The sequence below is a fragment of the Gossypium arboreum genome, chromosome 4 (assembly GCF_025698485.1).
Source record: "Gossypium arboreum isolate Shixiya-1 chromosome 4, ASM2569848v2, whole genome shotgun sequence".
Lineage (NCBI taxonomy): Eukaryota > Viridiplantae > Streptophyta > Magnoliopsida > Malvales > Malvaceae > Gossypium > Gossypium arboreum.
Window position 1 is genome coordinate 1,215,680 of NC_069073.1, and position 71,915 is coordinate 1,287,594.

At 35.3% G+C, this 71,915-nt stretch overlaps 5 protein-coding genes, 1 long non-coding RNA gene and 1 pseudogene across 7 annotated transcripts; 3 read left to right on the top strand and 4 right to left on the bottom strand.

The window, feature by feature from the left end:
- Window positions 1-2,992: 2,992 nt before the first annotated feature.
- Window positions 2,993-4,841, top strand: LOC128291675 (uncharacterized). The gene is made up of 3 exons (XR_008281497.1): window positions 2,993-3,247; window positions 3,918-3,985; window positions 4,109-4,841. It is a non-coding gene; the product is annotated as an uncharacterized LOC128291675 (long non-coding RNA).
- A 13,476-nt stretch (window positions 4,842-18,317) lies between these two features.
- LOC108457752 (probable serine/threonine-protein kinase PBL17) lies at window positions 18,318-24,239 on the top strand. The gene is made up of 6 exons (XM_017756880.2): window positions 18,318-19,030; window positions 19,510-19,875; window positions 20,589-20,724; window positions 21,433-21,569; window positions 21,903-22,026; window positions 23,243-24,239. The coding sequence occupies exons 2-6, from the start codon at window positions 19,588-19,590 to the stop codon at window positions 23,740-23,742; spliced, it is 1,185 nt and encodes a 394-aa protein (XP_017612369.1). The 5' UTR covers window positions 18,318-19,030; window positions 19,510-19,587; the 3' UTR covers window positions 23,743-24,239.
- Window positions 24,240-24,988: 749 nt separating this feature from the next.
- On the top strand, window positions 24,989-28,479 carry LOC108458990 (potassium transporter 5-like; annotated as a pseudogene).
- A 3,132-nt stretch (window positions 28,480-31,611) lies between these two features.
- On the bottom strand, window positions 31,612-39,271 carry LOC108458023 (zinc finger CCCH domain-containing protein 16). 2 transcript variants are annotated; one of them, XM_017757254.2, is made up of 10 exons: window positions 39,108-39,271; window positions 34,944-35,133; window positions 34,674-34,756; window positions 34,484-34,579; window positions 34,002-34,095; window positions 33,059-33,297; window positions 32,844-32,950; window positions 32,536-32,764; window positions 32,299-32,371; window positions 31,612-31,907 (listed from the first exon to the last, which is right to left on the bottom strand). In XM_017757254.2, exons 1-10 carry the CDS (start codon window positions 39,149-39,151, stop codon window positions 31,872-31,874), a joined length of 1,191 nt encoding a protein of 396 aa, XP_017612743.1. In that variant the 5' UTR covers window positions 39,152-39,271; the 3' UTR covers window positions 31,612-31,871. The 2 variants fall into 2 exon arrangements, with proteins under 2 accessions (XP_017612743.1, XP_052882436.1); XM_053026476.1 differs by lacking the exon at window positions 39,108-39,271 and having other exon boundaries at window positions 34,025-34,095; window positions 34,944-35,073.
- Window positions 39,272-45,607: 6,336 nt separating this feature from the next.
- On the bottom strand, window positions 45,608-46,568 carry LOC108458989 (uncharacterized mitochondrial protein AtMg00860-like). Its single transcript, XM_017758366.2, has 2 exons — window positions 46,206-46,568; window positions 45,608-45,826 (listed from the first exon to the last, which is right to left on the bottom strand). Exons 1-2 carry the CDS (start codon window positions 46,566-46,568, stop codon window positions 45,608-45,610), a joined length of 582 nt encoding a protein of 193 aa, XP_017613855.2.
- A 481-nt stretch (window positions 46,569-47,049) lies between these two features.
- Window positions 47,050-50,175, bottom strand: LOC128291766 (uncharacterized). The gene is made up of 3 exons (XM_053027051.1): window positions 49,971-50,175; window positions 47,826-49,752; window positions 47,050-47,368 (listed from the first exon to the last, which is right to left on the bottom strand). Exons 1-3 carry the CDS (start codon window positions 50,173-50,175, stop codon window positions 47,050-47,052), a joined length of 2,451 nt encoding a protein of 816 aa, XP_052883011.1.
- Window positions 50,176-50,615: 440 nt separating this feature from the next.
- LOC128291767 (uncharacterized) lies at window positions 50,616-52,281 on the bottom strand. Its single transcript, XM_053027052.1, has 3 exons — window positions 52,027-52,281; window positions 51,157-51,897; window positions 50,616-50,879 (listed from the first exon to the last, which is right to left on the bottom strand). The coding sequence occupies exons 1-3, from the start codon at window positions 52,279-52,281 to the stop codon at window positions 50,616-50,618; spliced, it is 1,260 nt and encodes a 419-aa protein (XP_052883012.1).
- Window positions 52,282-71,915: the final 19,634 nt, after the last annotated feature.

Below are 71,915 nucleotides of genomic sequence, written 5' to 3' on the forward strand. Positions count from 1 at the left end.
AATTTTAAAATTTATATTTTCCATCAAATATAAATATTATAAAAATTTCCAAATAATATATAAAAATGTTAAAATTTAAAAAAATCCTAAAATAATATTTTCTTAAACCCTAAACCTTAAATTCAAAACCCATTACAAACTCTAAACAAAAAACCTTAAAAGAACCCTAAACCCTAAACTCTAACCCTAAAAACCTTTAAAAGAACCTTAAACCCTAACCTTAAAAACACTAAAAAAACCTCAAATAACAGTAAAGAAGATGGACGCGTTTTGCTGACTGAGCAGGAAAGCACATCCAGTTGAAAGCATTTTCCTGCCACATCCGCTGAAAATATGTCCAACTGGACGTGTTTTCCTTCTTTCTCTTCAAAATCAGCCTAATCCTGTAACTTTGGTTAAAAATTAGCATATATGGGTAATTCACCCTAAATATTGATTTAATTTAATCTTGTTTAATTATTTAAAATATATGTATAATTTATAAAATATAAAATAAATATATATTATTCAAATCTAATAACTAACTTCAGTTTGATTATGTCAGTTCTACAACTTTAATTCAGTTGAGTCATTTTTTTTAAATTATAATTGATTAAGTTGATTTAATAAAAAAAACTTGACTAAACTGACCAAAAAAACCAAATGCTCTTCCCTATTCAAGAGAAGTATTGATAAAGTAAAATGGTGAGACCTTGACAACAACAATAAATTTCGATGTTTAGGATTCGAAGTTTTTTGGGTCTCGCTAGGTATTATCGAAGGTTTGTTAAGGGTTTTTCCTAAATAGCAGCCCCAGTGGCTAAGATGTTGAGGAGGAACAACAATAAGTTAGTTTTGAAAAGTTAAAATCTGTATTGACAGAAGCTCCCATCCTAATTCAACCAGAACCTAGTAAGGAGTATGTTGTGTATAGCAATGTTTCACATGTTGGGCTTAGATGTGTTCTAATACAAGATGGTAAGGTAGTAGCTTATACCTTGAGACAACTTAGGCCGCATGAATACAATTACCCTACAACAATTAGGAGTTGGCAGTTGTTGGCTTTGCTCTTAAAATCTATAGACACTACTTATATGGTGAGAAGTGTACTATTTACACGGATCACAAAAGTCTCAAATATCTCCTTACCTAAAAGGAACTTAACTTGAGACAACGTAGATGGATTGAATTGTTGAAAGGCTAAGACTTTACGATCGAGTATCACCCCAGAAAAGCTAATGTAGTTATTGATGTCTTAAGTAGGAAGGCAATGTCCTACTTAAGAGCTATGTTTGCTCGTTTGAGTCTGCTTGATGATGGGGTATCTTGGCTGAGTTGCTAGCGAAACCTGTGTGGATTTAAGAAATCAAAGATAAGTAGAGTTTGGATGAATCTTTAGCACTTCGGTTTAAACAAGTTAAGGATAGGTCAACTGAGGACTTTGGGATTAATTTTAGTGGAATATTATGCTTTAAAGGCAGAAATTGTGTACCCAACAATTAGAATTTTAGACAATATATACTTCAGGAAGCACATAGCAGCCCTTATGTTATGCATCCTAATGGTACTAAAATGTATTGTGACTTAGAGGAAGTTTATTGGTGGCCGGGACTTAAACGGGAGGTAACCAAGTTCATATCAAAATGTTTGACTTGTCAGCAAGTTAAAGCTAAGCATCAGTTTCCATTAGGGTTGCTCTAACCAATTCGAATTTTGCAGTGAAAGTGGGAGAGAGTGACAATGGGCTTTGTTAGTGGGTTGCCTATGAAACCTTCTAGGAAAGACTCAATTTGGGTAATAGTGAATAGATTGACGAAATCTGTCCATTTTATTCCTGTTCGCACTGGCCATTCTCTTCAAAAGTTAGCTAAGTTCTATATTTTTGAGATAGTGAGATTGCATGGAGTGTTAGTGTCGATTATTTCGAACTAGGATCCTCGATTTTGGAAGAAATTGCACGAGGCTTTGGGTACTTGATTGGATTTCAACACAACCTTTCATTCATAATCCAATGGTCAGTCGGAAAAGTTCATTCAAATTTTGAAAGACATGTTGAGGAGTTGTGTGATTGACCCGTAGGGGTATCTACCGATGGCAGAGTTCATCTACAATAACAATTTCCAATCAAATGGCACCTTACAAGGCTCTTTATGGTCGTAACGGTCGCTCATCTTTATGTTGGACTGAAGTGGGTGAAAGAAAGTTTATGGGTCTGGAATTGGTTTCGGATTGAAGGTAGCTTCTAATAGGAAGAAGTTTTATGCTGACTTAAAGTGCAGGGACATCAAATATAATGTGGAAGATTGGGTTTTCCTTAAAGTCTCTCCATGGAAGAAAGTTCTGAGGTTTAGTCGAAAGGGCAAGTTAAGCCCTAAGTTCATTGGCCCATATCAAGTGCTTGGAAGGATTGGTCCCGTGGCATATCAACTAGAATTACCAACTGAGTTGGATTATATTCACGATATGTTTCACGTCTCAATGTTGAAATGGTATCGATCAGATCCCTCACATGTTTTTCCAATAGAGGAGATCGAGGTTAGACCGGATTTGACATTTGAGAATAAGTCCATTCAAATATTGGATCGTGAAGTTACAATTTTAAGGCAAAATCAAATTCCCTTAGTCAAAGTGCTTTGGAGAAATCATGGCATTGAATAGGCTACTTAGGAGTCGAATGACTCAATTTAGCTTCAATATCTTCATCTTTTTTAATCAGGTAATTTCGTGAATGAAATTTCTTTAAGGGGGTAAAGTTGTAACATCTCAAATTTTAGTTTAATGGGAATACAAAATTATTTCTAAAATAAGTAAATAGCCCACTGATTAATAGATAATTATGGAATTTTTGAAATTAGATTAAGGTTCCAAGTTTGACCTTCCCTTGCAAAATAATTAAATTTTGCAAAATCCCTCATTTTCCCATAGTGTGTGTTGCCCAAGCCTAGTAAAACCTAGGAATAAATATTATTTTTAACTAATTTAATTCAGCCTTTAATCATTTTTCCTCCACCCTAGTCGTCCCTTCCCTCTCCTCACCTCCTTTCTCTTCAAATTTTCCTTTCTTTTTCTCTTGTTGCCGCTGCCCAAACAACCTTGAACCACCATCTCTTTTTATTTTCTTTTGCCACAAGATATTGCATCATTCTCCCCTCTTTCTTGGTGCCATTTTCCCTTAATTTTTCAGCCTCAAATATGAAATCTTGGACCTCCAAGAATGATCTTCATTGTTGCCAAGAAGTTTCATTGCCGCCCATTTCTTCTAGCTTGTGTAAGTGCTTCTTTTTTTCAATTTCTTAATGGATCTTTCAAGTTGAATACCCAAATTTCTAGATCTGGAATTGGGGTGATTTTTAAAGATTTAATGGGTATTTTTTCAGCCTTTAAAGTGATTTTAATTGTGGTTTTAAATCAGCCACGATTTGCCACCGTTGGTGGTGGTGTGCCGCACCTATAGGCACAAAAGTGAGTTGTTGTTTCTTTAATTTTTCCAATCTATTTCCAGAAATATTTTGGGTTCTTGAACCCTTCCTAATCAGCCTTTAATCATGTGTACTTTAGGAAAAATCAATCTTGATCATTTGTCGACTTAGATATGATAATTCGGGAAGCGTAAGTGTGGTTGATTATGGGCTAATGTGTAGTTTCGGTTTAGATGTTGGAAAAATTGTTAATTGATAAAATTAAATATTTTAATGATGGAATAGCTACTGATTTATCAGTATTTAATTGTGTTCGGTTCTAACTTAAACACCTCAAATCAATAGTTAATCTGTTAGACGTTTACGCGTACATTTCACATCAAACCAGTGTAAGGAACCTAACTAGTTTGGATCTGAAAAATCGTTATAATTGTAATGATTGGATTGAACTCATAAAAGAGTGTTTGGGGGCTATTTAAGTGGTATATTAATTGAGTTTAATGATGATTTTTGATCTAGGTTCATTTTAAATTTTTAAAGAGAAATCGTGATATTTGCAAGTGTGCTACAGTAAAGCGTAAAATAAGGTGTGGCTCCTAACTCTTTAACATGAATGGTTAATAATATTTTTAATGTTATAATGGTGACTAAGCTTGCTGGCTAGGCTTGACTAAATGGCTAAGTAATTAAATTGTAAATGGTTGAACCAGGTTCATTTCGAGCCCTAATTGTTTGGCATGTTATCAAAGATGTGAGATTGACTGAATGAGTGTATGATTGATTTTGTTGTGGATGACTAGTTAATATTATGTATGTTGGTTGTATGTATAGCATGTTTTCGAATGAGAATGAGGCATATGCATGATATATTTGTATGAATGATTTACTATAAAATGTTTGAAAAGCTACTATACATGCACTCAGAAAAGTATTATAAGTTTATATGACATTGTGATATGTTGAACGACACCATCTTAATGGTGAATTGAAAGTTGGATAAATGATCCAATTGACTGAAAGTATATGAATGTATAAGGGCATGTTGATCGCGCTACTGAAATGAGAAAGAATCAAATTCATGACTTTGTATGAGATTGTATTACATCTTGCATACGCATCGAGGTAGGTTTGATATTGTGGTTGACTGAGGACTTCCGTGGAGTATTAACGGCATATTAAGTCTGCATTTATACGTAGTCAGTGCACTACACAGGGAGTATTGTGGAGAATGTATATTTTTATCGCATTTTAAATGGCATAATTTCTACAACCATGTTTATACGGTGGTTTTACCATATCGAGCTTTGCTCGCAATGTTGGAGTTTAGCAGACGAGTTCTGAGGAACTCGTGCTTTGTAGCAAATAGTTGGGGTAGGAATTTATTTTGCATTACGACATGACATGACTAATTATAATATTATTATTGATGTTTTGATTGTGATACATGGATTCTTGTGTGAATGCCTAAAATGTATGTTAGATGCTCTTGTTGTTTAAACTCACACTGAGCTAGTTAGCTCATCCCATTACTTCAACTTCTCAAGTAATGAACAAAATTAGGATCCGACTTGTCATGCAGACATATGATGGACTTCAGACCTAGATTTCATTTTTATTTAAAGTTCTCTAATTTTATTTGGTTTTGGACTATAAAGTTTTTTTTTTGAATTGTGGTTTGAGTTTATTTCTATTTTGGGGATTTTTCATGCATGCATAGTTTCATACTTGAGATTAGTTTATAAGATTATTTTAAAATTGGACTGAGCATGTTACTTGGCTAAATTAATAATCAGGTTTTTAATTGATTTTTTCACTGCAATCAAGATAATCAAAGTTATTTTTCAAAAGTAATGATGTGAAAAGGGTTTTTCTAAAAACCATGCCAATGCCACTAACTTAGCTTAATAAAGGTTGGATTTAATAATGAATGTTTTTTCCGAGATAACAAAGGTGACAGCAATTTTATTTGAAAGAGAGCGTATTTGAGGTTTTCAACTAGTGTTAGGGAAGATTCAAAGTTTAAGTGTCCAATGTGACCTTTATGATTGGACCATAACGTTTAGGCCGAGTTTGGGAGGTTACATAACAATAGATTAATATTAAAGATTTAATTCACTTATTGATTTCATTGAAAAGCTTCTCTTACCATGTTTCATTTGTATACCCATTGTAGACTAAATAGAACACATAGGATATACGAAACAATCATAGTATTGCATCAAAGAGCCACTTTCATTCGCACCGAAATTTGCACCGAAGCACATAAGATTTCCTAATTACATGCCATTCATATCCTACTAATTCAAATCTTGTCTACATGGGCTTTTAACACATTTATTCCATTGTATTTACTTAGTCAAATAAAAATAGTTCAAACTTTTTACTTTTTACAACTTAGTCATTTTTAACATAAACTTTCAATATAACTTGTAATTTAACCATACATTCACTTCCCATATCATCACTATTTCATCACACTTCATTCACATTCTCTTTTCAACATTTAAGTCCACAAGACTTATTTTGTTCACTTTACAATTTAATCCTTTTACTACTACTTCAATATACTAATTCAATTCAATAACATAAATAAAATTTAAATCATATATATCACTACCCATTTGTAAATTTTATACATAATATTATCATATTAACAATTAAATTAACTATTTTAGCATGATTTATACTTAAATAAAAATTGAATAAAGTAAAATTCTTGAAGTACTTACAACCAAAGCTTCGATGAAATCTTGTATTTTTCTTTACTCCTTGGCTACTTTCTAGCCTTTTTCTTCAACTAATCCTTCACTTTTCTTCTCTTTTTCTTCATTTCCATATCAAAATATATAACATTTAGTTGTTAAAATCATGATCAAATAACATATCTATGTTATTTAAATGAAACTAACATGAATTTCATGAAAAAAAAAACTTATCATTCTTACCTTGCTCGCTTGAAATCAAACCCTAGTTCTTATTTTCTCTCTCCTCCAAGTCAACCATTGATACTCTTTTTTCATGAAATTAAGGTGGTTAATAACCTTCTCTATTGATTTTACTAAGATTCATGAAAGGAATTGGAGGAATCAAGCTTGGAAAGCTTGAAAATGGATGAAAGGACTTATTTGTAATAAAAGAAAAAAGTTGATATGGTGGAATATTGAAGGTGGCGTGAAGATGGAGATGAAATGGATGATTTTTCATCATCTTTCTATAATATTATATAAAAAATATACTTAATTTATTAATTAAAATAAAAATAATTAAATATTCCAACCAATTAGATTTTTCACAATTTAGCCCTTAATAATCAAGCTTTTCATAATTATCTAATTTAAGTAATTACCATTTAATCCTTCAACTTTATTTATAATATCATCCATGAATCATACTTTATTTTGGTAAAATTTCACTTCTAGCCCTTACTCATTTTTCCTTTAATTCAATGCTATCACTTCAAAATTTTAATTTTCTTACTTTTTCCCCGATAATTTTTATTCTCGTATAATTTATTCAATATCCTAGATTAATATTTCTCATTTCAAAAGTATTTTTAATTTTCTATCGGTTCTAACTACTTGTAATAGCTCGATTTTAGGGCTAGTAGGAATAATGGTCTCTGGACCACAAATATGGAGTATTTTAAATTATTTTATTATTATTTTTGAGTCATAACATGTTTATAATAGTACATGAAAAATTTGGTGAGCTAATTTTGACATTTGTGAGCCCAATTGCGAAAACGGACTAAATCGTATAAAGTGAAAAAGTCTTGAATTGATAGCTAAAGGTGTTATTTTATTAGAGAAGCAAAATTGAGAGATTTTAAAGGGTAATTAGACCCTTAGAAATAGAGTGGCCAGCCATAGGAGACATATGTGGTTAAAATTTTCAAAATTTGTTTGGTTAGGTGACCAATTTTGACTAAAATAGAAATAAATAAAGAAGGATGATATCATCCCCTACTTATCTCTTTTCTCCACCTAAAATTAGCCATTGAAGGGGGTTTGAGAGGTTAAAATTTTTAGCAACTTGAAGCACTCACAAGTAAGTGATTTCCATGTCCTTTGTTGATGATTTTTGTATTTTTGAGACCCTTGAAGCATGGGCTTTCAAAAGAGGGGTATATCTTGCAAAATGGTTAAAAGTATAGGATTTTTTCATTAGAGAATTTAGGGTGTTTTCTGAAATTTTATGGAAGAATATGAGTCTTAGTTGTGTAATACACAACTTTTGTGAAATGTATTATCATGAAAACACCTAAAAGGACCATTTTGCACAAGTTGTGAAATGAGTGATAAATGTGTGAAATAGAGAGAATTTTGGGTTGGTATAAGATTAAAAAAAGTTCAGCTAAGTTTAAGATGCGAAGAAATTCGATAAAAAAATCGATTTTTGAGCATAGGGATAAAATGGTCATTTTGCCAAAGTCTAGGGGCAAAATGGTCATTTTACCAAAGATGTGAATTTTTAATTGCTTAATTTTATTTAGTGATTAAATGAGTGCATTTTTTAGATCAAGAATTGCCAAATTTAAACCTAGACCGGGGGAAAACCAAGCAAATTAACTAAACCGACTAGTTGCCACATTTTGTAATTCGAGGTAAGTTGTATGTAAATAATACAACTACATTACTAATGTATGTGTTAAATTGTATTTGAATTAATATAGCATGAATTTCTTGATTGTAGAATTGAGATGGTATGATGAGAATAAAGATAGTAGAGTTACTGTTCGAACCTAAGAAATAAATCGGATATTCATGCCGTGACGTTTGGGTCATTTGAGTGTGAGCTAGTGTAAGACATGTCTGGGACATGAATCGGCCACATTATGAGAGCCAGTGTAAGACCATGTCTGGGACATGGCATCGGCATTGAGATAAGAGCTAGTGTAAGACATGTCTGGGACATGCATCAGCCTCGAGTCGTAAGTCAGTGTAAGACATGTCTGGGACATACATCGGCTACGAGATGATAGTCAGTGTAAGACCATGTCTGGGACATGGCATCGACTTGAGATATGAGCCAGTGTAAGACTATGTCTGGGACTTAGTATCGGTACCTTACCCACGTCTGAGGCTTAATGAATATCCGGTAGTGTTCCAAATGGTTTAACAGTGGATGTTATGTTCTTAATATAATGAGAAAAGTATGACTGTGTTGTGAGTGGTACAGGTACCTAATTGGTACGTATGAGACATGAGCTCATTGAAAAATATGTGACTAGTATGGATGGTAATGAGTAAGTAATGCCTATGCCTACCTTGGTATCATGAGCATGTGGATCATTGATAAAATGTTGTTGTTGTGTACTTACTTATATGCAACTTACTAAGCTTTATGCTTACATCATTTCCTTTCCATTTCCTTTCAGTGCCGCCTAACTAGCTCAAGGATCCCCGGAAGTCAGAGATATCGATTACACTATCAACTGAAGCATTCGATATAGTTGGATTTATATTTTTGAATATGACATGTATAAAACTTAGACTTTGTTATTTTGTGTCTTTGAGAATTTGCCAAATGTGTTGGCTCGGGTTGGAAACCCTTTAATTTGTAAGCTTTGACTGATAGTTAATATTCATTTTGAGTTTATGAAAGATGCATTCTCATGGTTGAATGAATGTTTATTATGGCTGATTTAGTTATATGAGTTATACTTGTTTCAATATTGGTTCGTATTTGTAGGGAACTATATATGTAAGGGTGGCAATGAGGCTTGGTAAATAGCCTTATACTGTCCACACGGGTAGGCACACGGGCGTGTGCCTAGGCTGCGTGTGACATACAATTTGTCCCATAGGCGTGTGGTTCAGCTGTGTGTCTCCTGCACGTAAAGATTTCAAGTCAGTGTGCATAATAATAAACACATGGGTAGAGACACGGCCGTGTATCTCAGCCGTGTAGAGGACACAGCCCAGCACACGGGCGCATGCCTTGGACGTGTGACATTATAAGCACGCTGACGTCAGAAATAGAATACCCAGGTTTTTGCACACGGGCTAGGACACAAGCGTGTCGTGGCCCTATGAAGGATACAAGCCAATGACACGGGCGTGTGTCTGGACGTGTAAAAACCCTTGTAGGTGTGAATTAGAAATTAATTCTACACAGGCGTGTCCTAGGGTGCTTAGGCCATGTGAGCCACATGGGCCATCAGCACAACCGTATCGAAATGGTCACACGAGCGTGTGCCTTGTTTTAAAGGCAAATTTCTTTAGGTTGGTTTAAGGACCCGGAATGGCTCCAGATAGATTTCAATGATAGATTTGGGGCTCATAGTCTCATAATAAGAAGTTTAAGGTAAATGTTAGAAAAGTTTTAAGTTTGAATTGAGTCTCGGTGACTTGAGATTGGTTGTATGCATGAGTTCAAGTTAGGTAATGCCTTGTACTCCTCCCCGATGTGGGTTACGGGTATAGGGTGTTACATTTAGTAGTATCAGAGCTATGGCTTAATCGGTTCTAGGACTAATCTAGCGAGAGTACGAGTCTAGCTATACATACCATAATTGTATATTAATAGTGTGACGATTTTTTACGATTATAAATTATGTTTTCATATAGTAAATGGATCCTGATAGAGCCACGGTAGACGATGTGGAAAGTAATGCGCCGGCTCCCGCTGAAGGGACCGCGCCAGGAGAGAGTGAGCCTGTAACTATGGGCCAAAGCGGAGGGGCTAGAGAAGCCCACCTCTGAATAATAGATGCTTGGTACATAGAGTTTGTTCGTGACAGAATATGAGCATGAGTTTGTGAGGCTTAGCAAGTATGCGCGGGAGTGCGTATCTACAGAAGCCACCATGTGTAAGAGGTTTGAAGACGGTCTCAATGAAAATATTCGAGTGTTTGTCGGCATCTTAGAGCTGCGGGAATTTGTAGCACTTGTTGAAAGAGCCTGTAAGGCTGAAGGGTTGATTAAAGAAAGGAGAAAAGCGGCTTTTAACCCATGAGATTCAAAGAAGAGACAGATGGGGAAATTACATCAGTCCTCATCTAAAAGATCGAGAGAGTTCACTACCTGATTGAATGCTTCGGTGGGGTATTCGAATAGGAACAAGAACTAGCAGAACACAACTTCTAAAGCCCAGACCACTTAGGTCGTAAGTATTGGTAACACTCGGCCAAATAGGCTAGAATGCTCGCAATGTGGTAGGCATTATTGGAACACTTCTGTGATTATCCTAAATTGGATGAGAGAGAGAGAGAAAACAAGATGTGAAAGCGAATAGTGCCCCTTTGAGGGGTAGGCCACAGAGGAACCCCAGAAGTGGGGCTAGCAGTAGAAGCATGCCAAGAGATGGTGTGGTGAGGTCCGATGGCAGAGCGCTTGTAAAAACTTATGCTATACGTGCTCGGAAGAGGCAGAGTCTCCCGACGTGATCATGGGTACCTTTTCTATCCATGAAATATCTGTTGTCGCTTTAATTGACCCGGGATATGCCCACCCTTATATTTGTATGGAATTGATACCTCGTATGGGTATGCTAGTAGAGTTCACTGAGTTTGTAATAAAAGTGTCCAATCCTTTAGGCAGACATGTACTAGTGGACCAAGTATGTAGAAATTGCCCTTTGACAATTAGAGGTCATTGTTTTCCAGCTAACTTGATGTTACTACTGTTTAATGAGTTTGATGTAATCCTTGGAATAGACTGGTTGAGTTCTCATAGTGTTGTAGTGGACTGCAGGAAAAAGATAATTGAGTTGAAATGTGAAGACGGGAATGTTCTTCGAGTTAGATGAGATGAGTCAGATAATCTGACTGTAGTAATATCATCTTTGACTACCGAGAAATATTTGAGAAAATGATACGAGGCTTATCTAGCTTATGTGTTGAATACTCAAGTGTCTGAATTGAAGATTGAATCGGTACCAGTGGTTTGTGAGTTTACAGACGTGTTTCCAGAAGAATTACCCGGATTGTCCAGTGAGGGAGATAGAATTTGAAATTGAGTTAGTCCTCGGTACGACACTCATTTCTATTGCTCCATATAGAATAGATCTGATAAAGTTGAAAGTGTTGAAAGTACAGCTGCAAGAGTTAACAGATAAAGGTTTTGCGAGACCTAGTTATTTAGTGTGGGGCGCACCAGTGTTGTTTGTGAAAAAGAAAGACAGGTCGATGAGGTTATGTATCGACTATAGACAACTCAGTAAGGTAACTGTGAAAAACAAATATCCTTTGCCAAGGATAGATGATTTATTCGATCAGTTGAAGGGACCCACGGTGCTCTCCAAGATAGACTTGAGGTCTGGTTATTATCAGTTGAGAGTTAAAGAGCAAGATGTATCGAATACTGCTTTTTAGACGAGATACGGTCATTATGAGTTCCTCGTCGTGCCCTTTGGTTTGACTAATGGCCTGGTGGTGTTTGTGGATTTGATGAACTGTATTTTTTGACTGTATCTAGATAAGTTTGTCGTCGTCTTTATCGATGACATATTGATTTATTTGCGTGATGAGAGTGAACATGCAGAGTATTTGAGAACTGTGTTACAGACTTTGAGAGATAAACAGCTTTATGCCAAGTTCAGCAAGAGTGAATTCTGGCTTAAAGAGGTCAGATTTTTAGGGCACATTGTGTCTGGTGACGGGATCAGAGTTGACCCAAGCAAGATCTCGGCTATTGTTGAGTGGAAATCACCGAGGAATGTAACTAAGGTTCGAAGCTTTTTGGGTTTAGCCGGATATTATAGACGGTTTGTAAACGGATTCTATATGATAGCTATGCCGATGACAAGGCAACTGCAAAAGGATGTCAAGTTTGAATGGACAGAAAAGTGCAAGCAGAGTTTCGATAAATTAAAGGCTTTATTGACCGAAGCCTCAGTATTAGTGCAACCGGAGTCGGGCAAGGAGTTTGTGGTATATAGCGACGCTTCTTTGAATGGTTTGGGGTGCGCGCTTATGCAAGAAGGTAAGGTTATAGCTTACGCTTCAAGATAGTTAAAGCCACATGAGAAAAATTACCCGACTTATGATTTAGAGTTGGCTGCCATAGTATTCGCGTTGAAAATTTAAAGACACCATCTATATGGCGAGAAGTGTCGGGTGTTCACTGATCACAAGAGCTTTGTACTTGATGACTCAAAAGGAGTTGAACCTAAGGCAACGACGATGGTTAGAGCTAATAAAGGATTACGAGTTGATTATCAACTACCACCCGGGAAAAGCGAATGTGCTTGCCGATGTATTGAGTAGAAAATCATTATTTACACTGAGAGTAATGAAAGTTAGTATGACTTTGTCTGACGATGGTTCGATTCTAGCAGAGTTGAGAGCTAGATCGATGTTTCTTCAAGAGATCCGTGAAGCTCAGAAAGGTGATGAGAAATTGCAAGCCAAGAGAACTCAGTGTGAGTCGGGAATTGAATCAGATTTTCGTATTGGTACCGATGGATGTATAATGTTTAACGATAGAGTTTGTGCACCCAAGAACGATGAGCTTATTCAGAAGATTCTGAGAGAGGCACATAGTGGTCATTTGTCTATCCACCCAGGTAGTAGGAAAATGTACAATGACTTAAAGAAAATGTATTGGTGGTCAGGGATGAAAAGAGACATTTCAGAGTTTGTGTCTAAGTGCCTAGTGTGTCAGCAAGTTAAGGCTGAACACCAAGTACTTTCAGGTATACTTCAGCCTATTATGGTCCTCGAATGAAAGTGGGATCGGATCACTATGGATTTTGTGACGGGTTTGCCAGTAACCCTAAAGAAAAAGGATGCTATTTGGGTTATTGTGGATAGGCTAACAAAGTCGGCACACTTCATACCTGTGCGTACCGATTTCTCCCTTGAGAGATTAGCCGACTTGTATGTTTCTAATATTGTGAGACTACACGGGGTGCCCATATTGATTATTTCAGACAAAGATCCAAGATTTACCTCGAGGTTTTAGAAAAAGTTACAATAGGCATTGGGAACAAAGTTAAGTTTTAGATTGGGAACAAAGTTAAGTTTTAGCACAACTTTCCATCCACAAATCGACGGTCAGTCAGAGAGAGAAATTCAGATATTAGAGGACATGTTATGGTGTTACGTCCTTGAGTTCCAAGGCAGTTGGGAAAAGTATCTACCGTTGGTTAAATTTACCTATAATAACAGTTATCAGACAAGTCTAAAAATAGCACCTTATGAGGCTTTGTATGGGCGATAGTGCCGAACGCCCTTATATTGGACTAAGCTTAGAGAGAGCCAGGTTCACGGGGTCAATTTAGTTAGAGAGACTGAACAGAAAGTTAAAGTAATTCGTGACTGCTTGAAAGTCACCTCGGATAGACAGAAATCCTACGTGGATTTGAAATGAAAGGAAATTGAATTTCAAGTTGGTGATAAGGTATTTTTGAAAGTGTCCCCGTGGAGGAAAGTTCTCAGATTTGGTAGAAGAGGTAAATTGAGTCCTCATTTCATAGGGCCTTATGAGATTATCGAGAGAGTAGGACCGGTCGCCTATCAATTGGTTTGACCACCAGAGTTAGAGAAGATTCACGACATGTTTCATGTGTCCATGATACGTCAATATAGATCGGACCCTTCACATGTGATTACGCCGTCAGAGGTTGAGATTCATTCGGACATGACTTATGGTGAAGAGCTAGTTAAGATTTTAGCCCGGGAAGTCAAACAGTTGAGAAATAAGAGTATAGCACTGATAAAAGTTTTGTGGCATAAACATGGAGTCGAGAAAGCCACATGGGAACCCAAAGAGACTATAAGAGATCAGTACCTGAACTTATTCACCGGTAAGATTTTCGAGGATGCAAATCCCTAAATGGAGAGAAATGTAACAACCCGATTTTGCGACTAGTCAAAATAGTGGTCTTAGGACCACAAATACAAAGTCGAGTAAATTATTTTATTATTATTTTGGAGTCATAGCATGTTTATAATAGTACATGAAAAATTTGGCGAGCTAATTTTGACGTTTGTGAGCCCAATTGCAAAAAATGATTAAATCGCATAAAATGAAAAAGTCTTGAATTGATAGCTAAAGGTATTATTTTATTAGAGAAGTAAAATTAGGGGATTTTAAAGGGCAATTAGACCCCTGGAAATAGAGTGGCCAGCCATAGGAGACATATGTGGTCAAAATTTTCAAAATTTGTTGGGTTAGGTGACCAATTTTGACTAAAATAGAAATAAATAAAAAAGGATGATATTATCCCTTACTCATCTCTTTTCTCCACCTAAAATTATCCATTGACGAGGGTTTCAGAGTTTAAAATTTTCAGTAACTTGAAGCACTCACAAGTAAGTGATTTCCATGTCCTTTGTTGATGATTTTTGTATTTTTGAGACCCTTGAAGCATGAGCTTTCAAATAAGGGGTATATCTTGAAAAATGGTTGAAGGTCTAGGGTTTTTCCATGAGAGCATTTAGGGTGTTTTCTAAAATTTTATGGAAGAATATGAGTCTTAGTTGTGTAATAGACAACTTTTGTGAAATGTGTTATCATGAAAACACCTAAAGGGACCATTTTGCACAAGTTGTAAAATAAGTGATAAATGTGTGAAATAGAGAGAATTTAGGGTTTCTATAAGAGTAAAAAGAGTTTAGATAAGTTTAAGATGCGAAGAAATTCGATAAAAAAAGATTTTTGAGCATAGGGGTAAAATGGTCATTTTGCCAAAGTCTAGGGGCAAAATGGTTATTTTGTCGAAGATGTGAATTTTTAATTGTTTAATTTTATTTAGTGATTAAATGAGTGCATTTTTCTATTTTAGATCAAGAATTTTCAAATCCAAACCTAGACCGGGAAAAAACCAAGCAAATTGACTAAACCGACTAGTTGCCACATTTTGTAATTCGAGGTAAGTTGTATGTAAATGATACAACTACATTACTAATGTATGTGTTAAATTGTATTTGAATTAATATAGCATGAATTGCTTGATTGTAGAATTGAGATGGTATGATGAGAATAGAGATAGTAGAGTTCTTGTTCAAACATAAGAAATAAATCGGATATTCATGTCATGACGTTTGGGTCATTTGAGTGTAAGCTAATGTAAGACATGTCTGGGACATGCATCGGCCACATTATGAGAGCCAGTGTAAGACCATGTCTGGGACATGGTATCGGCATTGAGACGAGAACTAGTGTAAGACATGTCTGGGACATGTATCAGCCTCGAGTCGTAAGTCAGTGTAAGACATGTCTGGGACATGCATCGGCTACGAGATGATAGTCAGTGTAAGACCATGTCTGGGACATGGCATCAACTTGAGATATGAGCCAGTGTAAGACTATGTCTGGGACATAGCATCGGCACTTTACCCAGGTTTGAGGCTTAATGAATATCCGGTAGTGTTCCAAATGGTTCAACGGTGGACGTTATGTTCTTAATATAATGAGAAAAGTATAACCGTATTGTGAGTGGTACAGGTACCTAATTGGTACGTATGAGACATGAGCTCATTGAACAATATGTAACTAGTATGGATGGTAATGAGTAAGTAATGCCTATGCCTACCTTAGTATCATGAGCATGTGGATCATTGATTAAATGTTGTTGTTGTGTACTTACTTATATGCAACTTACTAAGTTTTATGCTTACTCCATTTCCCTTCCATTTCCTTTTAGTGCCGCCTAACTAGCTCAAGGATCATCGGAAGTCAGAGATATCGATCACACTATCAACGGAAGCATTCAGTATAGTTGGATTTATATTTTTGAATATGGCATGTATATGACTTAAACTTTGTTATTTTGTGTCTTTGAGAATTCGCCAAATGTGTTGGCTCGGGTTGGAAACCCTTTAATTTGTATTAAGCTTTAAATGATAGTTAATATTCATTTTGAGTTTATGAAAGATGCATTCTCATGGTTGAATGAATGTCTATTATGGTTGATTTAGTTATAGGAGTGATACTTGTTTCGATATTGGTTAGTATTTGTAGGGAATTATATATGTAAATGTGGCAATGAGGCTTGGTAAATAGCTTTATACTGTCCACACGGGTAGGCACGCGAGCGTGTGTCTAGGTCGTGTGTGACACACAGTTTGACCCATGGGCGTGTGGTCCGGCCATGTGTCCTCTGCATGTAAAAATTTCAATTCAGTATGCATGATTATAAACACATGGGCAGAGATACGGCCGTGTGTTTCAGTCGTATGGAGGATACGGACCAGCATACGGGCGTGTGCCTTGGCCGTGTGACATTATGAGCATGATGACGTCAGAAACAGAATACCCAGGTTTTTACACATGGGCTAGGACACGGGCATGTCGTGGCAGTGTGAGGGACACGGCCAATGACACGGACGTGTGTTTGGCCGTGTGAAAACCCCTGTAAGTGTGAATTAGAAATTAATTATACACGGGTGTGGGACACGGGCATGTCCCATGGTGCTTAGGCCATGTGAGCCACACGGGCCATCAGCACGACCATGTCGAAATGGTCACACGGGCGTGTGCCCTATTTTAAAGGCAAATTTCATAAGGTTGGTTTAAGGACCCAGAATGGCTCCAAATAGCTTTCAATGATCGATTTAGGGCTCGTAGGCTCATAATAAGAAGTTTAAGGTAAATATTGAAAAAGTTTTAAGATTGAATTGAGTCTCGGTGACTTGAGATTGGTTTAGGTTTTGAATTGAGTTTCGGTGACTTGAGATTGGTTTAGGTAATGCCTTGTACTCCTCCTCGACGTGGGTTACGGGTATAAGGTGTTACACTACTTTCTATACTAACACTCAAAAATTCATATTTGATCTATTTCTAAAATTCTCAAGTATATCTAACTCGATTTGGCACTGTTCTTAACTTAGTAATAAATTAGGGATATTACATTGAGGCTTAAAAGTCATTATGTTATAAAATGAGCATAAGGGTATAATGGTAAAGTGAAATGGTAAGTTTCAAATTGGTAAGACATAGATGAGGTTTGGTTTTTAAATGGTTAAATGTTGATATGAAATGTAATTTGTATTGTTTGAATTTAGTTGAGGATTATACGTTGAATGTTTAGTTTATAAGTTAGATTGAATATTGTGCTTTTTTGGCATGAATATGGATTGTAAATAGATTTAAGTTTGTTTGGGAAGATTGTTCTTTTTTAAAAGTTTGTTGTCACGACATTGAAGATTGGATATTTCTCTGTTAGGTTCGAAGTTGGATGTTGTGACATTCTCTCTGAATGTTGCGACATTTTTGACATTAATATGAAAATTTGAAAACTTTACAATTTGGTCATGTTTCATACTCAAGTTGACCAAAGAGCTTTCATATGCTCGATTAAGACTCTGGTTTGAATGTTTAACATAAATTGAATGTGTTTAGCGTTAAATTGCATGTATAAGTAATTGTTATATTGCATTTTTAACTGTGATTACTCAAGCAACGAATGTAGCATTTCGTAACTCAAGCCCGATAACTAGATTGGTCGAGGGGTGTTACATATTTACTTAGTTGGCTGATTTTAATTAATAGGATATAATGAATATTTTAACAATTCAAATACAAACATTAAATTAGTATTTTCCTTAACCTAAATTTTAGAGTTTTTCTTAATCTAAATATTGTTTACCTAGATAAATCTAATTACACATGTCTAGTTATTAGGTTGACAAATGGTAAAACTTAACAATGACACGTATGATTAGTTTCCTAAAATGCTTCTTCAAATTACTCTAGTATGTATATGTATAAATATATGAATGATTACAAAACAAATTAGATAATAAATTAACCTATTTGATAAAGATGGGCTAAAATTATAGGTACAATTATTTATTTTAGTTATTTATTTATTATTTTTATTTTTTATGCATTGAATTTATATTATTTATCAAATAATTATAAAATGTTAATTAATTTTTACAAAATAAAAAAATAAATTTAAAAGGTTTTAAAAGATAAATAATTGCTGAGGTGACATAAGTATTTTAGATTTAGCAAATAGCTCAAATTTGAAAGGGGAAAAAGTTAAAGGGAAGGTTAAATGAATTATATTATATTAGTTGGAGGGAAAACTGAAAAATTGCCATGACCAACAATAACCTGGAAAACTCAATGTAACCTGCAAAAGGTTTAATTGCTGTGATGGTTTTAAAGAAAGATCTAAATATAAACGATTAAATTGATGGATGAAATTTGTATTAAATAAAAAAAAGTAATGGCATCTTTATCGAGTAGATTTTGCCTACAACGAATGAATGGCAAGATGTGAGGAGGTTGTATTGTTAGCAAAAAATGGGGTCCCGTTTTGCTTGGCGTTTTTGGTGGCTGAGCCTCTGAAAATAAAGCAAAAATAAAAAAAATAAAGAGAAAACCAGTAATCTTTTGACGGGATGAAACTTTCTGACTGTGATTTTTGGGTTTCTTTTAAGCTCCCACTTTCTGCGGTGTTGGTTTTCCATTTTTGTCAATTGGATCGGTGTAATTCCCGGCGAGATTCGGTCTCACCCGGATTGGATCCGGACCCCTCTTTTAACAACATTGAGTTCATTTTGAATTTGAATGAAATACGATGCTCTTATAAAAAATATTGTTGCCAATAGGGTACAAAATCCGTATTCATATTAACTATCATAGTGTATTGGATTTTAATGGGGATCTGTTTAAGCATTGAGGGGCAACTGCATCAACATTATCGCCATCTCCAATCTCTCAGCAAATGTTCAGGTTATATAGTAATTTCTTTCCTTCGTCCTTTTCCTGTTTTCTTTTGATTTCATTGTTCAAATTTCTAACTCTGGTTTCAATATCTGTTCTTTTAATATTGTTTTATTGGTTCAATTTCTTCCTCCAAAAGAATTTACAGCAAAGGGAAACAGCCGTTCTATTCGAAACTCTTTGAATTGTTTAAATTTCATTTGGTAAAAGTTTATTAGGTGTGCGATTGTTCAATGTTGATCTCTTGATTATGTTATGAATGTGATTATTTTTACATGGTTTTAGAAGAGTTCAAAAGCCTATATGTTATAATTTGCAGAAAAAAAAACAGCCTAAAATTTATTTCAAAAACCTACAACAATTGAACTGAGAGTGGTTGAGACTGATCTTCTTTAAATTGTATAGAATTATTAAATAATGATGCATGTCAGATGTTTCATACTTGTATGTTGGCACATTTGAAGAATTTGACGGCCTTTTGTATGTAGATACTGCTTTACTATGAACAACTTCGGACAGAGGACTTAAAAAGTTAAAGCTACTGCCTCTCCGACAAAAAAACAGAAATGCAGGACTCACCTGAAACCAAAATCCCATGCATCCTTCCTTTGGCGGCCAAGGATGTCAAAGATCTGCGGCAGAATCCTGGATATAGCAATGTTGATATATTCACATATGAGGAGATGAGGCTGGCTACAAATCAATTCAGGCCAGACTATATTCTTGGTGAGGGTGGCTTTGGGGCTGTTTACAAAGGAGTAATAGATGAGACTGTGAGGCCCGGTTATACATCTACAGCAGTCGCAATTAAGGAGCTTAATCCTGATGGGTTCCAAGGTGACAGAGAATGGCTGGTAATCTCCTTGTATTGTCTCCACATCTTCTATGTAATTATTTTAATCTGAGGTGTTATCATTTTATTTTTGCTATATCTACATATTTGGATGCATAGTATATCATTTGAAATACTGGTATAAACTTTATCAATACAACCAGAGAGAGATGTGAAAATTTTTCTTCTAGCAGAAGAAGAATGCTCATATACTGGCAGGATCCTGAGGATTACAGTTATGAGAATCCATTTTAAATGACGGGGGTAATTGCACATCTCATCTTATTATCCTATGGCTATAGTAGTTTCCCACAATTAAATTGCTTGGCCTAATTCAAATCTGTTAGTTAATTCTTGTTTTTGTTTATAGCTATCTAGGAGTATAGAAAAAGGTCAATAATTTAAGCATTAACTTAATGTATTAGGTAGGGATGTATTTTCGGGCATTTTGAATTTAGTGACAAATTTTAAAAGTTTCATTTGGTTTATCTTCTTTTTTCTTGTTGAGAAAAAAATTCATTCAGAAGCAGATGTTTGGCTGCTATTTCTCAATTTTGTCGATGCATAAATAGTTTCAACAATACTTAAAATCATTGAATGAGACCTGAAAAATGACCTGTTTCAAGTTGGTACGTTAAATTATTATATGCAGTTTTTTTTTTTTTTTTAATTGAGAATAGCAGTTCAAGGTAGAATATGATTGCTTTGGTCTGCATATGATTCTTTGTTCTGCAGACTGAAGTCAACTATCTAGGGCAACTCAGCCATTCAAATCTTGTGAAGCTTATTGGATACTGTTGTGAGGATGAGCATCGACTGCTTGTCTATGAATACATGGCAAGTGGAAGCCTTGAAAAGCACCTTTTCCGCAGTAAGTGGTTAGATATATAACAACCTCTTATGCTTTTATATTTCCATCTGGTTGTACATAATGAATACCACCTTTCCATAACTTGGGAGATAAAGCCTATTATCTGCCGGCAAAAAAGTTGTGTTTGTTTTGGTTGTTCAATGGGCTCGGAAGTTAGACCTTTTCAGGAGACTTTCCATAACATGGATATTTTTTTCAAGAAATTACTCCATTAGTGGGATAAAAGTGCAAGAAATTACTCCATTAGTGGATAAAAGTGCAAGAAATTACTCCATTTGATTTTATAACAGACTCTTATACCAGAAAATGATGGAAAATAAAATTATATGCTGTCTGATGAAAGGGAAAGAGCATTATTTTCTTGCTTCAAACTTAGTCTGGAAGAATGGAAAAATCCCAAGTTTATACTTACATCAATTTAGATAGTTGGTTAAAAAGGGTGTTCCATTAGGTCACTTAACCCCAACTTTGTTATTCCTCCTATAATTTCTAGTATTTACATCCATCAATGATGTTTTGTGGCTCTTCTTACCTGGTATTGCTTAGATTTTGTGGCTGGGTAATGATATTAGAGATAAAGAGCATGCTAGAAAAAATATCTGCTAAAAGCATCTGCATAGTTCTTACATTTCAAAGAAGAGGTTTCCGTTTTCTGTTATAAAAAGAATGGAAGCATTTTTTATACACCTATCTATTCTTGGTTGTTAGGGGTTGGTTGCAGTTTGACTTGGTCAAAAAGGATGAAGATTGCTTTAGATGCAGCAAAAGGGCTTGCTTTTCTTCATGGTGCCGAAAGACCTATCATATATCGTGACTTCAAGACATCAAACATCTTATTGGATGCAGTTAGTCCTCATTTTTTGGTTTTTTATTTATGAGTTATCCTTACATTAATCGACTGCATCTTGTTTTGTGGGATCATTAAAAATGGGAAGGCTCATCAACCTGTTCATGGTCCTTGCTAAGTTCGCTTTTTTTTTTTTTTTGTGGTATAGAAAAATCATTAATTTGAATTGTAAATTTACAGTAGCTCCTTAAGGTCAAGAACCTTCCAGATGATAATTTCATTGGAAGTTTAATGCTGACAAGGATCCATTCCTAGTTAAATTGAAATTAAGTTTTCATTATGTGTTCTCTTTTGAGTAAGTTTTAGTTTCCAAAATGCTCGTAACTTGTAGGACTTCAATGCAAAGCTCGCAGACTTTGGACTTGCAAAGGATGGACCAACTGGAGACCAGACCCATGTGTCAACACGAGTGATGGGCACATACGGATATGCTGCTCCTGAATATGTTATGACTGGTTAGTAGTTAATTATTCTGTTTCAAGATAATTGAAAATCTTCATCATTGCCAAAGAGAGATATTTTAGTCATAATGGTTGGATCTTGATAGTCAATTATTGATAAGTTTTCTTTATGTGCATTAAGTAGCATTCCGTTCAGTTGTGTTGAAGTTGGAAAGTAACAATTTCTTGAGTTGTCTCTAAGTTTTCCGAGGCAGATACCTGGTGTTATGATAGTAGTCTAATAGACATATGGTATTCTGAAAATGCATTTTCCCCATATGAAATCAACTGCAATATTCAACAGAAATGTTTGACCAATTTCAACTTTATTTTGACTTCTAAATTCTTCATGCATTGTTTGGTTATTAGTGAAATAATACGAGGAAAAAGCTTATTTAATTTATACGTATTACAATGGTTAGACATAAAATAAAGAATAGTTGGTACATATTTGAATTTGAAATTACAAGGATGTATAAAAACTCTTGTAGAAAATAAGATCTCTTCAAAATAAGCAAAAAAAATTCCTCCTCTTTTCCAAAAACAAGTCATGTGAGTAGATAAAAATTACCAATTTAACTCAGTTTATTGCTAACTCGTATGCTAAAACATGGTGAAAAAATAATACTGCTACCAAACATGGCATTAGTGTACTAGAATTGTTTGTGCAGTTTATGACTTGAGAAATTTGTGGCATATATTTATTTTGCATGAAAATATTTACTTTCCGTTTTGGGCTGTAGCTTGTAAACTGTTGAAAAGAATAATAAAGGGAATAGATGGGAGTAAATAAACGAACAACTTGGTGGCTTATCTCATCTATGCTTAATCAATCCGATTCTGCATGTAACACTTGCTTCTTGAACCTTGCTCTGTCTTTTGTTTAATCCAAATATATTATTGAATAAAAATGGTTATATAAATGCATTCTATAGTAGGTTTCTTGCACAAAAGCTGCACATACCAGTAGAGAGTCAAAGCTTATTTGTTTCTTCATTAAGCATCTTATCTTTGAAGTTCAACTTTTATGAGATATGTTGCATTGTTAAATCAGAAGACAGTGATCACAAAATTGGTTTGATTGCTGAATAGAAACTGATACAATAGTTATATGATGCACTGCCTTTGTTATATCCGTTGATAAACTGACATGTTTGTACTTGATGGTGTTAAGTTATGCCAGTATTAGAAATGATAATGGCTAACTAAGTTGCAGTATTGATATGACCAGGCCATTTAACGGCAAGAAGTGATGTTTATGGATATGGAGTAGTGTTACTAGAGATGCTCCTCGGAAGAAGAGCAATGGACAAATGCAGGCCTAGCCGAGAGCATAACCTGGTTGAGTGGGCTCGTCCGCTCTTGAACCATAATAAGAAGGTTCTGAGGATCTTAGACCCTAAAATGGATGGTCAGTACTCAGCTAAAACTGCAAGAAAGGTAGCCAATTTAGCCTATCAATGCCTTAGCCAAAACCCAAAAGGGAGACCTCTCATGAATGAAGTGGTTGAATTTCTTGAAACACTTGAGACAAATGATGATAGTCAGGAAGAGGCTTGCACTTCTGTGAAGAAGAGGAATTCTGGCAGAACTGGAAGTCACAGAGAAGGCAGTGCAGACAGAAGCAGATCAACAAATGTAAGAAGCAGGAGTGAACCTCCCAAAGAGTGTGATCTTTATGATCCTACAAGTCTTGAAACGGAAGAGAAATCTGAATCCGACAGAGGTTGAATCTGTAGCAAATGAGACTGGAAAGTTGGAAAGTGTTGAAAAGATTTATGCGAGGATCTGTTGTTTTAGTCTTGAGAGCTGCCACTTGCACTTGCTGTCACAGTGGAGTTTTCTCAGCTGGTACATGTATTTATAAATTAAAATTTAAGTGTGGATGATGTACCTTTCCATTTTCAGATTGTTGGAAAGATAGTAAGGAATTATGGTACAACTGGTCGCCATATGCAGTTTTGAAAGAGTAGTAATTGGGAATTGGGACAACATGGTCCTCCAGTCTTCTTTTGCATCTGTTAATCAATGTTGGAGCCTGAGCACTTGTAAGTTTTGTCTGCATAGTATGCATTTGCTTCTACGGCCCTCATTGAATCTATTGTGAATGAAACAGCAAGATTCAATGTCTCTTTTTCTCCATCAACTCAATGGATTATATGAGCAAGACAAGGTTATTGTGCTACGTATTTTATTTATTAATTATTATTATTTCATTGAATCTAAAATTTATATTTTTCTTAATATTATCTTTGTTAACTATAAATAATAATTTGTCTAATTTTTATGTTTATTAGTATGATTTAAAATATATCTTTTCTTTTTTAATTTGTTGAAATAATTAAATACATTGATCATAATTATTTTATATCAAATATTAGTATGCAAAATTAATACTTTAAAATCACCATTTTTTTGTCGGCATATTTTCATTAAAATTTATTAAAATGCAAAATAATGTATATTTTCACTAAACAATATATTTGCGATCGATTCCTATTTTGAAAGCATGCCAAAGTTTATGAGAACATACCAAAAAAACATGCCAAAATTTATGAGAGCATACCAAAAAAATATGAGGGAGTACAAAAAGTTATGAGGCTAATGCTACAAAAAAAATCATGAAGTGTATATAAAAAACTACGAGGAAATATCAAGAACCAAATATTATGAGGAAATGTAAAAAATTTTGAGAAATACCAAAAAAGATTGAAGAGTTATGAAAGAATACCAAAAATTTTAAGAAAATATCAGAAAAAAAGAAAAACCAAAAATTGAGAGATTACCAAAATAAATCTGCCTTATAAAATTTGTTTTATTTTTTTACTATTTGATTTTGATTAGCTGGTTTACACTGTTGTACTGGTATTATGACATTTATTATAACAGATATATGAAGTGTGTTCTCAGGTATAAAGTCAGATGCTAAAAACTTGCTGTCTAAAACGAAAAAACAATGATTACGCAGAGTGAGGACCACATTTAAATATTATGGCTTGTATTGAATCCCGGGCATCTGACTGAAGCGTCTATATCATGCCAAAGTGGAGAAGCCATTCAAACTCAATTGATTTTCACAGTGATTGGGAAGGAAGGAAACACGAGAGGCAAGTATGGCTGATAAAGGTGATAAGGAGACAGAGATTACATCAGACACTGAGAAAAAAGGACCCAAACAACGAAAGTCCTCATGGGGAAAGCTACGGCATGTGGATTCTCTAAATTTGGAGGCTGGTACAATATTTTCTTCAGGCAAGGGCCTGGGTTCCAAGGTCATTCCTCTCTAATCCACTCCTTATTTATAGAATAGAATGCCACAAACATTCTTTCTTTATTTTGCTCAACCACCCTTTGTGTAATTGTGTACAGATGGATTAGGCAACGACGTTGAGTTTAGCATTTCAGAGTATTGGTATAGTGTATGGAGATCTTGGAACTTCTCCACTATACACATTCGCCGGTATTTTCCCTGAAAGCATAGGACACCCTGACAACCTTCATGGGGCTCTGTCCCTCATCCTCTACTGCATAATTCTCTTGCCTTTGGTCAAGTATACATTCGTGGTTTTGAATGCTGACAATGGAGAAGGTAAGTTTAAGTAACTGGGCCCTCTAGTTTTCATTTCTTTATTTCCTAGTCCTACAACTTAGTAACCCCCTCCCCCCATGTTGCATGTTTAGATTGTGTTAACCACGTATAATAAATATGATTTCAAGCGGAACATTTGCACTCTACTCTTTGTTGTGCCGACATGTTAGAGTGAGCTTAGTTCCAAATCAACAACCACAGGATAGAGATATGTCTAACTACAAGTTGGAAATCCCATCTAGCCAGTTGAAGCGAGCACACTATATTAGAGGAAAGTTGGAGAGCAGTGAAGCTGTCAAAATTATTCTTTTGCTGGTCATTCTCCTAGGGACTTCTATGGTTATAGGAGATGGTATTTTGACTCCATCCATATCAGGTGCATATCCACTCCATTTTTCATCACCATCTATTCAGTTCAAATTTCACAATGTTTAAATTTCTTCTTTTTTTTTGTTTTTATTTCCGCCATTGATGGCATCCAATCCTTGGGATAAGGGACCTACTATCACATCTTCACCATTATTGCAATCCTACAACCATTTTAAGCCAAATGCATTCCTCCAAGTATTGACGTAAAAACACTAATGTATTTTCAGAGGATGTGGTGGGATTTACGGTGCTAATACTGTTCTCCCTTTTCTATGCTCAGCAATTTGGAACTGACAAAGTGGGATTTTCATTTGCCCCAATCTTAACCTTGTGGTTTCTTTTACTCATCGGCATTGGTTTGTACAACCTCCACGCATATGGTTTTGGTGTATTACGTGCGGTTAATCCGTATTATATAGTGCATTACTTCAGAAGACGAGGCAAGGAAGGGTGGATATCACCTGGTGGAGTAGTTCTTTCCACTACAGGTGTGCGCCCCAGATTCATTTACAGTTTGATCATCTCCTCATTTTTATTGTCTAAACTGTAAGTACATTTAAAAATAGGGACGGAAGCTATGTTTGCTGACCTCGGTCACTTCAGTGTTCGGGCGATTCAAGTAAGTTTACTTCATATAAAACCAGCAAAAAATGTCATTTCTTCCCAAACTTTTATTCAGTTTTCATAGTAGTCTTGGAATCTATGATGACCATACTCCAAAGTAGGATGGTTTGACTGGAAACAGTCAAAATTTCCCCCCTTTTTGGTTATTCGACATAATTTTTTTTACACATTGATCTACAGTTGAGTTTCTCTTTCGTGGTCATGCCTTCCATACTCGTTGCTTATTGTGGCCAAGCTGCCTACCTCACCGAACACCCTACAGATGTTGTGGACACTTTCTACAGATCAATTCCAGGTAAAAATCTTAATTAAAAGAATATTGGGTGTGATGAATTGTACTAATTTTATTTGGATATAGGTCCAATGTATTGGCCAACATTCGTGATATCGGTTCTCGCCTCGGTTATTGCCAGCCAAGATATCTGGTGTATTTTCAATTATCACTCAGTCGTTATCGCTTGGATGTTTTCCAAAAGTGAAGGTAGTCCACACCTCCGCCAAGTATGAGGGTCAGGTTTATATACCAGAGATCAACTACATTCTCATGATTTGCATGTATTTTGGTCACCGTGGTCTTCAAAACCACAGAAAATATCGGCCACGCATATGGTATTACTCAAACTGCTGAGTTTATTTAGTTAGTCGAAGCCGCAAACAAATCATTTCAAATCAGAAATGAAATATATTGATCACTTTATTTCACTTGGATTATAGGAATTGCTTGGGTGGCTGTAATGATCATCACAACAGGAATGCTTGCGCTTATCATGCTTATCATATGGAGGATAAACGCATTCTGGGTTATCCTCTTCTGCGGGTTCTATGGCATCGTAGAGCTTGTATTATTCACATCCGTGTTGTCTTCGCAACTTTTATGATGGGTATTATGGGAATATGGCATTACGTGCATCATAAGAGATACGACTTTGAGCTCAGGAACAAGGTTTCTAGTGAATACATGACACAGCTAGCCAAAGATCCAAGGATAAACCGGCTGCCAGGAATGGGGCTTTTGTGCTCGGAGCTGGTTCATGGCATACCTCCCATATTTTGTTGGAAATTGGCCATCCATGCTGCTGTTATGTTTTTGTTGAGTGCATACGGCTTGTATGCATGCTGCATGCTGCAGCAACATGTTGACTGTTGTAGTTGCAATTTAGTTTAGTTTGGTTGAAAATGAACTTAGTTATTGATGTTTTGATAGGTTTAGGTGATGATTGAGCTGATAATTAGCTTGAACTTCAAGCATTTTTCTTTCATATTTTATCCGGGTATAATACGTTGCTGCTGGTGCTCTGTTTGAAATTCTTACTTTACCCGGTTAAAGTGTGTCAAAAACCCAACATATTTCCTCATTTCGTTTCAAACATACTTTCCATCCATTCAGTTCTAGTGTTTCTGTCGCTTAAGAAACTTCCAGTTAGCAAAATATCGTAGGAGCGTTTCCTGTTCAGACATGTGGAACCGAGAGAGTACCGATGTTCCATTGTATTGTAAGGTACGGGTATATGGATATCATTGGAACCAATGAGGAGTTTGAGCATCAACTGCTAGAGAGGTTAAAGGAATTCATTCGTAAGGAATACTTAATAGCTGATGGAGGGGCCACGGAACAAACCACCGATGATGGAACGGGTGGGATCGTACCTGCACCAATTCAGGGAGTTGAGGAGGAGATTGGGTTTGTTGAGAGAGCTGCAGATAGAGGAGTTGTTTACCTACTAGGAGAAGCTCATGTGAAGGCCAAACAAAATTCTTCCATCCTAAAGAAAATAATTGTAGATTATATCTATACTTTTCTGAAGAACAACTACAGGCGAGGGGAGGCACAAATGATGGTATCACACACTAGGCTTATAAGGGTCGGAATGTCATTCGAGATTTAGAACAACAGATGGGTGAAAACTGTTTTCAAACAAAAAAAAAAAAAAAAAAAAGGGAAACAACAGATCCTATGTTAGACACTCCTGTTTAGTAGTAATTGTTAAAAGTAATGCTAAACTAAGCCGTGGTAGCCTAAGATGTTCGACAACTGATCACCTTTCTTTGATTAACACGCATGCATTTTAGGTTGTGTTTAGAAAATTACTTAGTAATTGAATGTGAGTGTAATTGCTTGTAATTAAAAAAGAATGATATTTTTTACTAACTACTGTAATTTATGGATCCTATCGAATTTGGGGTAATTAGAGCACTCAAATTTGTCATATGGAAATATGACACATCATTATATTTAGATCCATTCTCTAAAATGTTATCTTACTTCACGATATGGTGCAAGAAAATTTTGTATTTAATTGATTCATAGTTCTAATAATCTTTAGCTTTGATTATAAAAACTTATATAAATTTATTTCTAGAGGAAAATTTATGCTAGGTTATAATCATTTTTATAATAAGTAAATTAAGTTTAAAATTTATAATAAATTTTTTTTATAAAGAGTCTAATAACGTTTAAAACACTTCTTATAAATAATATAATTTTTGCCCTAACTTTAGAAAGCTATTTTTAGAAATAAATTATGGCGAAAAACTATAATATTTTTTTATAAATAAGTGCATTATTTTTATAATATATAGCATAGACACATAAATAAGTTATGTCCATATTTTTTTGCCATAAATTTTATAAATAAGTATATTATAATATTTTTATAACACGTAAATTAAATTTTATAATATATTTTCGGTCATAATTTTAGAATTCTTTAGAGATTTAAATAATATAATTTTTGGTTATAACATTATAAAATGTTCGTAAATTATTTTTATAATATAATTTTTAAGATTTATAATATAAACACTCATACATGTTTATGATTATAATATATATATATTTAACTAAAATATGTATAAAAAAACTTTTCTTGACTTAAATCATGTATGAATGTTTAAAATGTTATAGGGTAATTGGTGTAATTACTCCTATTATCAGTCTCCCCCTAAGAATTGAAAAGTGTAATTGGGATCTTTAATTACACCTAAGTCATTAAGACCCATAAATTACAATGGTTATCCAAACATGTTATCCTTGTGTAATAACAAACGATTACACTAAAATCCAATTGCTAGGTGACTTTCCAAAGACTACCTTAATGACTATGTAAATGACTTATGGATTGCAAGTTGTATTCCATTGCTTTAACTATTGGTTAAGTTATTGTATCTTAGTTTGCTATGTTTCCATGCATGAGTGAGTTATAAGCTTGTTCAGCATGTGGTTGTTGTGCCATTTAGGTAATGTAAATATAATATTTTTCATTTGAATTTATTAAGCATGTTTATGTTTAATGTTGTTGTCTTTACGTGTAAATTGTATTTTTGAGATTATTGAAACTTTCACCCTTTTTAAAGCATTACACAACAATCAAGACCATAAGAAATTGAAATTTGTGTATTTAAGTATTGTGACATGTGCTTAGGGCTTCAACATACTTATTTCATATGTTAATTAGTATTTGAAACATAGATTGTGATGTAGTTGTTGAAGGTTTCATTATTTTTCCAAATTCATGTTTATAAGGGAATTTTACTTTGCATGCATGTAGCCCTCCAATATCTTGAGATATAATTTGGGATGATATTATTCAAATTGAATGACTTTATAAATGTCTCATTATGCTAGCCTTGTTTCATGAAAATTTTGTTGGATAATGGTTTAAATTTATCAAGTTTTATGAAGAGATTTACTTGTGTATGATTATTTTTGAAGCATTTTTCATGGTTGTCTCGGTGGGAGGTGTTTTGGAATAAATTTTTGGTGTTTTGAATTAAAAAATTGATCCCCTAAACGTAGGGTTTGGTACCCATATTGTATGCATCGGTTCTTAATTTAAAAAGGGAAAAAATTCATCCTAAATGTCTAGGGTTCAGAATTCCTGTCATGAGTATTACACCCAAACCCGATAGAATGTTAAATTAGATAGTACAAGGGTTCGGGTCTGGTACCTAAGGCTTTAGGTATCAATACCTGGGCCCCTAACAGTAACATTGCATTGTTTTGTTGAAATTGAGCCCTCCAAGGCTCGTATTTGGTCCTGAACACCTACAATTAATTTCTAAATGGTTTAAACATGATTTTAAAATTCAAATTTTGATTTTATCTATTTTCTATGATTTTATATAAATATTTTATTATTTAGTTTCTTAAATAAATCCAAAAAATATCGTCACAAAAGTGCTCCAATGACACCTCACATCAATACTGGTTGCCAGGACGGGTAAGGGATATTAGAAGTTTTTTAATATTAACTTAGAGTTAATTAGGTCTTAGTTTAATGACAATGTTAGGGCTCTTAAAATTTTGAAATCTCATGTTTCATTCTGTGTAAACCACATAAACTCTTAATCTATATTTGTTCTGGTTTGTGTCCCACCATATATGGGCCTTACATAATTTTATTTTGATATAGGATATATTCTGATCATTAGTCTAATCTGACTATAATTATTTAATGTATTCTTTATAATTACAATTAATATTGCATGTGCAACGTCCAAAAAATTAAAAATTACATTATGATTAACACATGATTATATTATAATATAATGCAATTTATAATTGAATTTAATAATAATTTAAAATATTTTTCTTTCAAAAATTAAATTAAAATATTTTTATATATAATTAGAATTTTATTATTTTCAATTGAACATTATTGAATATAAAGTTGAGAATAATGAATAATTAACTAATTAATCAAGGGTAAAGTTGTTTAATTCAAAATTTAATTAATAAGTAAATCTCAACGAGGATAAAAATTTTGAATATTTTTGCATCACGTCTTTCTATACTAATAACAATGCTGATGTAAATCTAATTAAAACTGAATTGGCTTTGTGTTTTTTAATAAGTATATAGTGTTGGCTAGGCATGCTATAGCAAAATTCCATCTTTGGAAACCTTAACCGTTGGGAGCAATTCAGTCGACATAAACATTATTAGAGACCTTAATAGAAATATCTTTCTAAAGCAGCACAAGATACATGAAAATTATACACGGACTAAAGAAACAGGATTTGATATCAAAGTAGAAAATTGAAGAGGAATTGCTAGAATTGATGAAATGTTGAGTCCTCATCATAGAAACCATTTATAGCAACTACTTTTGCTGGCAGCTCAGGGATTGTGTTACACACAAAATCAATTAGAATTTAAAAGTCCTCTTATCCTTTACAGTTCATCCACACATCAATTTCCTACTAAAAACAAAGAATTTTCAGTAGAATGATCAAGCCATTCAGATAACATGTAATCCTTCTGACGTGAATCCCACAGCTAAACATAAGCATCTGGAGGAGCTTCTTCAGGAATCTAGATAACGGGAAAGTCTAGTTTCAGGTAAGAATCCCAGAAAACAAAACAAAACAATATCACAAATATCAGATTGCCCTTTTTTAGCTGCAAACGGCAGTAAATGGCATAAATTATTTTGTGTATGTGCTACTATTATCCATAAAAGCAGCTAGTTGCCTTCTTTTGTGAACGGGAAAAAAAATAAAAAGAATCAGAAGATGATATCCCGAAAAAGTTAGCCCTAACATGCTACTTGAAATCTAGTAATCCTAACTCAATCTTAGTATATATATATATATATGTATTAGCATATATTGAAGTCCTTTACCTCTCCAGGAGTCGATCTAGTGATTCTAACTCAATCTTAAAATATAAATAGATATATTAGCATATAATTGAAGTCCTTTACCTCTCCAGGAGTCCATTTCTCTTTTAACCAAATATTTGAGTCCCCAGAAGCAACCGTTGTTGGCAAGTTATTTCTGTCACATTCCGAAATAAGAATAAGCTTATTTCCAACTGATATCCCATCATACCAATAAACTCGTTCAGGCAATACAAATACAAAAAGGCTAGCTACTAAACAATTTTTTGGAATAGAAAAGATTTATTTCCCAATGGAGAGAAAATTTCTCAATTAACATACCCTAACTGAACATTTGTAGCTTCTCGTCCAACCACTTCAGAATTTGAGAGCGAGACATTCAAGAAAGCAGGAGACTGTATGCTGGATGAGCTGAAGTTTTGCGTTGATATTGCTGCGGCAGAAAATTGATTAATGGCAGGATTAGTGGCACTACTGTTGCTGAAGTTGGCCATATTTGTGGGGAAGGAAGCTACTACTGACTGGTTAGGTTGCTGGTTACCAAATGAAACTGCCATGTCATTACTGAAATGAGAAGCAAGCATATTATATGTACATGAATAGCGCAAATGGTAAACCTTGAAACTTACAGGCATTGGCCGATGGAACATTGTTTGCTGAAAATACATTTGAAGATTGGGCTGAATTTGAGAAAGAAGTTGGTTGCCCAGAGGCATTATTTGACTGTACAGAAGGCCTGAGAAAATTCTTTGCAAGGTTACAAAACCCTGAGGGCTAAACTTAGGGTCTGGGACTTTCATAGTCATTGATAAAACTCAAGAAAGACCAAATAAAATATTCTTACCCCGGTGAGAATCCTGTATTAAGTGAAGCTCCCAGCTGACTAAAACTGGAGACTGACGGAGGGACATTGCTTTGAGGAGCGACAGTATTTTGAGTAGTGGGAGAAAGGACAGTTGTAGTGGCTCCCGGAAATGGAATTTGTTGTGCCGCAGCAGAGCCAGCAGGTCCCCTATAGGGATTACGAAGAAAGTTTTCAAACTCAACTAACTTTGAATTCAGTAAATTCCTCTCTCGCTCAATCTGTTATGGGATTTTAAGCAATTAGTAAGCTCTAGTCACTAGTTTCCATTACATAGTATGATAAACATTATTTTTGTAACAATGTTTAAAATTGATAAGACAAAGGCATAAAATTCTTTGCAGAACAGAAATACCACTAATAACATTTACAAAGAAATGGTTGGTACATAAACAAGAACAAAGTAACTTGAAGATAAGACATTGAGAGTTGTTCACTTATTCAGAGTAAAATTGTCTTATAAGCAGCCAGAGAATTTCTTTTAAGGCTAGCAAAGAAAATCTATTATGAAATTCTCTAATCTATCAATCTATATGAGAGTGTTTGTGTGTGTATATATAGGGTATAAGTACATTCTGTTGAAACAAACTTCAGACTTAGCAAGTTAATTCCTAGTTCCTAGGGTTTAAGCCCTATATCAAATGGTACTTCAGCTATTTGCAAGAAATTCAAGTAAACGATATCTGGAACTGATTTTGTCTTTTATGCAACTGTCCTCTGGATCTATTACACCTTTTATTGCAGGTTTCTTACTTTCTCACCCAAGCTACAACAAAATATACGAAATAGCCAAAAGTATGTCTGAAAAAATAATTCCAAAGTAAAAATTAAGCATGAAATCACAGAGGTATACTAAGGTGAGCATGTAGATATGATTAACATCTAACTGTAAATCTGGAAAGTAAGGTATTGAAGATCTCCTCACAATAGATTGCAAGCTTAACCCACGTTTTGCATCATCATAAGCTGCTGCCCGCAATTCTTCATAGCTGACATCACCGACAATATCGCAAGGGGAACTAAAACAAAAGAATGCAATTTTAGACCACATTAATTTCCCATACCATTTCATAATTACAATAAAATGTATCTACCACCTAAACGGTTAGAAAATTTTATCTCGACTACACTAGTCAATAAGTTTAGAATTTAGACAATAGAAGATTTGCTAGACAAAGCACAGTCTAATGTTTTTTAATTCGTGTGCTCAATTTAACAAAAGTGAAGTTTTTGAGGATGTCATTCTTTCCGGTGGCCTAAAACACCTGAAATAAAAAGCCAATCTTTCTATCCACTTCTTGTGAGGATATTTTGTTCTTAAAATACAAAAACACTCTTTGCAACAACTATGGTAGAAGTTGAGAACCCATTGAAAGGCTTGTAGATTATCTACATGATAAAACATACTTTTTCCAATGGCTGTAGCATGTAAGCTTCCACAAGGGTCTCTCGTGCTCAAAATCTTCAGCAATAATACGTTTGCAGGACTCAGGATCATTGCATCTGTTGCATCCATAAGTTTCACATTTTGTCAAGTATAGAACTCAACTAATGAATATGTCACAAATTGATGGCATGACCACTCACTGCTCCTCACCTATGGTTTGTTGCCTGAGGCTGATTGTCAGGCTGCCGCAATGAAGGGGCACCACTGCTTGCAGAAGATCGGGTCCATGTATTCTGAAGAATAATTTATTACAATATGATAAAGAAAAAAATAAGATGAGATAAACTTAGGATACCCTTTAATAGAAGCAAAGGGCATCCAAAAACATCCCGAGTTTCATGCAACAAAGGAAGGACAGAAATGACATCATCAATCAAAATAACCACATGTGGATTGAATTGTTATATACAATTTTTTAACCTTGAACTGGCTCTGTTTATTTCCAAAATCATTGGCCCCTTTTGACTGAGCATTGTTCTGGACACCAAAACCGAATGGGTTCGGCTTTTGTTGTTGGTGTGAGATAGCTTGTGTGCCAAATCCAAATGCATTAGACTTTGGCTGTTGCTGAATCACATGAAGAAATTTGCACCTTTCACCATACTGACAGCTGGAGAATGAGAGGCCAAAGATTAAGAATTGGTTAGTAATCTAACAGTGTTGAACAATTAGACACATAATGTGTAGAGATGAAGATTATGTAAATGCAGAAACTAATACTTCATCAAGAAACTTTTAGGCAGAAAACAAATGCTAAGAAAATAAAAGATAATAAATCAAGTATAAGAACCCACAAACCTATCAATTCAAGTGAAATATTAGAAACATATCTTTTTGTATTTTTAATTAAATATATCAAGTGCATGGCTACAAATTGAGGTATTTAGGTCCATACGTGGGTTGGAAGGGGTTAATGGTTTTAAAACTATTATCCTATTAAGAGAGGATGTCGAAATATTGTATTAAACTCTATCCATAATAACAAATTTAAACTAAAATAAGCCCATTTATTTTCAAGGTTTGAAAAAAAAAGTACTTTAAAAGGAATACTAATTGCTAATTTTTGTACCTTAAAGAGGTTTCTGATTATTCTCCTATAAAAAAAGTCATTCTTAGGCACACCATATTTGATGATGTTCTCTACTTTGTTTCTACATACATGGGAGGAAGATGGCCATAGATTTTATAAATTGGAAAACAGTAAGATGGATGAACAAATCAGGCAGATTTCTCAACAACTCTATCATCAAGAATTTTAAATGGAGAATTCAGAAGAAAACTTCAAAAAGCTTACCAAAGATGATTTTAAACTTTCAGTTGATGAAGATGGTTTCAGAAAATGAAATGCTCCACCATTATGTCATGCATTGATGCTAATAGCTAAGCTATAAAAGCAGACAATAAATTAATTTAAATTTAGAATAATTTATTATTATATTTTATTTCAAAAATTATTTTTAATATTATTAAATTTATAATAATTTTATCTCATTTAAATAATTTGTTTCACTTTAATATAATTTTATTTTAAAATTAAAAGAAATCAAACCTTATCAAACTAAAATAAGTTAAATAAGAAACACAAATAACTTAAATCTTAAATTTCCCAAACCTAAATAATCCAAGTGTCAAACCTGAATAGCAATACCCAAAATCACCCAACCAGAAAAATCCAAGTACCAAACATAAATGACTCGAACATGAAATGATTCAAACTCGAAATGACTCGAACTTGAAACTAACCCAACCCGAAATTACTCAGATTTTAAACCCGAATTAACTAAAACTAGATTGACTCGACTTGAAACCAACCTGTCAACCCAACTGATAAGTCTAACTAACATATATGCTAAATGGGCCTAGATGAGCTGCACAAGGTAATATTTTTGGACAAATATCTCGTCACATTTAAAAAGTGTTTGAGGATGTACCCACATAATTTAAAGTAGGTGCTCCATTAAACAAGAATACAAGAAATCTTGGTGGTCTAACAAGGAAGTACAACAAAAATCAAGTTAAAAGAACTTGTTACAAAGATTTCCGTAGTTGTGGAGATGTACAACCTAGAAAAGCACAACTTGCAAAGAAATATGATAAGACAGCAAAAAGTAAGCTTGAAGTTTGAATAACTCATGAACAAGCTTAGCTAGAGCTCATTTAGGTTGGATTATGAAGTTAAATAAGCGAGTTTGAACATTTGAATATCTTGTTTCTGTTGGTATAAATGAATACGTTTGAATGAAATGGTACATTTGAATTGCTCATGGACAAGCTTAGCTAGAATTAATTTATGTTGGTTTACAAAGTTTAATAAATGAGTTTGAACAACAAATTTTGAGGCTTGATTTATAAACAAACCAGGTTTCATCATAGGTAAACCTCGTTCATCTATTATCATGAACAAGCTCAATATGCCATTCATGAAGAAGCTTGTTAGAAAAGCTACGGAAGAGCTTTCTTTTATCAGTATCAAGTTTTTAGTTTTTAGTTTTAATAACCTTTTATACAATTAAAATCAAGATTTAATGTCTATATCATCAAAAAGTAGGTATAAATAGATTAAAATTCATTCACAATTTTTTTTATAAATATGATTGTTAAATTATTTTATGCACATGAATTGGAGCAAATTACAAATTTTGAATCATGGGAAAAGAGAGAACTTCTCTTGCAGTCAATCCCATATCCCTTAAGGATGTAGGCAGAACAAGTGGGTTGTACATATTACAGAACAACCCCTGAACAAAATAGGGTCAAGCATTTGGGGGCACCAAATGAATTGCCAATGGTCACCTAGGCCAAAATATGTTGATTGGCTTCAAGCCCTTGCAGCATTTTGGTCCACAACAAAATTCTGTTTAAGGATTTAAGTTGTTCTATTGCAAGTCAAGATAAGATCTCAATAGTAGCTCATGTTCGACTAACATGCTCCAATTAGCTTAGCTGAGCATAGTTTGAACAAGGTTTCTTAAGCCTAGTAATTATTCAAGCTTGTCTGATCTACCCAAGTCGAGTTTGAGCAAGTGCCAATCAGCTCTACTCAATTCATTACAACCCTAATTATGTTAAATGGTTGGACAGCTTAAGGGTGCTAAGTTTGAGCAAGAATCAGTGAGGAAGCTTTTTTAAGTTGTTTAAGTTGTTCAATGAGAAATCAGATGCTAAAACAACATTGGGGAGTATAATTATTCAAAATTTAAAATATAATTATACTCTATATCAACAGAGTCAAAAGATAAAAAAATAAGCAAAGCTTTGAAAAAGGCGAATAGTAGAAAAACAACTGACTAGATGACAAATGGGAGAGGTAAGACCATCTTGGCTTACAAACTCGGATAGGTTCTAAAAACTTGAAAGATGACAGATGAGCACCAAATGCATGGACTAAGACCTCTAAACAAGAATAGAGCAAACATAAAAAATAGTGCAAATTATAGAGAGATAAGTCAACAGCAATATGATAAAATTGGAGAGGGGAACAAACAAAGATCAAAGGAGGCAACTAGTATTTCTAATAACAGTCTGACTTTGTCTCAGGTTTCAAACTGAGATCTCACAATAACGAGACAGATGTGCATGATATTCATAAATTCAGGAAAAAGAGATAAACTTATGTGCCACTAGTGAAATCTTGCGAGGACCTTAGAAAATAGAGGAGTTTAAACCATTAATATTTGTGAAATAAAGACACATGACGGAGCAGCTACTCATGTAAAGACTAATAGTGTAAAGTAGCATTTTCATATCTTCACTCAATCATTCAAGAGGACGGGAGAATAAGAAGAGTTGTCACCCATGCATCCGAGCAGGATGAATGAAATTAAGAAGCGTATTGGCAGTCTTTTAAGATGTCAAAATTTCCATTAAAATTAAGGAAATATATTACATGAGAAAGACAATAGCAGCAACAATACATATGGGAGTGATTGTTTAAAATCTCCATCATATTACTCATTCCCTAATGCTCTAATTGACCCAACTTTTTTCCCTTCACTTCAGTTTGTCTGATATGTTGCAGTACTTCAGCTTAAAGCTTTACCAAAAGAACAGGTTAAACAAGGAAAACTTTAAGCAACCATTTTCAAGTCCCACCATATGTGCGCAGCATATTAATTACTTTCATATAGAATATAATAGACTGTCACATATGTTGAAGTTTCTTTGATTGAGACTGGATTTCAACTCAAAAAAATAAAAACTAAACAACAACAACAAACCTAAAGATTCATTATGGAACTTAATCAAATTTGCAGCTAAGCAATTATTTCACGAGAAACTCATTTTTTTTTCCTCATATTTACTGAACGCGGAGCACAATTGGTTCGTTGATTGAAGTACTAATTTCTGATTCTGAACCTAACCTAAAACTACCATTCACAATGAACCTATCTAAATCTGAGCAGTGTGGTTTTTCCTATAAAACCCAAAATTAGTGTTTGCCATTCTCTTTAAAGTAAGATGGAACGGGGGAAAGAGAATCCAACAGATTCTATATTCTCCTAGAGATTGCTCTAAGTATTACCCGATTTATATGAACCATTGAGCAGGCGAGATAATAAAGAAGAACTGAAGAAGAGGACGTACCTGCCGCGCTGAAAGTTTCTGCACGCTTCTTTCTTATTATGCATTTGAAAGTGCTATTTTGAAATAGCTTCTAATTCCAAAAGCTTCTGCTTGAATTTGTGAATTGACAGCGTCGCCAAATTTCTTTACTTCGGGAGGTTTTATATTTTTATGGGTACTAAAAACAAACTTTAAGCAAAGTTGGATGACCTATAGTGCAGTTTACCCTATTTTTATTTGATAAAATTATATAATTTAAATCTATACTTGTATTTAGTGTTTTTAGTGCAGTTTACCCTATTTACTAACTCAAAAATAGTGTTGTCACTCTAATTTTTTTTTTTTGCCAATTTAGTCATTTTAATTAAAATAAATATTTGAATTGGTCACTATCGTTAAAATTCCGTTAATCCACTCACGTATTGCTAATGGGACATTCTTTTACTTTTAATTAAAGATAGGAACCTCTCTATAATTAATTCAAAATACTTTTTTTTTTGTTTATTTGCAACATAAAGATTTTAATGGTGGTATTCTTAACATTTGAATTCTTTTAAGAAGGGGAAATCCAACAACGATGACGACAAAACATGACCATGACCACACCCTTTCTGATGAGCCCATCTGCCAGCATAACACCACCGGCCACCCTTTTCGATGTTAAAACATCTTAAATTTATTTGTCATTTGTTTTTAATATTGAGATTTATTCTTTTCTTTCTTTTTCTTTTTTGTTCTCTGTTTGGTTTCCAAGAAACTAAGGGAAAAATGAAACACGAATCTTGAGTTCTAAACTTATTTTAGGCTCCGTTTGTTTGCCAATAAAATATTTTCCGGAAAATGATTTCTAGAAAATGATTTACTTTTCTGAAAATATTTACTTTTCTGGTGTTTGAATGAATCTATATAAAATATTTTCTGTTGTTTGGCAGATTTCTTGAAAATATTTTTCGGAAAAGCTATTTTTACATATATTAATAAATTTATATGCCATATACATAAGTAGTCTGAATTACATGTGTCAAAACCATTTTTTGAAAACGGGAAATTGACTTTGAAAATGAAAAGTTGGGAGTCGCCACCAATCGTTTTTAATAGTGTGTGATTGGTTCACCTCAAAACACGGTCGTTTTTAATAAATAAATAAATTTTTCAAAACGACGATTTTGGTCTGCGAAAATAAAAAATTAATTCGGGAGTCAGTTACGTACGAGGAAGGATTAGCACCCTCGACACGCCCAAAATTGGTACTTGATTGATTATTTAGTGTCTCAATGTCGAAAATTAAAGATTTGGACAGAGTTCAAAATGCGATCCTCCTTTTATTGGCTTTTAAAACATTTAGGTAAGTCAAATGTGTATTAAAGACCATCTCACCTTGAGGTAAAACATTACATCCAGTACGTTAGGACACAATATTTTTGACCCTCGGATGTGATCTTGCCTTTAAAACGTGCGTTTTTAGCTTTAAGAGGGTATTCGAACATTCAAAGCAGACCAAGAAAGCGAAATCCAGTACGTTAGGGCACGATCCTTTGAATTCTTTAAATATCGAACATTGCCTATGTTTTGAAAAATTTTGAGAGTGAACCGATAAAGGGATATTTTGATATTCAAAACAAACAAAGAAGGCGAAAAAAATAAATAAATAATAATAATTTAGTATATAAAAAAAATCAATGAAAAAAAACTATGGTATATAAAAATAATAAAATAATAAAGTAGGTTTATTAAAAATTATAAAAAAAAACTTTAACGAAGAATATATACATATAAAAATTATAAATAATGATAGTAAAATAATAGTAGTAAACGGTAGGGAAAAAAATATGATGAATAAAATATAATAAGTATAATAAACTATATTTAAAATTATTATAAAATATATATATAAAAAGAAATAACACAGGAAAAAAATGATTATTAGCAAAAGAAAAAAAATGATACGCCAAATAATGTAATACATATAATAACAAGTTATACATAAAATAATTAGTTTTACTTAAAAAACGTATACAAAGCATATAACAAATATAAAAATAAATAAATAATATAATAATGTGAAACATAACTCAAATTGACTAAATTAAATGGAAGAAAAAATAACGAAAATGATATAATAAGTATAATAAATAATAGTGTAAAAAAATATAATACAATAAATAATAGGAAAATAACCTAAAATAGTTAAATAAAATAGCAATAGATTAATAATAATAGTACCAAAAGAATTTAATTTTGTGATAAAAGTGTTTAAAATAAGCAAAATAGGGCTTAATTGAGATCAAAACGGAAGTTCTAGGATAAAGCACAAATAAAAGGGGAAAGGAGGACCTCATTGAAGGGCACGTGGAACAAGGGGGTGTAAAAATGTAATTTACTCAAATTTCTGAACCCAGCATTTAATATGGACCAAATTAAAAGTTGCACAAAATTGCTGGGTGAAATTCAAAAACAAAAGTGAAGCAGATTTGGGCAGCAAGAAAATGTACAGGGACCTGATGCACAAATTGACCCCTTAAGGGCAAAACACGTGGGCCCCGTCACTTTAAAAGCTATTGAATGGTTCTGCAGGACCCATTTTATTTCTTATTCCCATTGTTTTTCAAACAAAAAGAAGCAGAATGCTTCTTCTTCCCTGCTCCCTTTCCATTTTTCTTTGCTAGGAATTCAACTTAGCTTGCGCCACCCTGGAGGATCATTGGTGCCACGCACCTCCACCCCACCGCCGGTTCACGGATTAAGACCAGGTAAGCCCTCCTTTCTCTTTTAAAACTTTGTTTGATTATTTTCAAAAATAAGGAAAAAAAATGTAGATGCACAACAAAGGCTAAAAACCTTAAAAAAAAAACTATAATCACCTTTGATTCTATTGGATGGTATTTAAAGTTTACTCAGAAATCTGGTATATTTCTCTGTATTTCTCTTGATTCCCCCGAAAAAAAAACTCTCATTTATACCGTATTTTCAATGGCTTTTTATAGCCTAGAAATAAAACAAGGGAAAAACAAGTCTCCTCCTGTTACTATGCTTCTTGTTGTTTTCTGTTGAAGATATAGCTGCGAAAATCTCGGAATTGAGAGGCGGCGGAGTGGGATCTTGGTGAGAGGCGTGCGCGCGAGGACTCATGCAACAACTTTGAGTCTCTGTTCGTTTGGGCCTTGTTTGGGTCTATTTTTGTGCCTATTTTTCTTGTATTGGATCATGGCATGAATTTGGTCCTACAGCTGCCCCTCTTTGCTCATTGTCGTGTAACGAGAACAAAGCAAAGATTTTTAGAAGGGCCAAATTTGCCTGGGCCAGCTGAGTCTTGTCTTCCTTGCCGCAACCCACCGCGCTTTATTGTTTCAAAACACTCCGTTGCTGCTTCACGGATATGTGATCTGTTGTAATTTGATCTGCGTTACTCCTGCTCAGTAAAGATAAGATCTGTATGTTTAGCCTACTTCACTCCTGCTCAATGAAGATAAGGTTGGTGGCTGAAATCTACTCCATTGCCGATATATAGAGATAAGACTCGCTAAAATTTGATCTGCTTCACTCCTGCTCAGTGAAGATAAGATCTAGTATATAGCCTGCTCCACTCCTGCTCAGTGAAGATAAGGCTGGTGATTGGAATCTGCTCCATCGCCGGTACGTGGAGATAAGATTCATCAAAATTCGATCTGCTTCACTTCTGCTCAGTGAAGATAAGATCTGGTATTTAGCTTGCTCCACTCCTGCTCAGTGAAGATAAGGCTGATGATTGGAATCTGTTCCATCGTCGGTACGTGGAGATAAGATTCATCAAAATTCGATCTGCTTCACTCCTGCTCAGTGAAGATAAGATCTGGTTTATAGCCTGCTTCACTCCTGCTTAGTGAAGATAAGGCTGATGATTGGAATCTGCTCCATCGCCGGTACGTGGAGATAAGATTCACCAAAATTTGATCTGCTCCGCTCTTGCTCAGCGAAGATAAGATCTGCTATATTTAACCTGCTTCACTCCTGCTCAGTGAAGATAAGGCTGATGATATCTGTAATCTTGCTACATTGTCTACTGGGGAATCCATCTGTAGTAGAGTGACATGCTTATGCCATGATTAATGTGAACCAAATGTTCCTAACTACATGTATTATGGATGTTAAATGCACAAAATGCAAAATGTCATGAGAATGATCCATTTTTAATTTTTGGGTTGTCATCGCTCGTCGTTTACTAAGGTAACGTCCCTGACATATGCCTTCTTGTTCAGCTCAGTAGAAGAGGACTTGGAGATGCAATTAATTCCTTATTTCTCACACATTTCTAGCCCTTTTAAGCTTGGTGAGTTCTAAATAATCGCCTGTTTTAGGTTCTCGTACTGTTTAGAAACCTTTTAGGGTAATATGCAAAACCTTCTTTTGAGAGCATCATTAGTTCATTAATTATTATTTCAATAAAAATACTCGAAAAAGATTATAATGATAGGTAGAACTGAAATTTATTCGAGTCGAATTTGCGAAAGATGTATCAACAAAAAGCGGTCATTGCTTGAGATACAAAAGCAGATGAAAAGGAATGAATAGGTCCCCAGTTTGCAGATTTGAGCTTCTGCATACGAACTCCTCGAGGACCTTTTTAAACTTGGCATGCGCTCAGAGGATCTATAGCATTTTGTTGATGCCCCAAGATGTAGCTTATCCCCTCTTTGTCGATTCAAGTGTAGTGAGATTGCCGCTTGCCCCAATTTGGATTGAAATTTGAATTGCCCTTTGCGGGTTTTCAACTCAAAACCCCTTTGGTCTCAAGGCACCTTTTACGGGTTTTTACATTGGCTTCTCCTTTTTTTTTGGCGCCCTTTACGGGTTTTCACCTCGAGTGCTTCAAGCAAAATATCTTTTGACAGAATCCGAATTTATTGGGTTAGGAAAGCTCTTGCCATCCATCTCTGCTAGTATCAATGCCCCTCCAGAGAAAGCTTTTTTTACCACATAGGGTCCTTCCCAATTTGGCATCCATTTCCCCCTGAAATCTTTTTGCATAGGGAGAATATTTTTCAACACTAAGTCTCCCTCATGGAACACCCTAGGGCGAACTTTTTTGTTATAGGCTCGCATCATTCTCCTCTGGTACATTTGGCCATGACGAATAGCCTTTAGCCTCTTCTCTTCAATCAAGTTTAGTTGATCGTAACGAGATTGGATCCATTCTGCTTCGTCTAACTTCAACTCTGATAAAACTCGGAGGCGACCTCAATAGGTAAAACTGCCTCCATCCCATAAACCAATGAGAAAGGTGTTGCCCCGGTAGAAGTTCTGACAGATGTCCGATAAGCATAAAGGGCAAATGGGAGCTTTTCATGCCAATCTTTGTAAGTCTTCGCCATCTTCCCCACAATCTTCTTGATATTCTTATTAGCTGCCTCAACCGCCCCATTCATTTTCGAGCGGTATGGTGATGAGTTGTGATGTTTAATGTTGAACCAACTGCAGACTTCTGCTATTGCGCTGTTGTTCAGATTCAACGCGTTGTCGGATACAATTCTTTCTGGCATACCATAACGACATATGATCTCCTTCTTCAGGAACTTGCTGACCGCCGACTTTGTAACATTGGCGTACGAAGCAGCCTCTACCCATTTGGTAAAGTAGTCAATAACCACAAAAATAAATCGATTTCTGTTGAAAGCTTTTGGCAAAATTGGCCTAATGACGTCCATGCCCCACATTGAGAATGGCCATGGGGAAGTCATAACATGGAAGGGTGAATGAGGCACATGGATCTTGTCTCCATAAATTTGACACTTATGGCATTTCTTAGCGTAATTGATGCAATCTCCTTCCATTGTAGACCAGTAATATCCGAATCTCATGATTTGTCGAGCCATTGTGAAATAATTGGCATGTGTCCCACAGACACCATCATGGACTTCCTCTAGAATTTTCTTTGCCTCAACAGCGTCAACACATCTTAGCAACACCTGATCCTTTCTCTTCTTATATAGAACCTCACCGTCTAGGACATAGTCACTGGCTAACTTCCTCAATGTTCTTTTATCATTTTCGGTTGCTTTATCTGGGTACGCACGGCTCTTCACATATTGTAAGATATCATGATACCAAGGATGATCATCTCTCTCTTCTTCTTCATCAACATTACAGCAGTGAGCTGGGGCCTCACAAATACTCATCTGAATTGGCTTCATATCCTTCTGTTCATTTACTTTGACCATGGAAGCCAGTGTAGCCAAGGCGTCAGCCATCTGATTCTCGCTTCGCGGGAGGTAATGAAAGGTAATATCATCAAACTTTTCAATTAACTCCGGGATTAACTTTCGATCGATCAATTTAGGATCTCGTTTCCCACTCGTCTTTAAGTCGATAAATTACCAATGCAGAGTCTCCGTACACTTCTAATACTTTGATTTCGCGGTCTATAGTGCCCGAATTCCCATGATACATGCCTCGTGATACGTCATGTTATTTGTGCAGTCAAAATCCACTTGCAAGTGAGCGGATAATGATCTCCATTTGGGGATATTAATCGCCCCAACTCCATTTCAAGCGGCATTTGATGCTCCGTCAAAATTTAATTTCCAGGAATGATTTTCAGGCATGTCCCCTTCAGCGATTGCTACATACATTAGATCTTCATTGGGGAAATTGAAATTCAAAGGTTCATAATCCTCCAAAGCTCTACTGGCTAGAAAATCTGCTATTGCACTCCCCTTCACAGCTTTTTGGTTTACATAGACTATGTCAAATTCGGAGAGCAGAATCTACCACCGGGCCATCATTCTATTTAAAGCGGTTGACTCCATCATGTATTTGAGAGGGTCTAGCTTTGAGATTAGCCAAGTTGTATGGTACAACATGTATTGCCTCAACCTTCGTGTTGTCCATACCAAAGCACAACATTGCTTCTCAATTGGCGGATACCTCATTTCACACTCAGTAAATTTTTTATTGAGATAATATACCGCTCTTTCTTTTCTCCTAGTCTCATCGTGTTGGCCGAGCACACACCCCATCAAATTATCAAATACTGTTAAGTATAGTATCAATGGTCTACCAGGGCTTGGTGGTGTTAGCACTGGGGGACTAGACAAATATTGTTTAACCTTTTCAAAGGTTTTTTGGCATTTATCATCCCAAAACCCCAGGATTGTGCTTTTTAAGAAGACGGAATATGGGGTTGCACTTCTCTGTCAGTTGCGAAATAAACCGTGCGATGTAGTTTAGTCTCCCTAGAAAACCTCGGACTTCTTTCTGAGTTCGTGGCGGAGGTAGCCCCTGTATAGCCTTGACTTTATCAAGGTCAACTTCTATTCCCTTCTCACTGACTACGAAGCTAAGTAACTTTTCAGACCTAGCTCCGAAGGTGCATTTTGACGGATTGAGCTTTAATTGGAATTTCCTCAACCTCAGGAACAATTTCCTCAACACTCGCACATGCTCCTCTTCAGTTCGGGATTTTGCAATCATGTCGTCAACGTAGACCTCAATTTCCTTGTGCATCATGTCATGGAACAAGGTTACCATGGCTCTTTGGTATGTGGCTCCTGCATTTTTTAGCCCGAAGGGCATCACCTTGTAGCAAAACGTTCTCCATAAAGTTATGAATGTGGTTTTTTCCATGTCCTCAGGATGCATCTTGATCTGATTGTACCCGGAGAACCCATCCATGAAGAAGAACAGTGAATAGCCTGCCGTATTATCTACTAGAGTGTCTATGTGAGGCAATGGAAAGTTATCCTTTGGGCTGGCCTTGTTTAAATCTCTGTAATTTACACACATCCGTACTTTCCCATCTTTCTTAGGGACAGGGACGACGTTGGCTACCCATTCTGAATAATTGACCACTTGTAGGAATCCGGCATTAAACTGATTCTTGACTTCTTCCTTTATTTTCATTGCTACATCGGGTCTCATCCTTCTGAGCTTCTCTTGAACGGCTTGTACTCCTTTTTGTAGGGACATGGTGCCTTCGCAATATCGGTACTTAAACCGGGCATATCTGGTATGACCATGCAAAGACGTCCTTGAATTCTTGCAACAGCTCAATGAGGTTCTGTCTTGTTTTTTCGTTAACGCAAGTGCCAATTTTAACTTCCTTCCCCTCTTCCAGGGCCACAATCTCAGTAGTCTCTTTGTGTGGCAGGATCTGTTCATCTTCTCGCTCCACCATCCTTAACAAATCGAGAGATAAACCACGATCTTCGTCCTCTTTAAAATCTTGAAATCCCTCAAAGTGCATGTCTTGCTCAAAAGGAGATTCCGGGCTCGTATCAGCATTACTCATGACGTTGACATCCGGGGGCCTATTATGAGTATAAGAGAATACCAAAAGAAAACAAAATGAATAATTCCTCTGTATGGTATGATTATGTATGAAATGAAAAGGAAAAAAGAATAATCGCTCGAACCGATATATGAAAATGCATTTTTATTGAAAATAATAATGTTTAAACATGAGCCTATTTCACAAAAGATTCTTATTGTCCCTAGGCTAGAAGACAACAAGTGGGTTACTCTGTGTTATCTCTAAAGATTACAGGAATTTCTTCTACAGTCCAGTTATTCAAAACACTCCCAGGCTCATACGAGCAAATGCCTGATAAATTTCTTTCCATTGCTTCCTCTTCAAATATGACATTGATGCTCCAAATTCCCCTAGCATCTTCAGTTATTCATTCTTTCACCTTATACTGTATGGAATGAATAAACCCTCCAGATACAAATGTTTGAGAAATGTGGGGGAAGTTCATCGGTTCCCACCTGACTTCTGTCCCTCTCAATCTCGCTCTCCGCTGTTCTTGTTTCCTTTCAAACTCCTTCTTCACTTGGCTTGCATCTGGCCTGAATCCCAAACCGAAGCGATCCCACTTGCCAACCAAGACTGGCACTCTAACTTTTCCACGAAGGTGCTTCCCGAGTCCTCTGCCAGGTAACGCGCCTTTCCCAACTGTCAACTGCAGGCTTATTTTCGTAGCCCTTGATATCCTAGGTATCGGAATCCTGTTTCCTTCAACTATAAACGTTGCGTTTACAAACTCTAATGATCGAAATGAACATTCAACTGCTTCGTTGTCATTCTTTATGTAGGGTGTATCACTGGCAACTGACGCAATAATGTCCTCCTCTGCATTTATTGTTATTAGCCGACCCTCAGTAACCATCTTTAGCTTCTGGTGCAGCGAGGATGGCACTGCCCCAGCTGAATGAATCCAAGGTCTTCCTAATAGACAGTTATAGGAAGGCTTAATATCCATCACGAAGAAATCTACCTCGTACGTGTTTGGGCCAATCTGAAGAGGTACTTCTATTCTTCCCATTACTTTCCTTTCGGTGCCATCAAATGCTCTTACTATGTTCTGACACGTCTTCATATAGGAACTGTCTATAGGTAAACGGTTTAATGTAGCCCACGGCAACACGTTCAATGCGGACCCATTATCAACTAGTGCTCCGGGTAGCGTATACCCCTTGCAACGTGTAGTGATATTTAGAGCCTTAATAAACCCCCTACCCCCTGGTGGTATCTCATCATCGCTGAAGGAGATGAAATTGTCAGCGCTTATGTTGCTGACGAGACGATCCAATTTGTTAACTGAAATGTCATCCGCAACATAGGTTTCATTCAACACTTTCATCAATGCGTTGCGGTGGACCTCCGAATTTAACAGCAGAGCCAATACCGATATGCGATCCGGTTGTTGGTGTAGTTGTTCCACAACATTATACTCGCTGTGTTTTAGGAACTTCAAGAACTCCTTGGCTTCCTTTTCCATTACTGGCTCATTAACTAGTGGTTCTGATCTCTCTGCTTCTTGCCTAAACATGACGAGTTTCCCTTTTGCTGGTTCGGCTTCTATGTTTGGCGTGTTAATCGAACCCTCCTTCTTTGAAACTGCTATACTACAGTTATAATTCCAAGGCACCTTATGGCTATCTTTATAAGGGGAAGCTGTTGGCTTCTGAATTATAACTCTTGGTGTAATTCTTGCTTCTACTTTACTAACTCTAGGCTTCGAAATAATTATCACTAGACAGCTGGCTCTGCCGCCTTCTTCACTCGACTTTCCTCCTAGCGAGCATACATCCCCCTCTTCGACGGACTTAAAGAACTCCAATTCCTTATTATCCATTAGACCCTGTACTAGGGCTCTGAACTCAATACAATTCTGGATCTCGTGATCTTTCTCATGATGGAACTCACAATAGTTCCGTGTATCTTGGATTTTATCTCCCAACCCTTGCGGGACTAAACCTCTCTTCTGCATTTCATTCCAAACTAGCTTCAATGGGGTTCTCACCTCCGCGATATTCAGCTTGACTTTTCTCCCCACATTCTCAATTATCGCGTTTACCCCTTTATCAGTATGACTAGGCAACGGATTTCCTGTACCAGGTGTATCATCAAATTTTGGAACACCTACTTTGATAAGCCTTTCCATGCACCTTTTGAATGAGGTACAGTTTTCTATCGAGTGCCCCGTAATCCCTGCGTGGTATTCGCACTGAGCATTTGCATCGTACCACTTAGGGTATGGGGGTTGCAACGGCTCTAAGTGGAAAGGAGCCATTACATGTGCATCAAACAGACTTTTGTACAACTCCCTATATGTCACTGGTATAGGAGTAAATTGAAACTTCTCTGTATTCTGTCTCATATTAGGCTCCCGTCTTGGTGAGGCCTGCTGGCCTGTGATTATCGCCCTTGACTGATTAACAGTGGCCGATTTTGCGTAGCCTGAGCTCACATTACCTACTTCATTCTCTCTTTTCTTCGGGGCTGACCTTTTCGTTCTCCCCGACTTCTATCTTACCTGATCTTATGACATTTTCTATCATTTCGCCAGACATTACTATGTCTGCAAAGCTCTTGGTTGTGTTACCTAACATATGAGTAATGAAAGGCACCTTCAATGTATTGATGAAGAGCATGGTTGTTTCTTTTTCTAGCAACGGTGGTTGGACCTATGTAGCGACCTCTCTCCATCTCTGAGCATACTGCCGGAAGCTTTCGCTTGGCTTCTTCTCCATATTCTGGAGTGTGATCCGGTCCGGTGCTATATCTGTTATATGGCCGTACTACTTCATGAAGGCCTGAGCTAGGTCCTTCCATGACTTAACTTGGGTACGACTCAACTGATTGTACCATTTGGCCGTAGCCCCAGCCAAACTGTCCTGAAAACAGTGAATCAACAACTGATCATTATTGACATGACCCGTCATTCTCTGACAAAACATCATGATGTGAGCCTCAGGGCAACTAGTTCTGTTGTATCTTTCAAATTCTGGTATTTTGAACTTGGGAGGTAATACCAAATCTGGGACTAGACTCAACTCTCTGGCATCCATTCCGCAGTAATTATCAACACTTTTCAACGCCTTGAACTTCTCCACCAACCATTTATATTGGTCCTCCATTTGTTTGGGCAGTTCTATTTTTTCTTTTTCCACCTCTGCTATGTCGTCGAAGTCAGGGACCTAGGGGTTTGCTAGATTATCCTTAGGGTTGGTGCTCGATCCCGCTGGGAAGTTTACTGGTGCTGAGGTACCAGTTTAATAAAGAGGTTGGACATTAACAGACACCCTTGGTGGTTGTGTTTGCATGTTTGCTGGCGTAAAACTTGTAGGACAAGCGAAATCCTCATTGTCATTTCTCGTGTCAACCATAGGGCCTTTTCCTTTGTCAGACCCTCCTTTAAACAGCTGTGTCAGCTGGCTTATCATGCTATTTTGTGATTCTAGCATGTTTCTCTGAGACTTCAGCATTTGGTCTCTCATTTCCTGCTGGATCTTAGCCAGCTGCTCTTGCATCTGAGCCTGCAGTTGCTCTTACATCTCCTTTTGCATTTGCTCAAACCTCTGATCCATATCCTTTGTCTTCCTTCGTGTGTAGTACCGGTGTTCTACGGTAACTAGATAAATGGCCACTAATTAATAAGGTTCTTTTGTGTATATGATGTTATGCGATGCAATGTAATGCAAATGCATGACATGAATGCAAAAAGGAGACGTCGATTCGAATTCAATTTCATTTAGAAAACTTCACTGAAAAACAAAATCTTTTACATAAAATGAATTACATATACGGTCTTGCCCTAACACCCAAAGCTTTTACTTTCCTAAGAAGGCAGGCTAACTCTCGCCCCCGATCTGATTCTAACTCATATTTAACTCCTAGCACATCTGCTTGGACCGCTAAAGTCTGTAAGTGATCACCCACCTCTTGTATCTGAGCTATAGCTTCACCCATTAAGTAATCCCTATCTCGGACCTGATCTTGAGATCGGTGAATTTTCTCCCCTAGTTGCTCATTATTTGCTTCCAATAATTCAATTTGATTCTCACAGTTCTGAAGTGTAGCTTCAAGTTCTTCTACTTTCCCCTTCAAATTCTCGATCTTGCTTAGACTAGTTCTTAATTCAATTATTGAGTTACGACACCGATGTTGCTGTAGTGCGGTTTCTAACTCCTCCACTTGAGCTCTTAACATCTGTTTTTCATTCTGGCCATCATCCAAACTCTTTTTACAAGTGACTTCTCGAGCCTGAGCATCGTGGAACTTTCTTTCCCACCAATCAGCCCTAGCCTTTTCCTCTTGGGTTTCTTGCCTCCACTGTTCAGACGTTTTACCCAAGCCAGCATTTCTCATTGACTTATGCAGCTGCTTGTAATCAGTCTTCAGACTGTCTAGGTCCTCATCAACTTCTCTCTTTCCCTTTCTCAAATTCTCAGCCTCGAATTTTTGAACATCAACATCCAACTTTAAGTATACTTTTTCCTCCTCCAGCTGCTCTATTTTCCTTTCTAACTCTGAGGTTTTCTTTTCGAAGTCTTGCTTTATGATTTCCAATTCAGAGGGAACCACTCGCAGATATTCCTCTATCGATCGAGCTTATTCTAAATTCGGCCTCGGGATATTATCGTTAACCCTTCTACTCCACCATTCATTATATTCAGGAGTTACCATTGGATTCACAGCAACTCTCTTTATCCGGCAAGTTTGGTTCCAGGCATTATAAATCTCACGGTTCTTTTTCTTGGAGTCTTTCTCCCCATACGAGAACCCACTCTGAGCTAGCCCTTGTGTCATCGGTATAAATTGTCTTGATCTATATTGCCTCAATACCAGTAGAGGGGCATATCCAATGGCTCCCCAAATCCCCAACAAAGGGACCCAATCATAACTCCCACATCGGTAGAGAATCTCATCAGAAACCATCCAAGGGGCCTTCCATTCGATATCCTTTTCTTAGAGATTTTGAAGTATCGCAATCCATTTTTCCTCTGTTATGTCATCTTTTCTCGATATGGCCACTATCTCTTTCAAAGGTGAGTAATCTGCGAAAATAGGTCGGTAAGAGGCCTTTTCTACCCTCCAAAAGTGGCTATGAAACCATACTAACAAGAGTTGTGTACACCCAATAAATCTGCCTTCACCTGACCTCCGACATACACTCAAAGATCTGAAAGTCTCAGCCAAGATTGCAGGAACTAGAATGACTCCTTTACCTAGTCGGTCAAATAGATTGGCGACTGCTTCATCTACATGCCTTAAAGCCTTAGGGAAAATAACCAAACCATAAATGCTCAAGGCGAAGACATCAACTCTTTTCTTCATGTCAGGGTGTGTCAGGATCAGATCTCTCAAATTTTCCCAAGGGATACACTTTCCACTGCCTTTCTGCTGGACCCGAGCCTCAACCCACTGTTCACTCATCCCAGTGATGTTCATCAACCTCTTTACAAAGGTTGGGGTATTGATAGCTCTAGAATAAATCTTATCAACTTGAAACCTCGGACAGCGAAGCAAGGCTGTGTATTCCTCAATAATAGGTGCTAGATCCACCTTTCCTAAAGTAAAACAACTGTAGGCGGAATTCCAAAATTGAGCCATGGCGCGGAACAAATACCTATCTACCTTAACATCGAGGAGATAAGGAACATCACCATAATTACAGTATAGTAGCTGCTTCATCTTATCATCCCAGTGACTCCATAATTCTTTCAACTCCTGAAGATCGTTCTGAACCACACTAATACGAGTAAAGTCCCATAACTCTGACGTGTACTCCTTTGTCAAACTGTCACCTTTCTCTAACTGTGCATTCTCCGACCATCTTTGAACAAACGCGTTGTCTTTCACTTTATCAAGGAATTCATTCTTCATGGCAAAACTTTCTATTAGTAACCGAACCGTATATCGACATCTCCTTTTAGGATGAAAATGTTATGCAATCACTATTAAAGAAAGAAGGAAGAACCCAAGTCAGAATTCATGCATAAGAATAAAAATCAAAGTAATCAAGAAATTATCAACCGCCTATTCAGGAAACCACTAGGGTTAAGTGTAATTCTACCTAAGGCGGGTTCCTACAGCTCACTATATGTGATTTAGTTCTAGAGTAAAGGTACCTGAACCAGCAAATTCCTCGACCCTCGCCCATTATAGGTTCAGATGGATCAAGTTCGGTTCAGGGGAATACATTTCCTTATGCCCGTGCGGAGGTGAAAACCTCACGAAGACATAAGTACGGATGTATTCCTGAAGCGATCCCCTAGCCCATGCGGAGGTGAAAACCTCACGAAAGCATAGTTTCTCACTCCCACTTAAAAGGTGCGACCACAACGGTCATGCAAAATGATGCAAGAATATATCGAAAGATTCGACAAATAAAGTAAAACCTACATGATAAAAACTGACAAAAACACAGAAAATACAATGAGAGGATCATAGATTTAAAAACCAAATTTCCAATTTTTGACAATAAGATAGAAAATAATCAATTTACAGCTCGACTCTCTAATATCCCCAGTGGAGTCGCCAAGCTGTCGAAACCATTTTTTGAAAACGGGAAATTGACTTTGAAAATGAAAAGTTGGGAGTCGCCACCAATCGTTTTTAATAGGGTGTGATTGGTTCACCTCAAAACACGGTCGTTTTTAATAAATAAATAAATTTTTCAAAACGATGATTTTGGTCTGCGAAAATAAAAAATTGGTTCGGGAGTCAGTTACGTACGAGGAAGGATTAGCACCCTCGACACGCCCAAAATTGGTACTTGATTGATTTTTTAGTGTCTCAATGTCGAAAATTAAAGATTTGGACAGAGTTCAAAACGCGATCCTCCTTTTATTGGCTTTTAAAACATTTAGGTAAGTCAAATGTGTATTAAAGACCATCTCACCTTGAGGTAAAACATTACATCCAGTACGTTAGGACACAATATTTTTTACCCTCAGATGTGATCTTGCCTTTAAAACGTGCGTTTTTAGCTTTAAGAGGGTATTCGAACATTCAAAGCAGACCAAGAAAGCGAAACCCAGTACGTTAGGGCACGATCCTTTGAATTCTTTAAATATCGAACATTGCCTATGTTTTGAAAATTTTTGAGAGTGAACCGATAAAGGGATATTTTGATATTCAAAACAAACAAAGAAAGCGAAAAAAAAAAATAATTTAGTATATAAAAAAATCAATGAAAAAAAAACTATTGTATATAAAAATAATAAAATAATAAAGTAGGTTTATTAAAAATTATAAAAAAACTTTAACGAAGAATATATACATATAAAAATTATAAATAATGATAGTAAAATAATAGTAGTAAGCAGTAGGAAAAAAAATATGATGAATAAAATATAATAAGTATAATAAACTATATTTAAAATTATTATAAAATATGTATATAAAAAGAAATAACACAGGAAAAGAAATGATTATTAGCAAAAGAAAAAAAATGATACGCCAAATAATGTAATACATATAATAACAAGTTATACATAAAATAATTAGTTTTACTTAAAAAACGTATACAAAGCATATAACAAATATAAAAATAAATAAATAATATAATAATGTGAAACATAACTCAAATTGACTAAATTAAATGGAAGAAAAAAATAACTTGAAAATGATATAATAAGTATAATAAATAATAGTGTAAAAAAATAATACAATAAATAATAGGAAAATAACCTAAAATAGTTAAATAAAATAGCAATAGATTTATAATAATAGTACCAAAAGAATTTAATTTTGTGATAAAAGTGTTTAAAATAAGCAAAATAGGGCTTAATTGAGATCAAAACGGAAGTTCTAGGATAAAGCACAAATAAAAGGGGAAAGGAGGACCTCATTGAAGGGCGCGTAGAACAAGGGGGTTTAAAAATGTAATTTACCCAAATTTCTGAACAGGGACCTGATGCACAAATTGACCCCTTAAGGGCAAAACACATAGGCCCTGCAACTTTAAAAGCTATTGAATGGTTCTACAGGACCCATTTTATTTCTTATTCCCATTGTTTTTCAAACAAAAAGAAGCAGAATGCTTCTTCTTCCTTGCTCCCTTTCCATTTTTCTTTGCTAGGAATTCAACTTAGCTTGCGCCACCCTGGAGGATCATCGGTGCCACGCACCTCCACCCCACCGCCTGTTCACGGATCAAGACTAGGTAAGCCCTCCTTTCTCTTTTAAAACTTTGTTTGATTATTTTCAAAAATAAGGAAAAAAAAGAAAGGAAAAAAAATGTAGATGCACAACAAAGGCTAAAAACCTTAAAAAAAAAACTATAATCACCTTTGATTCTATTGGATGGTATTAAAAGTTTACTCAGAAATCTAGTATATTTCTCTGTATTTCTCTTGATTCCTTCGAAAAAAAACTCTCATTTATACCGTATTTTCAATGGCTTTTTATAGCCTAGAAATAAAATAAGGGAAAAACAAGTCTCCTCATGTTACTATGCTTCTTGTTGTTTTCTGTTGAAGATATAGCGAAAATTTGAATCGAGAGGCGTGGCGGAGTGGGACGCCGGTGAGAGGCGTCTTGCGCGAGGACTCATGCAACAACTTTGAGTCTCTGTTCGTTTGGGCCTTGTTTGGGTCTATTTTTGTGCCTATTTTTCTTGTATTGGATATTGGCATGAATTTGGTCCTACAACATGTATTGGGTTTTTAGCAGAAAACTAAAGGAGAAAAAGAAAAACGAATGCAAAGTAGTTTGAACAAGAAGAAAACTGAATTTGATCTCCAAAAATCAGACCTTTTTCATTGACTTGAGAAGCATTTATGTTACAATGAAATATGGCAGTTACCTAATGTATAACTGCTCCCACTAATACATATAACTGCTCCCACTAATACATGACTAAAGCTTAGCTAGAATTACACACAAAATGTAGCTGACATACCAACTATAACATCAAACATAAATCAACAACTACTCCTAGTAACTTTAAGTATAAATTACAAAGGAACTAAATCAAGTTACAAATGAACAAAATAAACAAAATCTTTGTTGCTTCTCCGGTTCAACTTGGATCTTTGGTGCATCGTTGGTTTCTTTGTTGGTTTCTTGTTGCATTGCAGGCTAACATCCTGTACCTTACTTACTAACAAAGTAGTGCATATTCCTTTTAGTGCATTAAGGGGAATTATGATTATGGTATGTTAGACATCAGAAGAACCTATATATTCTTAAAAAGTAAACATATGAAAAAGCAGAGTGTTGAAATGACTATTCAATGACATTGAAAATAATATCTAGGTGTCCGAAATTCAGATTCAAGGGCATAAGCAAAGCAAATAACAAAGAAAATGTCACCACAAAAACTGTAAACTAAATGAAATATAGTGCAAGGCTGATCCAGAGATAAAAAATAAAATCTTTATTTGAAGTTCAAGGTCTTTGAAATAAACAACCCAAGCAAGAAACAAGTTATCTTCCAAAGCAATACATTGCAAATAATTCATAGCAATCACGTAGTATCGAACAATCAACACTAATTGATGGATGCACCAATGATACAAACTATTAAAATATTTAACGTTTATAGGCAAGAAGCTAATCAACACAAAATATATATCGTACCTTGAGGTCTCGATGGTAAACACCCCTGCTAATAAGCTGCTGAAAACACTTTCTAGCTTCATCTTCCTTCAACCTCCCTTTGCTTGCCTGGCAGAGGAAGATAACAAGACAATAAAAACAAGATTAATATATAGTAATAAAACATTGATACACAACTGAGATTTGATTCCGGAAGCACTTTTACATTCCAAGAGTAAACACAAATTTCTTACTAGCCATCACCTGTACCAAGAATATTACTAGAAGTTACCAAGAAATATAGTCTTACTATACTTAAAATATTTTTTAAAAGCCAAGTGGAGTCTTCTTCTGACAAAATCCAAGTCAGATTTGAAAGAGAGCAAACGAGAAGCAAGGAAGAAATGCATGGAGATCAATAAAGTAACTGAACTAGTAAAACTTCGTGCCAAACCTCATACAAGCAGATGACATTTGGGTGTATGATGAGTTTCATTATTGAAATTTCTCGTTTAATCTGCAAATGAAAAGAGTAAAGAAAAAATGTAGCATGCATAAGGTAAAACATAAATAAGATTCATAAGGTAAAACAAATCCATCGCTTAATATTATTTTGAAGAATAGTTTTCTTCTTTTTTGGGTAAAACATTAAGCAACCAAATGAGAGACATTCAAATAAGTTAATCTCAATTTAGAATTAAGTCAAGCTCACAAATAAAATAGGTATAATTGCCACCAAACTAGAGGACATGTTATCTAGACTCTTCATTTTCCCTAAAATAAAGCATACCACACATGTGCTCAACAAATATTCAGAAATGAGTATAGGGGGATTGATCCCCCATTTAAACAAAGTAACTTAGAAAAAGTTTAGCAAACCCATGTCAAACTCATACCCATATCTAAAACTCACCACAGAGCTGAGTAACATAGCATTGAGGGGAATAGAACCCGATAAAGAAAAGAAGAAAAGAAATAAACTAAATTCCCTTGTATTGACTAAGTTGAATTATTCTTTCTTTTGCAAGCTAATTTCTATTCCTCAAAAACTCTAGGAAACGTGCATTAGAGTCACTCTCTCCACCTATCAACACTTTCTCTATTGACTCAAGTAGCTTTATATTACTAGCATATTGATTTTTGTTCTTTTTTTTATCAAATCAAGTCAAAAGCGCAGATTTTGGATTTAAGTCGGAAATGAAATGATAAGCAAAAACAAGTTGCCCACAGTAACCCAAGAAACCATCAAATTTATGGCAAGATGGATCAAACATCCAAATACAGAATAAAACCAAAACATAATATGGTATAAGCAACAATCTTGAACGAAATTAACTCACAAAATTCCTAGTACACAAGTCAGACAACAAAGGAGGTGCCACATTTCGGAATAAGATCCATTTAACATCAATGTTTCCAGAAACACAAAATAAATATAAACTAAAAAATAAAAATGTTAGAAATCAAAGAACGATTACTGCCTTAAGCCAAGACCCAGCGAAGAATTCATGGTAGATTTGCCTGAGAAAGAGAGGAAACGAAACAGAATATGCTGAGATGAGAAGAGAAGATATGCGACGGACTTTTACCTGGAAAAGAATATGAAGAACGGAAGAAAGAAAAGGAATGAAGAACGGAAGAAGGAGAAGGAACCTTACCTAGATGGAGGAGGAACTGAAAAAGGTCATTGACCAAACTTTCTCGTCCTCATTCTTCGAGATCGCGCAGATCTTGAGGAATTTAGGGCGGGGGTAGGGTACCTGGCAATGGCACTGATTTGCAACCCAAGAGGAAGGGGAAAGGGGAGGAGAAAGCGTTAGTTTTCTGGAAAATGTCTTACCAAATTCAAAAGGGTAAGACATTTTCCCCAAATTGCAGGTCATTTTACCCGTGTTTGGTAAATATTTTCCAAATGTAAAATGTTTTCAAGCTTCCAAACACAGTAAAATTAGGAAAATATTTTCTAGAAAATCAAATCCTTCCAAACAAACGCACCTTTAGTTTTATTAGACAATTGAATTAGCTAAAGCTGGGTTCAATCAAGGTTATTGTTTTACTTTTTTTTTATTACTTTTCATGCTTCTTAAGAACAAACAGAAAAATAAAAATCCTAACATCAAAATTCAATTAAAAAAGTGTTTTGGACTAATTATAGAGTTTCTAGTTTTAGTCAAAAAAATGTCACGTCAGCAATCTATTAGTGGATTAACGAAATTCTGAACGGCAGTGACCAATTCGAACAATTATTTTAATTAGAGTAACTAAATTGACAAAAAAATTAAAATGACATGTGGTATAGTTTACCCTTAAATCAATGTGAAGTTGGGAACTTACACCTTTCATTGAATATACTAGTTCAGCGACTGTTGTCTACATATTCAAATGATTAACTTAATTGAGATATAAATAATTATTGAAAATTATTTGGTGCATTGTCAATGAAATTAAAAAATTCCACAAATAGAGGTGAAATGCCACCATATGTCTTGAGAGAATATTAAAAAAATTAAAAATAAGTTAAAACAGGCATGTGTCATGTACTAAACTTTGCATGTGAAGTTAAAAAACTCCATTGGCAGTGGAGAGAATATTAACCCAATAATTATACATAATTTAACTATCAAGGATACTGTGGCGACAATTGTAATAAGAAATATTGTTCTATTAATTAGTTCATATTCTTAAATTTCTAAATTTATTATGATTTTTTTTATTATTGCAGTTATTTTCATCCGTTTTACTGTTAGAGTTTAATTATGTTCAGATAGAGGTAGAGGTGTTCATGGGTCGAGTTCAGGCTGAGCCTACGTATGATACTAACATGCTTTATATGTCACATCTTGAAATTGGGTCTAGAAGTTTCAAGGGTAATTTGGGAATTTTGCTTAAGAAGAATTCATAAATTCGAAAATGTGGCAACCTAGAAGTGTATTCGTCCATGACTTTTTGAAAACTAAATCAATTTGTGAAATTAATTTGGAAAAGACCCTTAATTGTAAATTGTGGACTATTTTGAAAAGGGAGTTAAAATTGAAAGTACCATACAAGTAAATGTACCAAAGTTTTAAAAATACCCTATTTCCCCTCTCCACCCCTGAAAAATCATGAAACCCTTCTCCCCCACTTGTTTTTTCCTCGCTTGAAGTTCCCAAATATCATTCACCTATTTTGGGCTTCCAAACTCCAATTCTTTTGATTTCCACCGAATTTCAAACACCAAATCCCTTTTAAACTTAAAGAGAAACACCAAGAACATTACTAAATCCCCTTGTCATCTGACTTGTGGGTTTCTCAAATTTTCTATTAAATGCTCATTTTCCATTTAATCTAGGTAATGTTTTGTTTTCCTAATAGTTTTTGAGGTAATCTAGCCATTTAAATTGAGTTTTAAGCAATTGAATCAAAGGTTTTGGATAAAAGTCAGAATTTGGGATGTTAATGGTGAAATCCTGGATTTTGAATGAAATTACTATTTCAAATTGTTTTTCAACTTGTTTTGTTGTGATTAGAAGGTTTGTAAACCCTCATTTAAGTTTTATTAAATAATTCAAAGGTTTTGTTGAGTTTTCGTTAAAAAGGGCCATGTATGTCGAAATTTTCAGAACCATGAATCTGAGTCGTTTAGGGTGGTTTGAAGGTTAAGAACTATTCTTAGATGAGTAATTAGATGTTCAGAATCGGTTTTAAGTAATGGGAATGAGTAAGGATTAAGGTAAATGAGTTTCGATTATACTAGTCGAAATTTCAATTCCAAGAGGAACTAACCTTAAACCTGTGTTTTTGCTTGTTGAGATGCGGTTATAATTGTAAATTAATTGTGTATATTGTGTGGTTGTTGTGTATGAAGCTTAAGAGTCGTCAGGACCTTCTTTGAGTAAGGCGAAAGGTAAGGAAAAACTAGTTTAAGCTTTCGACAAATAGGTGAAAACGTGAACGGTGAGTGTTTTGGAATCACTACTTGTAGACACTATTCATAGTGTTAAATGGGAGCTTAGGAGTAGCCTAAACCAGTATCCTAAGTTCTGAGTAGTTTTCTTATTCCTCTGGTTTATTTTGCAAAAAATAAAATAAAAATTGTGACCATGTGATGTGGATTGAGAATGTAACACTCCTTACCCGAGACTGTTTCTAGAATCGAGCACGAGGCATTACTAAACTTATTCTATCCCTTAAATAGGTTTAAATTGTTTATTTAAGCATTTCGGAATGTGCTGCCATTCTGCGTCAGAGTCGCCTAAAATTCATATCTTGAGTTCGAAACTCGAAATTAAGATCCGTAAATTTTTCCTGAAACTAGACTCATATATCTATCTACTAATTTTTTCATAGATTTTGACTTGGCCAATTAGTACAGTTTATTAGTTAAAGTTTCCCCTGTTTCAAAACTCGACTGCACTAACCTCTTGTTACTACGAACCATGTTTCTTCCTGTACAAAATTCATATCACTAAGCCGTTTGTTTCTCTTAAAACTAGACTCAAAAATGATTATAACCATATAAATTATACCTTCTAATTAGTTTTGTACAATTTATGGTGAATTTCCAAAGTTGAAACAGGGGTTCCAGAAATTGCTCTGACCCTGTTTCACTAAAACTCAGATATATCATGAAATATAATACCTTTACCTATTTTTCTTATTCCATAAGAAAATAGACATAATAAGCTTTAATTTCATATATTATTCATCTTCAAACTATGTTTATAAAATTTTAGTGATTTTTCAAAGTTACGTCATTGCTGTTACTTGAATCTGTTTTTAGGTTACTTTCACATTTTCATAATTTTCATGTGATAATCACCATTCAATCATACATATTAATAAACATGCATATCATCGGCCATTTTATTAGCTAATCACTAGCAAGTATTTACACGTCATTCATTGTTCATATTATACCAAAAGTGGCTAAGTTTCTATACATGCCATACACAAAACAAAACGCCTAATTATACCGAGTTATTTCTTTGATAGTGTGATCGGCCTCCGACGTTTCCTTCGATCCCCGAGTGGCTAGATAAGTACTATAAGAAGAAGAAAATAAAGAGATTAAGCACTAGGCTTAGTAAGCTTACAAGCAAATAAATCACAACATTCAACATAATGGATAATTATGCATAATATCATCTAACATCATAAATTTCTTTACTTCTCAATTTCTATCTTCTTCTTTATTCCTTACCTTCTTTCTTACCTGACCTTTCCTTTTTCATAAGTATAATCTACTTTTCCTTTGCTGTTAATTCACTGTAATTTAACTCGTATCCTGACCCGTTGAACCACTCGGAATACTAAGGATACTAGGGTCGTTCCTGTCTATCAATATCTCGCCAATGCCATGTCTTTGACATGGACTTACATGAATTATTCTGTCTCCAATGCCATATATAATATGGACTTACATGGCTCAATCCTGTCTCCAAAGCCATATTTCTAATATGGACTTACATGGCTCATTTCGTTTCATCTGTCAACCCTAATATCCTAACATTCCTAGGGTTCAACCGGGCTTTCTAACACTTTTCTCTCATCACTTCACCTTAAATTCGACTTTAAATATTTTCATAACATAAATATATAAATGCTGAAATTGACAATAATAATGTAAAATAAAAGAATATTGCATTTATTTACTGTAAACTTACCTCGATACAAAATGTGACTAAACTTTACAATTTAGTCCTTTACTTTTTCTTTTCCCGATCTACTCTCGAATTTCGCTCTTCTTGATCTATAATAGCAAATTTAGCTTATTTAATATCAACATTTATCAAAACAACCCTTTACTCAAACTTTGGTAAAATTACATTTTGCCCTAAACTTTCACATATTTGCACTTTTGCCCCAAGGCTCGTAAATTAAACTTCATCCTATTTTCTTATGTTTTATGACATGCTGATCATTTTTCCTTCTATGGCAACATCAAATTCACACACTAACATGTACTTATGACTATTAGGTATTTTTACCGATTAAGCCTTTTACTTGTTTTCACTTAAAACCAAGTAGCACAAGTTGTCTAACATAATTTAAAACCTCATATTCCATCATAAAACATCAAAATACACAAATTTCACCTATGGGTATTTTTCCAAATTTGATTCCTAACTTAAATTATTGCTAGCATAAGCTTTATCGAGCTACTAGGGACTTCAAAAACGTAAAGATCATTAAAAGCGGGCTTGGAATCACTTACTATGAAGCTTGAAAGTTGAATAAACCCCAGCTATGGAGAGAGGTAAGGTTCTGCTGGTAACTTGAAGAAGATGATACAATTTTATCATCTTTTCACCTTTTATTAATGTTAATAACCAAATGACCAAAATGCCCTCCTTACTAAACTTTCAAAATTCCTTCCATGTCCTAATTTTTTCCATGAACTTAAAATTGGTCAAATTACCATTTAAGATCTCCTAATTAATATTCCAAAATAATTTCATACTAAAACTTCTAGAATGCAAGTTTTGCAAATTATTCGATTTAGTCCTTAACCTCAATTTAAGCACTTTATGCATAGAATTTTATCACGAAATTTTCACACAATCATGTAATCATACCATGAACCTCAAAATAATAATAATATATATATATATATATATATATATTTTACCCTAAATTTGTGGTTTCGCAACCACTTATTCCGCTTAGGCCCTATTTCAGAATGTTACATTTCTCCCCCTTTAGGATTTTCGTCCCAAAATCTTACCGTGAAGAGATATGGGTACTGTTTTGCATAGCCTCTTCGGGTTCCCATGTAGCCTCGTCTACCCCATGTCTATTCCATAGTACTTTCACAAGTACAATACTTTTGTTCCTTAATTGCTTTACCTCTCGAGCTAGAATCTTTCTGGGTTCTTCACCGTAAGTCATGTCCGGTGAATCTCAACCTCTGTTTGAGAAATCACATGTGACGGATCTGAACGATAACGACGTAGCATAGACACATGAAATACATTATGAATCTTCTCTAACTCAATCGGTAAAGCTAACCGATATGCTAATGGTCCGACTCTCTCAATCACTTCAAACGGTCCAATAAAACGTGGACTTAGTTTGCCTTTCTTGCCAAATCGAGAACTTTCTTCCACGGGATACTTTCAAAAAATTTGTCACCAACTTGATATTCGATCTCTTTTCTTTTAAATCGCATACGACTTACGCACCGTCTCAAGTCGCTTTTAAACAATTTCGATAACTTTCACTTTTTCTTCCGTTTCTTTAACTAGATCAACCCCAGTAACTCTCGGCTTTCTTTAAGCTCATCCAATATAAAGGTGTGCGGCATTTACGTCCATACAAAGCTTCATAAGGTGCCATCTTCAAACTTGATGATAACTATTATTGTAGGCAAACTCTACCAATGGTAAGTATTTTTCCCAACTACCTTGAAATTCTAATACACAACATCTAAGCATATCTTCAAGTACTGAATAACTCTCTCGATCGACCATCGATTCGAGGGTGAAAAGCCGTACTAAAACTCAACTTCGCACCTAAAGCCTCTTGTAACTTCTTCCGAACCGTGAAGTAAATCTTGGATCTCTGTCGAAATGATCGATAATGGCACTCCATGTAGTCTAACTATCTCGAAATGTATAACTCGGCCAACTTGTCAAGTGAATAATCCATACGGATTGGGATAAAATGAGCCGACTTAGTTAGCTTATCAATCACAACCCATATTGCATCTTTCTTTTTCAAAGTGTTAACGGCAATCCTGTCACAAAATCCATAGTAACTCGTCCCATTTCCATTCGGAACTAGCACAGTTGCAATAATCCCGAGGGTACCGATGTTCGGCCTTTACCGTTGACAAATCAAGCATCTAGAAACAAACTCAAATATCTCTTTTCATTCCTACCCACCAATACAATTTCTTCAAATCATTATACATTTTTGTACTTTGCTGGATGAATAGATAAAGAACTGCTATATGCTTCTGTAAAATCTTCCGAATAAGCTCATCATTCTTTGGTACACAAATTTCGTCTCTAAACATCAAACAACCATCGAACCAATCCGAAATCGATTCTATGCCCGACTCACATTGAACTCTTTTAGCTTGTAACTCATTATCATCTTTCCGAGCTTCACAAATCTCTTCAAGAAATACCGGTTTAGCTCTAAATTCAGCTAAAATAGAACCATCATCGACATGGCTAAATTGGTATTCAAAGCTCGCAATGTAAATAAAAGTTTCGCTTAAAGCGCCAAGAACTACATTTGCCTTACGGGTGATAATCAATCACTAACTCATAATCTTTAAGCAATTCCAACCATCTTCTTTGCCTCAAATTCAAATCTTTTTGAGTCATCAAGTATTTCAAGCTTCTATGATCGGTAAATATCCGGCACCTTTCACCATACAAATAATGTCTCCAAATCTTCAATGCAAATACAATAGCAGCTAGCTCTAAATCATGTGTCGGATAATTTTTCTCATGTGGCTTCAATTGTCTAGAGGCATAAGCAATTACCTTTCCTTCCTGCATGAGTACACAACCGAGCCCATTCAAGGATGCATCATCAGAATCACAAATTCTTTACCCGGTTCCTATTGTACTAAGATAGGAGCTTCCGTCAACAATGCCTTTAACTTGTCAAAACTTTGTTGGCACTTCTCAGTCCATTCAAACTTAACATCCTTCCGTAGTAGTCTCGTCAACGGGGTAGCTATCATGGAAAATCCCTCCACAAATCGTCTATAATATCCGGCAAGACCAAGAAAACTTCTAACTTCTGATACATTTCTAGGAGGCTTCCAATCAACAATGGTTGAAATCTTACTCGATCAACCTTAATACCTTCACCGAGACAATATGTCCAAGAAAACCAACTCTCGTAACGAACTCACTTTTCTTGAACTTGGCATACAACCGATTATCTCTCGAATTTGTAAACTGTTCTCAAATGCTCTGCATGCTCAGTCTCATCATGAGAATAAATCAAAATATCATCAATGAACACAACTACAAACTTATCTAAGTATGGTCTAAAAATTCGGTTCATTAAGTCCATAAAAATGGCAGGAGCATTAGTCAAGCCAAATGGCATCACAAGGAACTCATAATGACCATACCTAGTCCGGAAAGCGATCTTCAGACATCGACTCTTTAACTCAGAATCGATAGTATCCGGATCTCAAATCTATCTTGGAAAACACAGTAGCTCCCTTCAGTTGATCAAACAAATCATCAATTCTAGGCAATGGATACTTGTTCTTTACTGTTACCTTGTTAAGTTGCCGATAATCTATGCACAATCTCATCGATCCGTCTTTTTTTTTCACAAATAGCACTGGTGCACCCCATGGTGAACTACTGGGTCTTACAAAGCCTTTATCTGTTAATTCCTGCAACTGAGCTTTCAATTCTTTCAATTCCAATAGAGCCATTCTATAAGGAGCAATAGAAATGGGCGTGGTACCTGGAATCAACTCAATACCAAACTCAACTTCTAACAGAGGCAAACCTGGTAGTTCTTCCGTAAACACATCGGGAAACTCACATACCACAGGCACTGATTCAATTTTCAATTCTGGATCTTTAGTGTTCAACACAAAAGCAAGATAAGCTTCATACCCTTTTCTCAAGTATTTACGGCGGACATAATGAAATTATAGGAAATGAACTATCTGACTCTTCTGAATTAACCCGAAGAATTTCACCATTTTCACACTTCAACTCAATGAATTTCTTTCCACAATTCACTATCACATCATGTGTAGTCAACCAATCCATACCAAGAATCACATCAAACTCATCAAATGGCAATAGCATGAGATCGGCCGGAAAACAGTAGCCTCTAATCATTAAAGGACAATTTCTACATACCTTATCTACTAATACATGCTTGCCTAATGGATTCGATACTTTAATCACAAATTCTGTAGATTCTATAGGCATACTTATACTAGGCATCAATTTCATACAAACATAAGAATGAGTTGAACCCGGATCAATCAGAGCAATGACATTAATATCATGTAGAGAAAATGTACCGTAATCACATCGGGAGGATGCCTCTTCGCGTGCACGAATAGCATAAGTCCTTGCAGGGCTCTAACATCCGGTCTCACAGTAGAATCTCTAGAGGTACCTCACATTTGCTCCTACTCCCGGTTGCCTCGATGATCCGCCTCTAGTAGGAGCATTTAGGATCTAGCACTCTGTGTTACCTCTCGGCTAGCCACTTCGGACATTCTCGTACAAAATGATCTGGAGCACCACATTTATAGCAAACATTTTCACTTTGCCCGACAAGGACCATAATGAAGTCTACCACACCGTGGACACCCTGATCTACCCCGTCGACATTACCTACACTCGTAGTCGAGGTGGTCCGAGCCTTCGGATCCTTAAATCTGCTACCTCTATTCGACTAGATTGCCCGCCGAAAAGTTAGATCCGTAGAAAACTCTCGGGCCTCTTGGATGTAGCCGAAATGATCTCGCTCATCTGTCTCTTCTTTGTATCTTGTGTCTCTGTCTCAACTTTGCCTTTTCTTTTAATAGCTCCTCCGCTTTATGTGCTCTCTCAACTAAAATAACGAACTCTTTTATTTCTAGGACACCCACCGACAATGGATATCATCATTTAACCCATCCTCAAACCTTTTACACATGATAACCTCTGTGGACACACATTCTTGAGCATATTTACTGAGCTTGACAAATTCACGCTCATAATCGGTCACCATCATATTGCCTTGTTTCAATTCCAGAATTCCTTTCTCTTCGGTCAATAAACCTCGATCGATGTACTTTTTACGAAATTCTTCCCGAAAGAAATCCCAAGTGACCTCTCTTTCGGTACAACCGATACAAGTGTCTTCCACCAGTAGTAGGTCGAGTCTCTAAGAAGTGATACTACACATTTCATACATTCCTCGGGTGTACAAGATAAATCGTCAAAGACTCGATAGTATTTTCTAACCAAAATTCGCTTTTTCGCATCATCATCTTTTGTTGCTCGGAACTCTTTCGCCTTGTTTCTGATTCTATCAACTGGTGGTTTTCTCTTACCACTGCACTGTGGATCGGGAAGCTTGAGCTACATGGGTAGCCCGAGAATCATGAGGGGTGGAGGTCTAAGCTGCCGGATTCGCACGAACGAACTCGGCAAATAAATCATTCAAAGCTCGGAAGAGAGCTTCGAGTCACTCCTCCCCGATCAACTATTACTGGCCTATTCTCGATGGCGCGCCCTTCCGTGGAAGCAGCATTACTTTCTACATCATCATCACCGGCTCGCCCGGATCCATTACTATAAAACAAAATATTTAAAAAAAAATCGCCGAGTCGTCACACTATCAAAATACAAGTATGGCATGTATAGCTAGACTTTTCTCACACTAACTGCTCCGAGAACCGACTAAACCTGCTCGATACCAATAAATGTAACACTCCTTACCCGAGACTGTTTCAGAATCGAGCACGAGGCATTACTAAACTTATTCTATCCCTTAAATAGGTTTAAATTGTTTATTTAAGCATTTCGAATGTGCTGCCATTCTGCGTCAGAGTCGCCTAAAATTCATATCTTGAGTTCAAACTCGAAATTAAGATCCGTAAATTTTTCCTGAAACTAGACTCATATATCTATCTACTAATTTTTTCATAGATTTTGACTTGGCCAATTAGTACAGTTTATTAGTTAAAGTTTCCCTATTTCAAAACTCGACTGCACTAACCTCTTGTTACTACGAACCATGTTTCTTCCTGTACAAAATTCATATCACTAAGCCGTTTGTTTCTCTTAAAACTAGACTCAACAAGAATTATAACCATATAAAGTATACCTTCTAATTAGTTTTGTACAATTTATGGTGAATTTCCAAAGTTGAAACAGGGGTTCCAGAAATTACTCTGACCCTGTTTCACTAAAACTCAGATATATCATGAAATATAATACCTTTACCTATTTTTCTTATTCCATAAGAAAATAGACATAATAAGCTTTAATTTCATATATTATTCATCTTCAAAATATGTTTATAAAATTTTTAGTGATTTTTCAAAGTTACGTCATTGCTGTTACTTGAATCTGTTTTTAGGTTACTTTCACATTTTTCATAATTTTCATGTGATAATCACCATTCAATCATACATATTAATAAACATGCATATCATCGGCCATTTTTATTAGCTAATCACTAGCAAGTATTTACACATCATTCATTGTTCATATTATACCAAAAGTGGCTAAGTTTCTATACATGCCATACACAAAACAAAACGCCTAATTATACCGAGTTATTTCTTTGATAGTGTGATCGGCCTCCGACGCTTCCTTCGATCCCCGAGTGGCTAGATAAGTACTATAAGAAGAAGAAAATAAAGAGATTAAGCACTAGGCTTAGTAAGCTTACAAGCAAATAAATCACAACATTCAACATAATGGATAATTATGCATAATATCATCTAACATCATAAATTTCTTTACTTCTCAATTTCTATCTTCTTCTTTATTCCCTTACCTTCTTTCTTACCCGACCTTTCCTTTTCATAAGTATAATCTACTTTTCCTTTGCTGTTAATTCACTGTAATTTAACTCAGATCCTGACCCGTTGAACCACTCGGAATACTAAGGATACTAGGGTCGTTCTCGTCTATCAATATCTCGCCAATGCCATGTCTTTGACATGGACTTACATGAATTATTCTGTCTCCAATGCCATATATAATATGGACTTACATGGCTCAATCCTGTCTCCAAAGCCATATTTCTAATATGGACTTACATGGCTCATTTCGTTTCGTCTCGTCAACCCTAATATCCTAACATTCCTAGGGTTCAACCGAGGCTTTCTAACACTTTTCCTCTGTCACTTCACCTTAAATTCGACTTTAAATATTTTCATAACATAAATATATAAATGCTGAAAATTGACAATAATAATGTAAAATAAAAGAATATTGCATTTATTTACTGTAAACTTACCTCGATACAAAATGTGACTAAACTTTACAATTTAGTCCTTTACTTTTTCTTTTCCCCGATCTACTCTCGAATTTCGCTCTTCTTGATCTATAATAGCAAATTTAGCTTATTTAATATCAACATTTATCAAAACAACCCTTTACTCAAACTTTGGCAAAATTACATTTTTGCCCCTAAACTTTCACATATTTGCACTTTTGCCCCAAGGCTCGTAAATTAAACTTCATCCTATTTTCTTATGTTTTATGACATGCTGATCATTTTTCCCTTCTATGGCAACATCAAATTCACACACTAACATGTACTTATGACTATTAGGTATTTTTACCGATTAAGCCTTTTACTGTTTTCACTTAAAACCAAGTAGCACAAGTTGTCTAACATAATTTAAAACCTCATATTCCATCATAAAACATCAAAATACACAAATTTCACCTATGGGTATTTTTCCAAATTTGATTCCTAACTTAAATTATTGCTAGCATAAGCTTTATCGAGCTACGGACTTTAAAAACGTAAAGATCATTAAAAGCGGGCTTGGAATCACTTACTATGAAGCTTGAAAGTTGAATAAACCCCAGCTATGGAGAGAGGTAAGGTTCTGCTGGTAACTTGAAGAAGATGATACAATTTTATCATCTTTTCACCTTTTATTAATGTTAATAACCAAATGACCAAAATGCCCTCCTTACTAAACTTTCAAAATTCCTTCCATGTCCTAATTTTGTCCATGAACTTAAAATTGGTCAAATTAACATTTAAGATCTCCTAATTAATATTCCAAAATAATTTCATACTAAAACTTCTAGAATGCAAGTTTTGCAAATTATTCGATTTAGTCCCTAACCTCAATTTAAGCACTTTATGCATAGAATTTTATCACGAAATTTTCACACAATCATGTAATCATACCATGAACCTCAAAATAATAATAATATATATATATATATATATATATATATTTTACCCTAAATTTGTGGTTTCGCAACCACTGTTCCGTTTAGGCCCTATTTCGGAATGTTACAGAGAAATATAATGTATTAATGTGATATGTGATATATGTTGTGTTAGCTCTCGTGAAATGCTTCAGTTGTGAGCATTCTAAACATGCCAAGTGATAGTGATGATGTTGTGTAAATAATGTAAATGTGCAGTGAAAGTGTGAAGAAAACAGTAAGTAAATATGTGTTTTATTATGAATAATTTGGCTTTATGACCTTTTGAGACTGTTGGATATAGTTGACATGCCATAAGATTTTGTGAGTACTCACCTTTGTATTGCGATTTTGGGGCATTGAGGCCCGGGATAGTTTGGAGAGATAAGGGAATGTGAGCTAAGCTCCATTTATCAAGATATGTTGGTGTGTTAGAGAGTGTTAGCTTGATGCTACACTTTTGGGATTTGTTCGACTCTTTGAGTCATTGGTGTGTTAGAGACATGTGTATCCAATATGTGGTGATAGAGCCTACTTTTATGTTTCATAGTCTCAAGTTGTCAATTTATCAATTAATGAATTATGTGTGAAATGTGATGCATGTATAACTATGTGAATACAATGTTAGATGTAATAGTAAGTGATGCATAAAAATGTTAGTTTGGCACTATAGTTAAACACTGTTGAGAATGTGTCTTTTGTGGTCTCGTTTAACGTATGATATTTTGTGCATTTGTTGTAATTTTGTACATTCAATGAGCTTGTTTAAACTCACACATTCCGTTCTAAACCATTATAGACAATTAGTATTTGCAGTGTGAGTGATGCAATTCCAAGTGATCCAAGTTAGGTTAGGTAAATTAAGTAGGTGAAATTTTGATTATTTTTTGAACTATGGGAATAAAGGCAATGTGGCTAGAATTTTGGCTATTTATGCTTATTTTGCCTTTAGTGTTTTGATATGATTATAGACTTTTAGGATTCGATGGATGTTTATCATTATTCTACTGGTTTTGTTATGGTTTAATTAAATTGAGGTAGAGGTGTTATTTTGGACTATGGTTATGAACATTTTGATGTGGGATGATGTGTTAGTTGATGCATGTTGAAGAGGATAACATTAAAGTGTGTGAAATGCCTGTTTTGTTG

Excerpts from the sequence above, each read along its gene's own strand:
- LOC108457752 (XM_017756880.2), top strand. The coding sequence starts at position 19,588 with ATGCAGGACTCACCTGAAACCAAAATCCCATGCATCCTTCCTTTGGCG. Across the intron at positions 21,570-21,902 it reads CAAACATCTTATTGGATGCA|GACTTCAATGCAAAGCTCGC; the intron begins GTTAGTCCTCAT and ends CGTAACTTGTAG. Across the intron at positions 22,027-23,242 it reads TCCTGAATATGTTATGACTG|GCCATTTAACGGCAAGAAGT; the intron begins GTTAGTAGTTAA and ends TGATATGACCAG.
- LOC108458023 (XM_017757254.2), bottom strand. The coding sequence starts at position 39,151 with ATGCATAATAAGAAAGAAGCGTGCAGAAACTTTCAGCGCGGCAG. Across the intron at positions 34,757-34,943 it reads ATAAACAGAGCCAGTTCAAG|AATACATGGACCCGATCTTC; the intron begins GTTAAAAAATTG and ends ATTATTCTTCAG. Across the intron at positions 33,298-34,001 it reads GGTTAAGCTTGCAATCTATT|ATTGAGCGAGAGAGGAATTT; the intron begins GTGAGGAGATCT and ends ATCCCATAACAG.
- LOC108458989 (XM_017758366.2), bottom strand. The coding sequence starts at position 46,568 with ATGATGCACAAGGAAATTGAGGTCTACGTTGACGACATGATTGCAAAA. Across the intron at positions 45,827-46,205 it reads TTAAAAAGCACAATCCTGGG|ATTCTGCTCTCCGAATTTGA; the intron begins GTTTTGGGATGA and ends GCCCGGTGGTAG.
- LOC128291766 (XM_053027051.1), bottom strand. The coding sequence starts at position 50,175 with ATGGAAGGACCTAGCTCAGGCCTTCATGAAGTAGTACGGCCATATAAC. Across the intron at positions 49,753-49,970 it reads TCTTCATCAATACATTGAAG|GCCAGCAGGCCTCACCAAGA; the intron begins GTGCCTTTCATT and ends CGATAATCACAG. Across the intron at positions 47,369-47,825 it reads TTGAGAGGGACAGAAGTCAG|GCCCCCGGATGTCAACGTCA; the intron begins GTGGGAACCGAT and ends TACTCATAATAG.
- LOC128291767 (XM_053027052.1), bottom strand. The coding sequence starts at position 52,281 with ATGGTTTCTGATGAGATTCTCTACCGATGTGGGAGTTATGATTGGGTC. Across the intron at positions 51,898-52,026 it reads GAGTTGCTGTGAATCCAATG|CAAGACTTCGAAAAGAAAAC; the intron begins GTAACTCCTGAA and ends GAAATCATAAAG. Across the intron at positions 50,880-51,156 it reads TAAAAGCTTTGGGTGTTAGG|GCTCAGATGCAAGAGCAGCT; the intron begins GCAAGACCGTAT and ends GAGCAACTGCAG.